Raw genomic sequence first — 71,881 nt, 5'->3', positions numbered from 1 at the left:
ATGTTCATACGAAAGAAGCTAATTTTCCACACTGATTACTCATCATATAATGCCAGTAAATCAGGCAGTTTGATTAGTGCTAAGTGCTAACAAATCTGTATTTATGGCTGATATGCAATCTGCATGAACTGAATGATTTAAGCTTGAAGAATCAATTACATCGACGATGGAGAGAAGATGACGCATATTGTGAAAGACTGAAAGTTATTGGTAAGTAATTGTAATACCTCGTATTTTTATAATATTTATAAATATATTTTATTATATTTATAAAGCATTTTACGATTTATTAGCATTTAAATAATATTTAAATGTATTTAATGTATTTTAATTAATTAGAATATTTATTATTTTAATTAATTACGAAACGAATTTAATTCTTGAGTCGGGAAATTAAATGAGTTGCAAATGATTTTTAAAAGCTTCGGGTTTTAAATAAAAAGTCCAGTTCGTTTTATTAATCAAGCCCAATCCAAACGGTTTAATTTAAATCCTAAGCTAGCCCAATTCATTTAATTCCTAAGCCCAACTCAAATCTCCTAAGCCTAGCCCATCAAGGGATTAGGGAGCCTATAAATAGGACTCCCCATCATTAAATAAACCCCTAAAAATTCATAAAGCCCCTCTTTGATTTCTTGCCCAACACTCCTCTCTCTCTCTCCTCTTTGGTTCGGTCCTCCCGCACGCACAGCACGAGCACGGTCGTGCCTCGTGTGCTGCTCGTGTGTTGCTCGCCCCTTGTTGCTCGCCCCTTGTTGCTCGCACACTCCCTCTCTTCCTCTCTCGTCCCACGCCCAGCAGTGTTGCACGCTGATGCGTGCCTCGCATCCTCTCGCCCGCTCCCTCGCGCCAAGCGCGCTGTGCCCTCGCCTTCCCTCGCCACAGCGCCGAGCACCCCCTCTTGCTCTCTCGCTCTCTCCCTCGCGCTGCGCCCAGCCCGCGCGCGCGTGACCCTGCTGTGCCCCTCTCCTCGCTCGCGCTCGTCGCCCTTGCTGTGCACACGCACGTTTGTGTGTGTGTGTGTTCGTATTCGATTTCTTTTTCGCCCAATCACAATTAATTCGTGGTTGTTCCGTGCTATAGGTCGGATTGGTATAATTCTCTTCTTCCTTACCTATTCTATTTAAATTCCGTATTTTAAATTATTATATTAATATTGTTTTGAGTAATTAAAATGCTGGGAACCGGTTATGAATACCGTGGTTTGAGGATTTGTGTGTTGTGATTCATTAAGGTTGTTTTAATTATTAAAGAATGAATTTTCAGATTTGTTTATCTAATAAAGCATTGATTTTTATGATATTAAACTAGTGTTATTGGGATTTTCAAGTTAGGGTTTTAACCTAGACCTAATGAGTCAATTGATTAGCATAATTAGGTGATGATTTTAATTATGATAATCAATTATATTTTCAGATTTGAATAAAGGTTTAAAGTGTTGATTTTTATTGATTTTAAATGCGGAAAAAGTATGTTTTTGTACTAGGGATTGATTTTGCAAATTGAGACGACTTTATTATTGAAAAACGATTGAATTCTAAAGTCTAAAGGAAGTTTTAAATTTTATAAAGTTGCTGGAAATTTAATGAACATGGAAATAATTTAAGTTTCATTATTTTGATGATAGGAGGTGATTTCTAGTTGAGTGCTCGTTATTGCAAAGTGGCCCCTACGCTTAGGTATTCAAGGTACGTACAAGTCTAGGGCGACCACACCTTTTTGTCAATGACATTACATGATTGTTGATGATGTGAATTACATTATGTGAAATCATGTTTATTTTGGTGAACGAGCATGTGTTTTGTGATGTTGGATTTATTGAATTAATTGTTGAACAAGCATGTTGAAATTATTATGAGTATGGATTTCATTGTCAATCATGTTGTTCAATATTTATGCATGTATGGTTCAATTCACATGCAAGGGATGGATTAATTAATTGTATGCTATTGTACGGGATGTCTAGCATACTTTGAGCCATTTATTTGTACCTCGTTGTACTATTTATTTTACCACATGTGAAGGGTTAGCTCACGTAAGCCACATCACATGTAGGGTTCAGTTGGGAATATTATGTATGAAATGAATTAGGATTTGTCGTGCAAGGGCACACCCCTCATGTTAATATGCATGATGTGGAGTCTCACTTTGGTGAGGAGGAACATGGTAGTAATATCACAAGTGTCTTGCTTGGTTGATTACAAGTCTTAAAGCATTAAAATAAGATTGTTTTGGTTGTCGTTTATTAATTATATGTATGCACGCTGTCGAGTCTTGAGTTCGCCTTTATTAAAATATTAATAAACGTAAAGTGCAACCGGAACAAGCTTCAAAACTCTTGGAACGTATATACCTTGAGTATGAACAATGGGGGGAGTCTTGCCGGAAAGCTCGTACACCTACTAATGATACAAGACATTGTTTCATTTATATTATGCGCAGGAATTCCGTCGGTATGGCCCGACACTCGGTATGGCCCGATTTTATTATTATTATATTTGGTGTTTGGTTGGCTCCCATCACCTTTTCCCTTTGTGGATTATTCTTTTGGCCCGTTCGAAGCTTATTCTAATTAAATTGTGAGTCAAGAGTCGAGTCAAGAGTCGAGTTTTGTATCTCATGATTGTTTGATGTGTTATTATATGGCTTTTGCATGTCGATTAGTATTTAGTGAGTGATGCATGCTTTAGTTTCATTACTCTATGCTTGTAAGTACTCATCTTTTGCTGACTACGTGCTTTGTGTGTTTACGGTCATGGCCTTTGCCTTAATGACCCTATGATGATCCATCAATTGCACTTGCATTGTTGGGGAGTAGAATAATATAGCAGGTTGGTAGATCAAGTACGATTGAAATCATGTGGCTTGGGATGATTGAGAGAGTTGCATGTTTTCGTCCTTTGAAACTATTTTCTTTAATATTTTAATTATGTTTGAAATGTTTGAATTACTTATACTTTGGGTTTTGGGCCATTATGGTTCCAAATTGTAGGAGGCCTCGATATTTTATTAATTATGGTTTTTAAAAGTTAGTTGACATTTAATTCCGCTTCGTAATTCTGGTAATAGCCTTAACCGTTATCACGGTGGCGGTAATGCTTTAGTTATTCCTTTATTTTAAGTGGGAAAATGGTTTTATAAAAGCAAGGAATTATTAGGGTGTTACAAAGTGGTATTTGCAGAGCTCTAGTTTGAGAGCTGCTTTGCATTAATTAATAGTGCAAAGTGGCAAATCCTTAAACTACGATTGCGAAACTTTAGGATTTTCGAAAATTATTTTCCTAAAGTCAAAACGTATTATTTTGAGTACTCAATATTTTAAAGGTCAAATACCAATTATTTTGGGTCGTTTGAAATAAGTTGAAAAGTTTGGATTATTATTTAATTTAATTAATCTTTCCGAATCTATTTTTTTTTTATTCGAAAATTTCGAATTAAATTCGAATTTATTTCTTAATTTCGGAAATTAATTTATTTAATTATCCGAATTATTTTAATTATTTATTATTCTATTTATTTTATTCGAATTTTTATTTCTTTCGAATTTATATTTTAAATTTTTCGGATTTATTTTATTTATTTTTTCCGAAAATGATTCATTTATTTATTTAATTAATCGATAATTTTTATTAATTTTCGATTTTAATTTAAATAATTTCAACTAAGTTAGGAGTTATTTCTTAATTAATTTCGAAAATTAATATTATTTTCAAGTGAGAAATGGGTAGACTAAGAAGTGCATATTAGTCTAAGAATGCATATTATGTGACAATGTGATTATTAAGTGCCATGTATATGTTTTAACCATGTTTTATCTTGCTTTATGTGATTAATTGCATCATATTTCATGTTGAGCATGTATTTGTGCATTGAAATTGTATGGCTCCACGAACTATTTATTGTATCCTTTTGGGGTTGGAATTTCTATGGAAACGCGTTAGTAAGACTTTTGAGTTGTGAATTTTCAGGAATTAAGGATGCTACCTTCTAAGTTCTCCAGTTTAGGATACTTAGAGAAGATGGATAATGAGACTCCTCGCACGTATGTTCAGAAGATCGTGTTTGCTTGTGACTATTTGGCTTCGACCAAGAACATGCCCCACCTTAGGCACAAAGATATGATGGCTAGTATGATTATACATTGTTTACCCCATAAGAACCCCTACATAGACCTCAAGAATAGGTTCAGTGACATGCATTATAGTGATGGTACCCCTAATAGGTACAAATATGGGACTAGTGATGGTAGGTGGAAGTATGATTGTGAGGTTCTTGCTACTATACTAGAGGTTGCGGAAATTAGTTATGAGGATGGAAAGTATTCTGCGGGTCTAGGTATGGGCTATGGAGGAATAGAAAGTGATGGTGAGGATGATATGATCCATGATGAGCAAGCTAGTGATGTTGAGGAGGATAGTGATGATGATGTGGTAGAGATTGAGAATCCTAACCCTATAGTTCCTGAACCAACCATTGAGATATCCAGTGGATCTGAAGATGAGCTTGAAGAGAATAATGTGGTTGATAGTGAGCCACGGCAAAATAATGAGGCTATGGATGAAGACTTTGATCCGGAAGAAGACTTGGATGATCCTAATGATCAAGACTTTACTCCAGAGCAATACAAGGAAAGAAATGATCGTCGTGATGACGTTAGTCTCTAGAGAAATGTAATCCTTAGTTTTATTTCTTTTGTTTCTTTCTTTTCGTTGAAGTAATAAAGTGGCAAAGCTACTATTTATGGTTTTAGTCTATTATAGTTGGAGAATAAATGTTATGGCATTAGTGGATGTAAGACTTATTCATTGGAGTTTTAATACAAGAATAGAATTTCCTTTTCGTTATCCTTTAAGTTTAATTCTCAATTCTAAGTCGTGTGGGTATCGCAAAGGGATTATTTGTTATTTCTTCAATGAAATTTTTATGTGCAAGGTGGTTTAGTAGCAACCATCTAAATTTACTTGCATCGAATAGTGGGGTGAGAAGGCCCGAAAGTGGCGCCAACTCTTCCCCTAGGTGGCGCCTAAGTGTGTGTTCTTGTTGTGAGTAGGTTCTTTGTAGAACCAGTACCTTAGTAATGTCGTGTCCAACCAATATTGAAGTTAGCCTTTTTATTTATTCAGGAGAAGGGATATGGCTAACCAAGAGATTTCTGAAGTGGTTAGACAACTAGCTGAGGTAGTTCGTGACCTAGCTCAAACCAGAGCAAACCCAATGCATGACCCGGCTGGGGTAATGTTTAAGAAAATAGCTCAAAGCAATCCTCCACTCTATAGCGGAGAGATTTAACCAAGTGTGTTGGAGAACTGGTTGAGAGAGTTTGATAAACTCATTGTAGCTGTGAATTGCCCCGAAAACCTTAGGGTGAATAGTGCTGTGTACTACCTGAGAGGTGAAGCTGATCTGTGGTGGCAACGATGTGAAAATACCCTTAGAGCCACACCTAACTTTGGATGGGAAGCATTCAAAACTACACTAAGGAACAAGTTTTACCCACCCTACCTGAAGAAGCAAAAGGCGCAAGAGTTCATTGAACTCAAAATGGGAGGTCTGTCTGTGACGGAATACTATTCTAAGTTTATAGAGCTGTCTAGGTTTGCACCTGAAGTGGTGGCAACGGAAGAGCTTAGGGCTCAAAGATTTGAGAATGGTTTGACCATGGACTTACAGCTGTTGTTGTCTGGAGAGACCTTTACCTCATTAGACACCCTGTACGGAAAAGCTGCTCACCTATATGGGCTACAGCAAAGGAAGAATGGTAGTGCTAAAAAGAGAAAGGATGGTGGAAGCTCGAATCAAGGAAATAACCATCAGAATCAGGGGAATTTTAAGAAGCACAGAGGAAATGGGAATTTCCAGTTTAGGGCTAACAATGGTGGTAATCGCAACAACCAAGGTGGTGGAAATCAGTCTGGAAGGAATGGAGTACGGACCTACGAATGTAGGCGTTGTAACATGAATCACCCTGGAAAGGATTGTGATGGGAACTTGGTGACTTGTAGGTTCTGTCAGAAGTTAGGCCATAGGGAGTATGAATGCTATTCAAAGAATGGAAAGCCTAACCAAGGTAACCACCAAGGAAATAACCGGAATAGTCAGAACCGGAACGGGGGAAATGGAGGTGGAAATCAAAGGAACTACCAAAGTGGTAACAATGGCAATAGAAATGGCAATCACCAAAACCATGGAAAGCCTGGAGGGAACCAACAGCAGAATGGGAATCGAAACAACAATGGGAACACCAATGGAGGTGGCTATAACAAAGGAGTTGCCCAAGGAAATTTGAATGTGATATCTAGGCAAGAAGCGTAGACTTCCTCTGACGTCATAGCGGGTACTTTTTCTATTAATTCCGTTTTAGTTAAAGTTCTATTTGATTCTGGTGCGACTTATTCTTTTATATCAGTAGATGCTTTGGGGAAATTGGGGTTGAAAGAGCCTGAATCGATTGAAGTACCTATAGTCATACCTACTGGTAGTATAGTGAAGTGTACCAAAATCCATAGAGATGTGCCTATGACCATATCCAAGACCGTATTCTTATCTAACTTAATCGAATTCGAGTTAGGAGAGCTAGATGTAATTCTAGGAATGGATTGGTTGGCCAAGTTCAAAGCCAAAATAGATTGTCAGAAGCAGAAGGTTCACTTGAGGTCTAGCCTAAGCAAAGTAGTGTCATATCGTCGTTTTGGTAAGCCTAAGAACATAGGAATCATCACGGCAATGGAACTCGTGAAGCTAGTCAGTAAAGGGAACCCAGCCTTCTTATGTAATGTGAGGAACCTAGAACATGTGATCAAGGATCAGCCTGAGGATATTGCAGTAGTGAATGAATTCCTTGATGTATTTCCAGAAGAGATCCCGGGGATGCCTCCCAATCGACCTATCGACTTTACCATAGATTTAGTGCCTGAAACCGCCCCTATTTCAAAAGCACCTTATAGAATGGCTCCAGCAGAAATGAATGAGTTAAAAGGCCAACTAGAGGATCTATTGGAGAAAGGCTATATTAGGCCAAGTGCATCGCCTTGGGGAGCACCAGTGTTGTTTGTGAAGAAAAAGGATGGAAGTATGAGGCTCTGTATAGACTACAGGGAGCTCAATAAGGTCACAATCAAGAACAAATATCCATTACCTAGGGTAGAAGACCTATTTGACCAACTAAAAGGAGCAGGAATCTTTTCAAAGATCGATTTGCGTTCGGGTTATCATCAATTGAGGATCACTGACCACGACATACCAAAGACCGCATTCAGAAATAGATACGGACATTATGAGTTCATTGTTATGCCTTTTGGGTTAACCAATGCCCCTGCAATATTTATGGACTTAATGAACCGTGTATTGCATGCCTATTTGGACAGGTTCGTAGTGGTTTTCATAGATGACATCCTAGTGTATTCGAAGAGTGAAGAAGATCATGCGGAACACTTGAGATCGGTGTTGAGTACCTTGAGAGATAACCAGTTGTATGCCAAATTCTCAAAGTGTGAGTTTTGGTTGGAAAGAGTTGCATTTTTGGGACACTTTATATCTAAAGAAGGAGTGGCAGTTGACCCTGCTAAGATTAAAGCTGTTAGTGAATGGCCTACACCCAAGAGTGTGACTGACATTCGTAGTTTTCTGGGATTAGCTGGCTACTATAGACGATTTGTTCAAGACTTCTCTAGGATAGCCAAGCCCATGACTACCTTGATGAAGAAGGAAACCAAGTTTGAATGGAGTGACCAGTGTGAGGAAGCATTCCAAGCCTTAAAGACGCGATTGACAACCGCGCCAGTGTTAACCTTACCAGATGAGAGTGGTGCATACGATGTGTATAGTGATGCCTCTAAGAATGGTTTGGGGTGTGTATTGATGCAAAACGGGAAAGTTATTGCGTATGCGTCAAGGCAATTGAAGCCATATGAATCCAATTACCCTACCCATGATTTAGAGCTAGCGGCTATAGTATTTGCATTGAAGATATGGAGACACTATCTGTATGGTGTGAAGTGTAGGATATTTACGGACCACAAGAGTTTGAAGTACATCTTCACACAGAAGGATTTTAATATGCGCCAACGAAGGTGGTTGGAGTTAATTAAGGACTATGATTTGGATATCCAGTACCATGAGGGAAAAGCCAATGTAGTTGCGGATGCCTTGAGTAGGAAATCAAGTCATAGTGTCAATGCGTTAGTAGTTGCTAACGAGCTGTGTAAGGACATGCAGCGTTTGAACCTTGAAATAGTAAGTGGTGAAAGCCTTGTGGGAATAATGAATGCCTTAACCATCCAACCGTCAATATTTGATGAGATTATAGAGAATCAAGCTGGTGATGTGAAGTTGGAGCGAATCAAGGAAAAGATTTCGCAAGGTAAGGAGGTAGATTTCCGAATCCATGATGATGGAAGCTTGAGGTACAAAGGCAGGTGGTGCGTGCCTCAAAAGTGTGGAGAACTGAAAGAGAGATTGATGAAAGAAGGGCATAATACGCCATATTCTGTGCACCCAGGGGGTGACAAGTTGTATAAGGACTTGAAAAAGGTCTATTGGTGGCCAAGGATGAAGAACGAAGTGGCTGAATTTGTGGCTAGATGTTTGACTTGTCAGAAGGTTAAAATTGAGCATAGGAGACCTCAAGGGAAGGTCCAACCTTTAGAGATTCCAAGCTGGAAATGGGACTGTATTTCTATGGACTTTGTCACTTGTTTACCTAAGTCAAAGACTGGGAATGATACAATTTGGGTTGTGGTAGATAGGTTGACCAAGTCAGCAGTGTTTATACCAATGAAGGAAACCTGGAAAATGGAACAACTTGCTAAAGCCTACATTAAGAATGTGGTGAGCTTACATGGAGTTCCTAAGGATATCGTATCAGATAGACATTCAAGGTTTCTTTCGAATTTCTGGAAAAGTGTGCAGAAGACCTTTGGTACGACATTGAAAATGAGTACAGCCTTCCACCCAGCCACGGATGGCCAAACTGAAAGGACTATCCAAACCCTGGAGGACATGCTTCGGGCATGCGTTATTGATTTCCAAGGAAGTTGGGAAGATAGCCTAGATTTGATTGAGTTTTCCTATAATAATAGCTATCATGCTAGCATTGGAATGACACCATTTGAGGCTTTGTATGGACGAATGTGTAGAAGTCCACTTTGTTGGAACGATATTAGTGAAACCGTAGTGTTGGGACCTCAAATGATAGAGGACACCATGAACCAAATCCGAACCATCCAATCAAAGATTCAAGCGGCGCAGGATCGCCAAAAGAGTTATGCAGACTTGAAACGTAGGGATGAAGAGTTCAACATAGGTGATAAAGTGTTGCTCAAAGTGTCACCAATGAAAGGTGTCATGAGGTTTGGGAAGAAAGGGAAGTTAAGCCCTAAGTACATAGGCCCATATGAGATCTTAGAAAGAATCGGAAAGGTAGCTTATAGACTAGCCTTGCCTATGGACTTGCATAGAGTGCATAATGTGTTCCACATATCTCAGTTAAGGAAATATATCCCGGATAAATCGCATGTGTTGCAACCGGAGACCATAGAATTAGACCAAAGTCTAACCTTTGAGGAAAGACCTGTCAAAATCCTTGATAGCAAAGTGCGTAGTACGCGTACTAAAGATGTGAAAATTGTCAAAGTGTTGTGGTCTTATCAAGAATCTGAGGAAGCCACTTGGGAAGCGGAGGACGAAATGAGAAAGAAATATCCCGAGCTTTTTCCCGAGGTTAGTTGAGTTACGGGGTCGTAACTCGTGTCTTTTAAGGGGGGTAGAGTGCGGTAGAATTTCGCGCTTTTTACCTTGTTCTCCCCTATTTTATACTTAATTTAGTGCTTTCTATTGAATTTGCACTTATTATTGTCCTGTTTAATCATGTAAAGAGTACAGCAACTTAAAACTTTTGTAAATGAACGTATTAAAAAGTCTCAGAAAGTCTCAAGTTGAGTTGAATTTTGGATTTCCGAACCCAAGTTTCGGGACGAAACTTCTTTTAAGGAGGGTAGACTGTAATACCTCGTATTTTTATAATATTTATAAATATATTTTATTATATTTATAAAGCATTTTACGATTTATTAGCATTTAAATAATATTTAAATGTATTTAATGTATTTTAATTAATTAGAATATTTATTATTTTAATTAATTACGAAACGAATTTAATTCTTGAGTCGGAAAATTAAATGAGTTGCAAATGATTTTTAAAAGCTTCGGGTTTTAAATAAAAAGTCCAGTTCGTTTTATTAATCAAGCCCAATCCAAACGGTTTAATTTAAATCCTAAGCTAGCCCAATTCATTTAATTCCTAAGCCCAACTCAAATCTCCTAAGCCTAGCCCATCAAGGGATTAGGGCGCCTATAAATAGGACTCCCCATCATTAAATAAACCCCTAAAAATTCATAAAGCCCCTCTTTGATTTCTTGCCCAATACTCCTCTCTCTCTCCTCTTTGGTTCGGTCCGCCCGCACGCACAGCACGAGCACGGTCGTGCCTCGTGTGCTGCTCGTGTGTTGCTCGCCCCTTGTTGCTCGCACACTCCCTCTCTTCCTCTCTCGTCCCGCGCCCAGCAGTGTTGCACGCTGCTGCGTGCCTCGCATCCTCTCGCCCGCTCCCTCGCGCCAAGCGCGCTGTGCCCTCGCCTTCCCTCGCGCACAGCGCCGAGCACCCCCTCTCGCTCTCTCGCTCTCTCCCTCGCGCTGCGCCCAGCCCGCGCACGCGCGACCCTGCTGTGCCCCTCTCCTCGCTCGCGCTCGTCGCCCTTGCTGTGCACACGCACGTTTGTGTGTGTGTGTGTTCGTATTCGATTTCTTTTTCGCCCAATCACAATTAATTCGTGGTTGTTCCGTGCTATAGGTCGGATTGGTATAATTCTCTTCTTCCTTACCTATTCTATTTAAATTCCGTATTTTAAATTATTATATTAATATTGTTTTGAGTAATTAAAATGCTGGAAACCGGTTATGAATACCGTGGTTTGAGGATTTGTGTGTTGTGATTCATTAAGGTTGTTTTAATTATTAAAGAATGAATTTTCAGATTTGTTTATCTAATAAAGCATTGATTTTTATGATATTAAACTAGTGTTATTGGGATTTTCAAGTTAGGGTTTTAACCTAGACCTAATGAGTCAATTGATTAGCATAATTAGGTGATGATTTTAATTATGATAATCAATTATATTTTCAGATTTGAATAAAGGTTTAAAGTATTGATTTTTATTGATTTTAAATGCGGAAAAAGTATGTTTTTGTACTAGGGATTGATTTTGCAAATTGAGACGACTTTATTATTGAAAAACGATTGAATTCTAAAGTCTAAAGGAAGTTTTAAATTTTATAAAGTTGCTTTAATGAACATGGAAATAATTTAAGTTTCATTATTTTGATGATAGGAGGTGATTTCTAGTTGAGTGCTCGTTATTGCAAAGTGGCCCCTACGCTTAGGTATTCAAGGTACGTACAAGTCTAGGGCGACCACACCTTTTTGTCAATGACATTACATGATTGTTGATGATGTGAATTACATTATGTGAAATCATGTTTATTTTGGTGAACGAGCATGTGTTTTGTGATGTTGGATTTATTGAATTAATTGTTGAACAAGCATGTTGAAATTATTATGAGTATGGATTTCATTGTCAATCATGTTGTTCAATATTTATGCATGTATGGTTCAATTCACATGCAAGGGATGGATTAATTAATTGTATGCTATTGTACGGGATGTCTAGCATTCTTTGAGCCATTTATTTGTACCTCGTTGTACTATTTATTTTACCACATGTGAAGGGTTAGCTCACGCAAGCCACAGCACATGTAGGGTTCAGTTGGGAATATTATGTATGAAATGAATTAGGATTTGTCGTGCAAGGGCACAACCCTCATGTTAATATGCATGATGTGGAGTCTCACTTTGGTGAGGAGGAACATGGTAGTAATATCACAAGTGTCTTGCTTGGTTGATAACAAGTCTTAAAGCATTAAAATAAGATTGTTTTGGTTGTCGTTTATTAATTATATGTATGCACGCTGTCGAGTCTTGAGTTCGCCTTTATTAAAATATTAATAAACGTAAAGTGCAACCGGAACAAGCTTCAAAACTCTTGGAACGTATATACCTTGAGTATGAACAATGGGGGGAGTCTTGCCGGAAAGCTCGTACTCCTACTAATGATACAAGACGTTGTTTCATTTATATTATGCGCAGGAATTCCGTCGGTATGGCCCGACACTCGGTATGGCCCGATTTTATTATTATTATTATATTTGGTGTTTGGTTGACTCCCATCACCTTTTCCCTTTGTGGATTATTCTTTTGGCCCGTTCGAAGCTTATTCTAATTAAATTTTGAGTCAAGAGTCGAGTCAAGAGTCGAGTTTTGTATCTCATGATTGTTTGATGTGTTATTATATGGCTTTTGCATGTCGATTAGTATTTAGTGAGTGATGCATGCTTTAGTTTCATTACTCTATGCTTGTAAGTACTCAGCTTTTGCTGACTACGTGCTTTGTGTGTTTCCGGTCATGGCCTTTGCCTTAATGACCCTATGATGATCCATCAATTGCACTTGCATTGTTGGGGAGTAGAATAATATAGCAGGTTGGTAGATCAAGTACGATCGAAATCATGTGGCTTGGGATGATTGAGAGAGTTGCATGTTTTCGTCCTTTGAAACTATTTTCTTTAATATTTTAATTATGTTTGAAATGTTTGAATTACTTATACTTTGGGTTTTGAGCCATTATGGTTCCAAATTGTAGGAGGCCTCGATATTTTATTAATTATGGTTTTTAAAAGTTAGTTGACATTTAATTCCGCTGCGTAATTCTGGTAATAGCCTTAACCGTTATCACGGTGGCGGTAATGCTTTAGTTATTCCTTTATTTTAAGTTGGAAAATGGTTTTATAAAAGCAAGGAATTATTAGGGTGTTACAGTAATGGCTACTAAAGAGAATATAGGCAATAACAACACAGTCAACAGGGCAAATAAAAATGATTTAGCTTGAAGAATTAGTACATCGACCCAGATTTCTACACCAATTTTAACAAGTAAAACTCAAAATTCAATTCCAAAACAATCAACAGAAAATCAAAATCGGAAATTATAGCACATTTGATCCTAATTGTTGCAATTTATCGGGAAGTAGAGACCTAATTCATGTAATTTCTCATAAATCTATTCCAAAAACAACAAAAATAAAACTTAAATCTTTCAAATTAAAATTGGAATACATCTTAATATGGAAGGATGTAATTCTTCCTCATCTTAGTATTTAATGATGAATCACGAAGGAAACTAACGAGTTCAAGCTAATGTTTCCAGCTATAACTAATTCTTCATTTCCTTTAACAATTCGTCATTACAGTAACAATCTTACAAGAAGTCATTAAATTTTAATTACAAACCTACAAGAGATAAGGAGGAGTGACGCGGCGGGGGAATAACAACGCCAACTCGGCGGTGGGAGACAACAGTAGCAACTCGGCGGTGGGAGACAATAGCGACAACTCGGCGGTGGGAGACAGCAGCAGCGACTCGGCGGTGGGGGAACAGCTGTGCGCCTATGTAGTGAGTGTTGTGGGTCTGAATTTCGCGCCTAGAGAAGAAACAGAGAGGGGAAGGAGAGAAACTAGAGAAGGGAAGAGTGATAAGCGGGAAATTGGAGTTAGGTTGCAGTAACCAGAGAAGAAGAAGGAGAGAGAAGAAGGAAATGAATATTTTGGGAAAATATTTTGTGCGTCTCATTTGTAAAATGAGCCCGCACTTGAACTCAAGTGCTGCCAATTTTCTAAAATAAGCCCGCACTTGTGAAAATGTTTTTTTTTCCTGTGTTCTCAAGTGCTGCCAATTTAGTAAATGAGCCGCACGGAGAAAAAAACGTCTAACGCGGCGAGTCACCGTTACGTAACGAACGACGCAGAGAGAAAGACGTGATTTTTTTCAAACCGTAACGTAACGGGTTTTCGCGAAACGACAAATTCTAAATAGGTTACAGAACGGCCGTTCCGTTACGGAACGGCCGAGTTTTAATTCCATGGTCATACGGCTAATAGACTTGAATCGGAAGTAATGTATTAAAAAAAAGATAAGAGGAAAAAAATAGAGATTAATTAAATTAAAGATGAAGGTGGTCGTGGACCTTAGTGTTGGGGGGTTGGGGGGAGTCTTAGACAACAACACCGGGCGTTCTTAGAAGCTAATCAATTTTATTGGTAGTGATTATTTGTTCTTTGGAGTTGAAATAGCTACCCTTCTTTTGTAGGTGGGTAATTATTTGTTAATGGTAGTGAGTAGTATCACTAATGGAAAGATTTTGTGAGTAGCAATAAGACAGGGTTTATTTGGTAGTATTAGTAGTAATTAGTTGTTAATGGTAGTGAGTAGTATCACTAAAATAAAAAAGTATGTAGTACAAAATAAAATTAATACTTTGCTATCTTACAGTGGTCATAAATAAGGCTAATACTCAAACTCATATTCTCCCACTTGTTTGATTATAGCGGACAATAATGAGACAACTATTTTATCCAACATGTTCTACGAAACTAAACCGTAAATAAATAAATACTTGATCCCGTATAACCCTACTGTTTCTCTAATAACTAAAATACCAGTTACTATTTAATTAGCTACAAGTATTTTATTCTTGGTCAAAGGATAAAAATGTAGTCAATGATCAACCACATGCATGTTCACGCTAACACGATCAAAATTCTCATATATTCTTTGGTATCAAACATATATAAAATGGGTTATGATTAGCTAAATAGTATTTTCCTTTATTCATAGGAAGGAAAAACCCATTTAAATAAACTTATAAACAAAGGAAGTTTCATGACATAACGTGTATGGAAATAAGCAATTTCATGCAATATAAAAACATAAAAGACCATTGTTAAATAATTATGCTTAATCGAATGCAAATAATAGAATAGCCCCTACTGTATTTAATATTTGTGTACGGTTTTATTTAAGTCTAGTACATTAGTGAATTACTCGTGTCTGTACATAACACTTAGTTATGTTATATTCAATCTGTATGAAATGGTTAATTATATTTTGTTCAATCTGTACGAAATAGTTAATTCTATTATTTTCAATCTGTACAAAATAGAAATATTTATTTCATACAACTTGCATGAAAAGGCTCAAAAAAGCAGGAAAAAAATGAAATTACATGAATTCTGAGATCTTCATAGTCAAAAAAGCGTCTATTATAATGAAAATATGTACTCAATTTGCTTAGGCGCACGTTTGACACTAAAAAAAAAAAAATCAAATTTATTTGAACCAAACTAACATAAAAAAAAGGTTGAGAGAAAATAATAAGGTGAGGGTTACATATCTTTTAATTTAGAATGAAAAAAAATGAAAGTAAAAAGGGTTACGTCAAGTAAAATCAGACTGCGTTAAGCAACCATGTTAATAAATGAAAGAGGACAATTTGTACAACTACATATATATCATATCAGATATTGGTTAGGAATTTCTCACATCTAAACCAACAATTAAAGAAATTTAACTCATATAAAGCGGGATCTTGTTCCTCTTCTTCCTCTTCTTCCCCTCTCTTTCTTCACTGACTCTACGGTAAATCCCCCCCCCCCCCCCCCCCCCCCTCCCCTCCCAACACACACCTTGAAAGGGACAGAGACACAATCTAAATCCGCGTGCCCTCATTTATAATTTCACTCTTTAACTTATTTTTTTGTTGCACAGTCGTATCTTTTAAAAAGAAATGTGACCCAAGCCCAGCTTATGGCTTATGACTTCATGTCGGATTGTGCTAGACCGTGCATGAACTCGTAGACTTGGAAAGGATGGGTCAATGCCTTTCCAAGGGAGCAGACATTGTGGACTAATCCTTAGGTCTTTGTTTATGTTGACTATGTATGAGTTTGGCACAAATTTTAATATATAGTTTGGCACTGTATATTACTATATTTATTGAGATAGAGAAGTAATGTGCATGTATAATTGTGTGAGAATCAAGTAATCAGCTCCAAAATTTATTTTGGTTTACAAAAATTTGTTCTAACTAAAATTTAACCAATTAAACTAGTTAACAACCATGTTATTGTCCGATCATTTGATATACTTTGGATTGCAATTTACAAATATATATGATAAAGTATAAAACTAATTTTAGGGCTTCAACTATCAGTTTAAGCTTTTGGTTGAGTTGGTCCTCTGACATGGTATCAGAGCCAACGTGACGCAAAGGTCACGAGTTCGAATCTCATCCACCCCTCTTTTCAAAGTAAGTGGAATATTTCGCGCTAGGTATGAGAAGGTCTATGCTGCATCCACACTTCAAGCCCAAAGGGCTTTTATGCGATGGGGCGTGATAGAATGTAAAACTAATCTTGGGACTTCAACCAAAAGAGTTAGTCCTTTTACCATATACATGTCCGGTGTCGTTATATGTAATTAATGAGTAGTGTAACTATTCAAGCTAACGACATACAGTTCCATACTTCCATGAATGGTCCCACAATTGTGGGACACAACACGAGCATACAATAACATACACTTGAAAAGTCTTTGGAAACATATATATGAATCATCACACAATTAACGCTCACCGCACAGAAATAACACCAAGGTACTATTCCATGGCAGCAGCAGCTTTGAGTGGTTGTGGTTGTGGTGGTGGTGGTGGTGCAGTTACTCTGGTGGTTGTCCTGTTTTCTGTGCTTCATTTGCTGATGAGCTTTGGCGTATGCACTGATAGCCTAGATGTTCATTGCTCTAATACAACTTCTGCCAATGAAGGTTAGCTTTTTATCTCTTCATATCTACTTCGGAGCTTTTTTTCTTCTTAATACTCTCTCCGTTCCTTAATGTTCTTTCCGATTGGAATCGAGGAGGGAATTAAGAAAAATTGAATTTTAATACGATCGAGTGTGAGAGTAGTGATGGAGTGTAAGAGATTTTACTTTTTGGAATAAATGAAAGAGAGATAAAATAATAAAGAAAGAAAAGAAAATGAGATATTTATAAAAATAATCATAAAATAAGGTGGGTGAATGTATTGGGGGTTGTGAATGAATTAAATAATATGGGTGGGGAAATCAATGGGAATAATTGGATAGATGGATGGAATAAATGTAAGATATGGTAGGAAATTAAATTGTAGAATGAGGGTATTTTGGGAAAAAAATATGGAAAAATTGGAATAGATTCTAACTGGGAAGAACATTTAGAAACGCCATTTTCGAACATATCTCCTTCTTCGTTGATGTCGGTGGTGGTGTACTGGTGTTATCTCCAAAGAGTTTGAGAGCAACAAAGAGGTGAGAGAAAGAGAGTAAATGCATGTTGGTGTGATGTTGTTTCCTAGCTTAAATTAAATGTTACTCTCTCCGTCCCGGAATACTCGCAACATTTTGACTGGACACGCTTGTCAATGCACAACTTTAACCACCAATATCTTTAACTACATATTATAAAAACTTATAAAATATTAATATTTTGAAAATATATATTAAAATGAAGCCAACAATATATTATACACTAACAGTTGTTTTCATATACTTGAAATAAAATAGGGTCAAAGTGAATTATGTGAATAATGCAAAAAGTCAAACCGTTTTGAGTATTCCGGGACAGAGGGAGTACAGAGTTGTACACGGCTTACTGGCTTAGTGCTCTTTGATTTTTTTTTCCTAGCTATTATAGAGTTATACACGGCTTACTGGCTTACTGCTCTTTCAATTTTTTTTTTCCTTGCTTAAATTAAATGCTTCACAGTTATACACGATCCTCAGCCCCTCATGCTTTCTCTCAAATTGGGTGTGCGGGTATGGGGTTATCGTTTACTAGAACCAAATATCTATCTATTACTTTACTATATACTAAAAGACACACCAGGAACGACACGTGTCACGTCCTGGTGAGTTCTTAGTATTTTTTTTCTTTTAAAAAAAAATTAATTTAAGAATCTTTTAAAATATCTGATTTTCAGATTTTTTTTTCTTATTTTTTATATGAAAAAATAAATGTATTACGATAAAAAAAAAAATTATTACTGATTTGAAGATATGTAAGGAATGGAAAATATCACAGTTTTTTTATATTACTATTTATATAATAAACTTAGTAAGCTATTACCGAAACTCCGTAAAAGCAAAATAGCAAAATATTTTTTTGATTTTCGTATAAAATTTTCAAAAAATGCATTATACACTTAACCTACAATAGTTAATAAATAAATAAACAAATTACACTGGAATGTGTTATTATACGACCATACCCAAACAAAAAATAATTATTTATTTTATATTTTATGTAAAATAAGTGTTAAAAAGTGGGTCCAACAAAATTACTTATAAACTTAATTGAAATCCTGTTATATAGCTTGTTTTAAAAAATACGGTATTATAACTGATATGTTTATCAAATCAATACCATATCCAAAAATTTGGATGGATTGAGGTTACGGGTACGGTTACGGTTACGGATATTATTTTCCAAAAGAAAATGATATCTAATAATTGTCTGATAAGTTTTTTTTCCCTTATATTTTCCAAACTTAAGTATTTATGTCGAAATGCTAAACTCCTAAAATCGCACTAATCACTTTACAATCCAAAGGAATAATAATTTTCTTTGATTTTCCCAACAACGATTGATAATAATTGATTTTATTTTATTAAGAACTTCGTTTAAATAAAGTATTCAGAACAGAAAAATAATATTTAGTCTCATCCGTGCGTTGCACGGGACCTAACCTAGTATTTTTATTAAGAAAAAGTTCGTTTGAGTAATTTGGTGAAGTTATATTCAAGTAAAAAACTTAATAAAGTTGATAAAATAATATGTGTAGTTTTAGAGTTTTATAATGGGCGAAAACGAATGTAAGATTGAAAGTCGATATGGAGATATAAAAAAAAGAGTACAAAAACAATTACATGATAATATAAAATGTCTAAATGGATTGTATTTTATAATGACTAAAAATGATCGATGATTAATGTTGTAACTATTCCAAGATGTGAATCCAATTTTTTTTATATTCTTTAACTCACATGATGATATAATTAAAATATCTGAAATAATACCAGATTTGGTTTTATAAGTTATTGCTTGCTTCGACTTGCTGTATTCGATAAAAATTGAATTTTGAAAGTAACATCATCCTATAAGACTTTGCACAACATATATTAGGTTGCTTAACTACTATATACTCTCTTGATTTTAATTAGCCCATATTGTATTTAAAAGTGAAAAGAAATTTGTTTACGTTTATGCAGCCTGATGAACGTAAGCGTGTAGTGGAAGTGTATTTTCAGCATCATATCCAAAAACAAAGTTGTGATAACATTTTTTAAGTTTTTTTATGTAATCTCGCACGCATCGCGTGCATATAAAACTAGTAGTATAGATTCTAACTGGGAAGAACATTTAGGAACGCCAAAAATAGAAACAGGAAGAACATTTAAGAAAGGAGGAGTAGTATCTTCATTTTGCTGGTACAAATTCTTGTAAAAGAATGTACTTCAGTTGGTAAATTGTCATGCCACATTATACGTCTATCCACCTCCCGCCTAAATTAGTGATTACAAAATATGCGCACAAATTAATAAATTATCATCAGTCATATTCAACAATAAAATGAACGTATAATTCAAATCAAAATCATGTTACCCCGTCCCCAACAGTAGAAACATTTATTGTGCTTAAAAATTAGAATTCCTCATAATCTCATTTATTACTATAAATACAACCATTTTCAAACTATGAAGTAAAAACCGGGTTCAGTCTTCGAGCTGTTCGGTCACAATAAAATCGGATTACGTGTCATAAAATCTTATTCAACCTTCAGTTTTTCCTGGATGGGTTTCGGGTCGGATTCAAATCGTGTCGATTTTTTACCGTTCTAGCTACAATCGATTTTCCTATTCTTTCTCTTCCTTTTCCTCCATTACAGCCAATTAGCCATGGCAGATTGGCAGCCATCTTACTTCCATGCGGCCATACCAAATTATAAAACTCACCAATTCCCTCCCACAAACACTCCCAAACTAACAGTTTCACTCCGCGTTTCAATTTCTTTTGATTTCCCCCCAAAAGGATAAGCTTAGTTCTTATTGCAATCCAAAATTAGCAAGTGGGTTTCAATCAAAATCAACAATTAGCAAATGGGTTAAGTGTTATTAATCAAATTCCATCAAAATACCTAGAAATATAGGAGTAAGATTGTGCAAGGTTGTTTATTGATTAATTCCTCATCGGGGGAGGGAAACCGCTTTTGCGTCAAAGGGAGTAGTAAAGAGGGTCGAGAGAGAGAGGATTGAGCAATTGGGATGGGAATTGAAAGAAGCGAAATGAGAGATTGAGCATGTTTTAGAAGCAGGTGTAGGGGGATATGAACATAAGCAATTCTGAGTTAATCTCCTTGATAAACAATGGAAACCCGAGTTTGCTTAACACTTTAATCACAACACTTAAGGAGCCAGAGGAAGTCTTTGTCACAAGTGATTTGTGTCCCTATTGGACACAAGTGAGTACCAATACAGAATTTGGAGTACCAATATAGAATATGTTAGTACCAATACAATACAAATTATGTGAATACCAATAATAACACATATGACTTATATTGGTGGTATTTCTAAGCAATTTTGCATTTTGGTACTGACATATTATGTATTGGTACTCAAGATGATTGTATTTGAATCACTTGTGTCCATATGGACACAAGTCACTTGAGGTTTAGAAACCCTCTAAGGAGCCAATAGTATAATGGTACCACTGGGAATTGATTTGGTACGCCATTTGATTGGTTTTGGCACACCTCTGTGTGAGTAGAGCAAAGAAACCTGTGCTTTAAGGGGTGTGCCTAAATCAATTTTTGGTGTGCCAAAATCATTTCCGGTATCATTTGTGCCAGTGGTATGAGGTATATTTACATAATTGTTTGGTGTGTGCAGTAAAGAGTCTTCGTGAAATAGCTAGACAAGTCAGAAAACCTGACTGGAATTGCTCAGCAGATCCCTGTATCAATATCTCAACCCCCACTTGTTGGAACACAAAAGATGATTGGAAGTTTTATACCAATTCCATAAACTGCACATGTCATAATAGCAGATGGCATGTCTCAGATATGTATGTTGCTCAAACATTCGATTTTTTTTTTGCTAAATTTTGACATTTTTGTTGGTTGATGTTTAATGTCATATTGAAGTATGTGATACTTGTTTTCCTCCAGTGTGATTATGTATTTATGTAATTGTAGCTAAGATGTCCATGACAGTTTTCTAGTCCTTTCTGGCGTTCTGTTTTTTCCTCTATTGCTTCTCTTGCTAATCTGTAATATCTATCAGTAATGTGTTTCGAATGTTTTCGTGCTATGCTAAATGTTATGTGACTTGGTCAAATTAACTGGATGTATTTCGATTGTTATGGATCAAGGATGTAGTGTTCTTGGAGGAAGGTGAGTTTTATTCTTTTATGTTAAGAGTCTTGTGGTGCAAAAATAGTGAAGCTTTGGGGATAATGGGAAGATATGACTTGCTAGAATTGTATGTTCGAGTTATCTTTGTGTTCAGTCTTATATTGACATTAAGTCATTGAAATGTAACAAAATTTAGAAATATAAGAGGAAAATATAATGTGATTTATATGTTGGTTAAGTTCAAATTTCTAAAAAAGAAGATTAGAGTTTCTCTAGTATAGTGAAATAATTCATATTGGTTCCTCGTAGTGCCGTCATATGACTCATATAGTGTTAGTGCTCGTTTGGTTAATTGTAGGAAATATAATTTCGTGTGATGTTACATAAATATATTTCCAGGAAATGTCAATTAAGGTTTGTTTGTTTGGACATTAAGATTAATGCATCTGCATTGTTGGTAAATGTTACATAATCTTTTAGCCTTTTAGGATGATAGTCTAACATCAATACTTATTTCTTGTATGAAAGTAACTGGAGGGGCCAAAATCTTACTGGTATCCTTCCGAGATCCCTCAGAGAGCTGCCTTACCTTAAGAGAATGTAAGAAGACTCCTCCAATGAATCAATTATCTTTGTTGTGCATATAGTTGACAATTAAGGACAACATGTAACATGTACTATTTTATCAGTGATCTCTCAAGGAATGTCCTTACTGGGACAATACCACGGGGATGGGCTGATGCGAAATTGGAGTTCGTGTAAGAAAACATATACTCCGTACTTTGTTTGTCAATGTGTTTCTTTGAGCTTAATTTCTTATCCTAGCAAGGTATATTTTTTACAGGTCTCTGTTTGCCAATCGACTGTCAGGACCAATTCCAAAATATTTGGGGAATATCACCACTCTCATAAACCTGTATCCTCCTTTCTCTCCTTTTTCTCAATTTCTATAAGATAAATGCACAAGCATATAGCATATATTTCTTACTCTATACTCGAATTGTTTATGGAACATCAGAAGCATTGAGAGTAATCAATTCAATGGAACTATTCCCCCTGAGCTTGGGAACTTGGTCTACTTAAGCGAACTGTACACCCTTTTCCCCCCCTTTCTTGTAATAAGCTCAATATATATTTATCCTAGCATTTTTTTTGTTACATAAAAATTAACGCTAAACCTTGTTTGTGTCTTTCCTTGCACTTGATGAAGAACTTTAAATGACAACAAACTTACAGGAAAGTTGCCTTTGGAGTTGAAAAATCTGGCCAATCTAAGAGTACTGTAAGTAGTTTATTTGATTGAAGAATTAAGATTTAAGAATAGAGCTTTTGTTCATCTCTTTCTCTCTCAATCATTTGTTTTTTTGTGTACTTGTTAGTCGATTAAGTAGCAACAACTTCAATGGGAGCTTGCCTGATCATTTTGAGAATTATTCAAAACTCCAAAAGCTGTAAGTCGTTATCCTTACAATCTTAACATTGTAAATATTTCAATTATTTTTTTGATTTATCTTAGTGGTATCATTGACACTTGACAGAGAAATGATTGGTAGTGGCTTTGAGGGACCAATACCATCCAGCATATCATTTTTGCACAATATAAATGAATTGTAAGTAATTCTACTTAATCTATTTCTCTTAAGTTCCTTCTAGGTGTAAAGTATAGTTTTTTTATAGTATTGAATGAGGTTCCACGAACTCTCCCCTACTATATGTATTAAGCATAATTGGCACACTTGTTTTTTAATACTTTCTGAAAGGCTCCTTGTCCTCTGATGTATATATAGTTTCTTTACACCAAAAAAATATACTAGTCTTTCTAATTAGATTTTCCTTGTGTAAGAAGAAGGTAAAAGAAACCTCTCTCCTAGTATTGATGAAGACCGTGTTTGAAACCATTTGAACAACAAAATAAAATCCTATACATGAACTGGAAAACAATATGTACATGTAAGGTGATTATATAATTTCATTCTAATGAGCCTGTCAAGATAAAATCTAGTGTACTACTAATTGCTTCTTCCACAGGAGAATCGGTGATTTGAATGGAGAGGGTTCTAAGTTTCCACCACTGCGAAATTTGACAAAACTCAATACACTGTGAGTCATCTTTTGTTATGAAAGAAAAAAAGGTAAACTTTATGTGAACTAAACATCTAATTAAACAGGTAATTTCTTATGTGACAGGGTTTTGAGGAACTGTAATATTACTGGTGGTATTCCCCAATATATTGGAAATATGCAGAAATTGAAGGACATATTGTATTCTTCTCCCCTCAACTCTTTCTTATGGTTATGACTTTACATATAAATACATACCAATTTCTAAAAGTGATTTTTTTTTTTGCATTTGTTCCGTCATCTTGTAGGGATCTTAGCTTCAACAAGCTGACAGGCTCTGTACCGTATATCCCTGCACTAAAAGACTTGTAAGCAACTTTGACCAATCTAACATGAATCTAGAATTCAAGATAATGTTAAGTTTTGCTTCATGGTTATGTAAAGGAGATTCATGATAACACATTGCTACCAATATCCTTTTTTTTTTAATGCATGGTACCTCCTCTACTTAATTGGATGCAAGTTCCTAGAAGGCGCCTTGCAGGAACTTTAGTTATAGCTTCTGGAAGCCAAAGTGAAAAGGAAAGCTCCTAAATCTATTTATTTAAAAGAAAACAAAAGGTTAGAAGACTGGTCATGTTTGACTCTATGTTATTACGAAGCCTGTTAAATCCTTAGAAAGAGGGCTCATGGAGGAAGGAAATAAAAGATAATTTTGAGCTTTAGAAGAAGGTGGTATGGAGAAGGAAGTAGAGCATGAAGTTGGCACATCAATAAGTGTTATGTTATGCTCTTTATACTTATATACATCGAGTTTCATGATATTGGACTCGGGATAAGCATTCATGTATCCTACTAATGTCTTTGCATACTTTTTCCGTTGAAACCTTATTCCAAATCCTATCAGACGTATAGGGGGTGTTTGGTTATGAGAGGTTTGGAGGAAAAAAGAGTTTTTTTGAGGTGAATTAGAGGTTTGACTATCTCAAAAAGGTAATGGGAGTATTTGGTTAGGAGAGGGTTGGAAGGGAGTTTCGGGATAAAAAAAAGCTAATTTTGAAAAAGCTCAATATAAGATCTTTTTGCATTAGAGGTGTGAAAAAGTTGGTGTAAAATGACAACTTTGTCCTAATATTGTTTGAAATTACAAGCCTTAACAACCTACTTTATTTAATGTCAGTGTCCTTAATGGTCATTTTACACATTAAACAACAAACAACTTATTTACCAAACACTTTACACAAGCAGCTATTTTAACCATTTAGTCAAACCAGTTAATACAAACAACTAATAGCTAACCAGATTACAACTAATAGACCACACTTTACACAAGCAGCTATTTTAACCATTTAGTCAAACCAGTTAATACAAACAACTAATAGCTAACCAGATTACAACTAATAGACCAAATAATTGCCAAACAGAGCCATGTTTTACAATAAGTGCACCTACTATGGTTGGTTCTTCTTTTTCTTTTTGCAGCATGAGTCTGGCATTCCTTTAAGAAGAAATGTATTTGATTTTACTATAAATCCTTTTACAAGTAACAAAATCATTATCTTTTGTTATGGTTAGGATTTTAACAAGCAATATGCTAAATGGACCAATACCCAGCTGGATCACCGACACAAATGGTTATAGGTTTGGCTGTTCATCCTTAATTATTCTTATGTCTAGATATTGCTCATTTTTCATTTAAACTTGAAGGCTAATTTTCTAACCTTTACACTATGTGCAAGCATACATTTCACACGCGTGCTCCTAAAAAAAGGTGCAATGATAAACTTTTGTTGCATCATTATATGCCCTAGTTTTGCTAAGACATCAAAGTGATTGAGTTTGACTTATCGTCATCTTTTCTTTGTTAAGAGTTTCCTACTTAACACAGGTGAAAGACATTATTAGAAATAAGAAGCTAGAGACGTTTAGATATGGGACGAAACCACAGTTTAGTAAAAGTGGTATTGAGCCGGCTATGTGTTAATATACCAAGTGGAAGATAGAATTTCCACAAAATTGGATTACAATTAGGGGTGTGCAAAAATTGGTCCCGACCGGACCGACCCAGACCGTACCGGACCGGACCGAAGGCAATCGGTCCGGTCTTCGGGTCGAGAAATATCAAATTTCGGTCTTCGGTCCGGTCCGGTCTGGTCCGGTCCGAAACCCAGTTTTAGACCGGACCGATATTTCCTTAATAAAATATAATATAAACTATTCAAAATTATAATTCTCTCCTTTACTATGTTGTTAATATTACTATATTGTGATATATTTTATTTTATCTTACGAAAAAAGGCCTTAAACAATTGGTTTTTTTATATATATTTTTTCTTTTTTACCATAATTTGTAGAATATATATATATATATATATATATATATATATATATATATATATATATATATATATATATATATATATATATAGAAACAGGTCTACAACCGGTCCAAACCGGTCCGGTCTGGGTTTTTGACCGATTTTTCGGTCCGCTCCGGGTCCGGTCCAAGCATGATCGGTCCGGTCTTCGGGTCTTGAATATCAAAATTTCGATCTTCGGTCCGGTCCGGGTTTGGACTGATGAACACCCCTAATTACAATGTCGGGGATTATCCTTGAAGATAGAGCTACATCACGGGATCTCCATCTTAAGTAGGTTACACTTACAGCACCTCTTAGGAAGCCTTTTATTCATATTTTCCCGTTCAGCACAAAGCATCTCCCCTTGGATTAAGACGAAAAGGAAAAAGATATAGCGTAATTGAGTCAATGAGAAACTAGTCACAAGTCTGTAAGCAACATATAGTTTGAACTTTTCATGAAAAATAAGCTTGAAGATAAAATAACTTTAAAGGATAATTGAAGAAATAAATCAAATAAATGAGATACTTCAATCTCAATGTTTATACGTTAAACTCCGCAGGAAGATATCCCAAATGAAGCAAAAATTGTTGTTAAAGATAAAACATTAAAACAGTAAACATATTGAAGATTGAATATAGCTTTTCCAGATGAACTGACTACACACAACATGGTATGCCACTTGAGTTGTAGTTGTTCATCACTCTCCTTTAGGAGTGAATATACTGGCCGACATTTCATAATGTTTTGTTGTATTCGTTACTTTGATAAAGAAAAGTTTGTTCTTAAAATTACGACAATTGTACTTTCAGCCACGTAGACCTTTCGTACAACAATTTTGATGATACCCTTGTAGAATCTCTTTGCAACAGAGGAACTCTGTAAGTATTTCATTTTGTTGTAACAAGCACTTGAAAATTTGATTAAGCAGTCAATTAATCCTTCACTAAATAAAATGTTTTCCTTCTCTTTTCTTACTTCAGAAACTTGTACAGATGCAATGCAAGGCAAAAGACCTTGTAAGTACAATAATGTTTCCTTCAGTCATGATAGAAAATGTAATATGCATTATTTTTTATAACAGTCTATGACACGTGATTACTTGATGCAAATACAAATGGATGATTGACGTAGGGATTCAAGTGCTTGCTTGAGGAGCTTAAGATGCTCAAAAGGTACATGGTCTATTTGAATCTGTATAACTATGGAGCAAGGCCCTTTATTGTGCTGGATTTGTTTATCTATGCTGTATATGTCACTACTGCATTTGTTAAATGGTGATCTTACCGAATTTTCTGAACCGCCCCCACCCTCTCCTGTGATCTACAGTACATAGTTTGTCGAGCAGCAATAATTGCATTCATGTAGGAACAAATTCATAGAGGGAAATATGTTCCCATGAACAACAACCATGTACCCGGGTATCTACATGCCACTATGCCATATAACACTAGTCTACTATTTGAGTGCAAAGGTACTTCTCTATGAAGCCTATAACTTGGTGGCAGACTTGCATTTTTGTCAGGATCAAAATCGTATATTAGATAAGGGTCTAAGGGGCAGTACAGAAGACCAGATTGTTGACTTGTAATAAGGGTAGTACACTAAAGTTGTATGCTGTATGAATATATACTACGAAGACCAATATTTTTTTAACGTATTATTGTACTTGTGAAGCTCGATATTCATTGCATATCAACTGTGGAGGACAACAAACCACCATCGGAAAGATCACCTACGAACAAGACAGTGAACCTAATGGAAATGCAGAATTTTTCAGAAACAGCTCAAAGAAGGCTGACTGGGGATTTAGTAGTACTGGAGAATTCTGGAAAGCTGAAGTTCCTACAAATATAGCACGGAATTCTTCGATATTAAGAATGAATGACACACAGTTGTACAAAGAAGCACGAATCTCTGCTACATCTCTAACCTACTATGGCCGTTGCTTGGCAAAAGGGAACTACACTGTGACCCTTTCCTTTTCTGAAATTGTCTTTACAGATGATGGTTCATACACGAGCAGTGGTAGGCGGGTATTTGATATTTTTATCCAGGTTTATATTTCTCTCTCTCATTATCTCAGAGATGTAGTAGCAATAAGTGTTAATTACTGGTTGCTGAAATTGAAGAAGTGTGCATTTATAGAGTTGGATTTCATGCAGGAAAAGTTGTATGCCAAGGATTTTGATATTGCTAAGGAAGCGAATGGAACAAATAAGGCTGTCAATAAAACTTTCAGAAACATACCAGTAACAAAATCAATAGAAGTTCGCTTCCACTACACTGGAAAAGGGAGTATACGAGTTCCAGATCTTGGAAATTATGGTCCTCTTATTTCAGCAATTTCAGTGGAGTCGCGTAAGTTATACATCAGATTGCAAGCTCAAGTTCATTTATTTATCTTTTAATTAGAACTATTGTAATCTTGAATCTTGATCAAAAAATATATACTTCATATATTCTTGGTGGTAATTCACAAACATCAATTATAGCCCCAATTTATTGGTCACAGAGACATTCATCTTGCATCATCATAATAACTGAAATGAACTGTAAAATGCTAGAATTAGTTAACACAGCTTCCTGCAATAATTTTCAGTATTTCAAACATTTTATTGTTGCAAAACATGGAAGGATGCGGATTTTCTGGTATCTTAAATTTGTCTTCAAGCAAGATTCCTCACATATGTGAAAATGTGAGATCTTATATCACTTCTATATGCAGAGTCCAACCCTCCTTTTGACTGGAAAATAGTCAAGTGGGTTCTGATAGGAGTTACATCATGCCTTTTTGTCATAGTGGTTGGTATTTTTTGGTGGAAACGCCGTATGGCAAATATCCGAGCAAAGGAACAAGGTCAGTGTGTTCTGTTCAGAACTTTATTTGTCAATTCCTCACATGTTTTGATTATATGTAAGATGCTGTAGTTGAAAATTTCCTTTCTCATTGCTTGTATATATCCAAATAAATTTAGTGGAAGCCTCTCGGTAAGATGGTTCAGTATAAGTAGATAAGTTACAGATACGAGTTTATCGAGAGATGCGAGTTAATGATAAAAGAAAAACATGGTTAACAAGTGCATTCAGTGTTAGGTTGTGTGATGCGAATTAATGATAAAAGAAAAACACAGTTAATAAGTGCATTCAGTGTTAGGTTGAGTAACAATTGCGCAAGTAAAGTGGGAGGTTTTGGGGACTATAGTATAGACTACCTTCTCAACAGTAAAGAAGATGTTAAATCAAAAGGGGTAGAGTAAAAGGTATCAGATACAGGAGAACATGATAATGGCTGAAGATGCTGAACCTAACTAATTCTCATGAGATTGCACAGTAGCGATTATCCTCTTGATTCTTGAATTCGACAAACTTCATAATTCAGGATGCAACTTAAAAACCTTGCAGTCGAATGCCCGACAATCTTACTACTTTTTTGGTGTTAGCACCCGGTTCACCCTTAGGGCTAATCCGGATTCGGGGCGAGTTCTGGGTGGATAGGTTTCAGTCCCTCCCAATTGTTGTTGCGGGGGATAGAACACGAGTTCTCCCTACCAAGTTCAGCCCCAATCACCACTGAACCAACAGGCAATTGGTACAATCTTACTATAGTTGCAAGTTGCAACACATATGAAGGAGTTCCCTTATTGTTAAGCTAAGTGGAAGCTTAATATGTGCAGAATTACGAAGTGAAAAGCTGACCAATCAAAATGTCACCTCGTGTTTAGGATTCATAGTAGTTAACATTATCCTGTCCTTCTCTAAATCGTAATCTCTGTTTTATACAAAAAATTAAATTATCTTATGTGTTAACTAATGTTACCTATAGATAGCAGAAATGAAACACGATAATGAGAAAGTATTTCTATTATATGCATATCAGTAGAAAGCATGATTTTTTATGTCTTATTAGATGGGTTTCTTTTACTATGATTATTCAAATTTTTTTCCATTCTGAATATTATTGTTATATTATGGTCAGAGTTGCGAGTGTTGAACCCACAAATTGGTCTCTTCGCTTATAAACAAATCAAGTCTGCCTGTAACAACTTCAATGCTGCTAGTAAGTTAGGAGAAGGTGGGTTTGGACCTGTGTTTAAGGTATGTAACTCTACTTTTCATGGTTGATGTATGAATCCATATTTGTTATGGACGAATTTGGGAGGAAAAGTGAAAATCTTGTACTGAATTTTGATGTAGGGAACCTTGTCAGATGGTACACATATTGCTGTCAAACAACTTTCAGCCAAATCATCCCAAGGGAATCGGGAATTTGTGAATGAAATTGGTATGATTTCTAGTTTGTATCATCCTAATCTCGTGAGATTGTACGGGTGTTGTGTTGATACAAGCCAGTTGGTGCTGGTGTATGAGTACATGGAGAACAAGGACCTTGGACATGCTCTCTTTGGTAAGTACTTATATTGGTTTTTTCTTTATCTTGTTCTTGTTGTAACAACTATATAGAGATTACACAATTTGCACAAATTCTTGGTGTTATTTTGGCTGAAAATTGCAAAAGGTCTTGCATGCACAAGGTGTACAATAAATTTATCGTACACTAGACTACCAGAGTAACTTCTATCCAGATTTTTGTAACTTTTACTTCTTTTTTTTAACTTATAATATGTTTTGAGTAACTTTTATATTATAAAAAAAAAGTTGATAGATAAACATTTTAAAGGGTTATATAATTAATTTTATACATTATTAGTAATTTGAAGAAATCATTTTTATTAAAATGAAAAAATTTATTACTAAAAAATAGACAACTTTTACCTATGTAAGGGTAACTTCTAAGTATTTTGAGTTAAATTTAACTCCAGTGTATTGTACACTACTTGTAAATAAGAATTTGTGATAAGATTGTGCCTACAAAGTTTTAAAAGCTGACATATTTCTGGATGAAGGTTCAGACCATGTTCAGTTGAGATTAGATTGGCCTACGAGGAAAAGGATATGCACAGGTATTGCTAGGGGTTTGGCCTTCCTGCACGAAGAAACAAGAATAAAAATGATTCATAGAGACATCAAAGCTACAAACATATTGCTTGATCGTGACCTTAACCCAAAAATTTCAGACTTTGGGTTGGCAAAGCTTAACGAAGAGGATGTTACACACATTAGCACTAGAGCTGCTGGAACAATGTAAGCCAATTCTTTGAAACACCAAGCATTGATCTTTATCTATTTAACTCGTATAAATTGGACTTGGAACCAACCAAAGCAATTTCCTATCTTTTCAAATGTAATTTCATTTTCTAAACGTCTCTTAGTATTATAACCAGTATGTTTTTGCTTAATACCTATCATATTTTGCACCAAAGCTTGTCATTTCCATATATTTTACTCATAATCTCTTTGAAAAGATTTCTATCACATTGACTCCTTAAACAAGAGAGGTAAAATCCATTAAGATTCAGAAGAAATCTAGAGAAACAATGGGAAGAATTTATGTGATCATATTAGAGTTTGTTACAAACAATGACAACTAGAACAAAATATATACAAAGCATATACAAGGTGGACAATACAACTCTAATTAACTGCTACAGTTTAGAAATCAATAATAGTCTTCTTTTGCAGAGGATACATGGCTCCAGAATATGCATTGCGGGGGTATTTGACACCCAAAGCTGATGTTTACAGCTTTGGGGTTGTTGTCTTAGAAGTCATGGCTGGAAGAAGCAACATGAAATTTCTGCCTGAAGAAGATTACTTTTGTCTCCTGGATTGGGTAAATTTGACCTAACCATATACTTCGTTAATTACTGTGCAGATAATCACGTATATTTGGGAAATAATACTCCGTAATCACATATATTTGGGATGTTTTGGAAAAAAGTCGCATTTTCTTCATTATAAAAGGTATTTTAGTGACATTATGAGGAATCCGTAATTAGGAGTTTGGGACAATGCGAATATTATTTCCAGTCTGAGGGAGTATACTTTATCTAGGTATCATGCTTTACTAATGCACAACTTTGATAATTAATATCTTAAATTCTTAAGCAAAAATTAAAAAAGTTGATATTTTGAAAGTACACATTGAGATGAATCTAACAAGAGTCCCACATGAATATGTTTTATCTTACGTATAAATCAGGAACAATAGTCAAAGTTGAATATGTGAATAATGTATAAAGTCCAAACGTTGCGAGTATTAAAAAACGGAGGAAGTATGATGTTAATCTTTAATTACATTCCAGGCCTTTGTTTTGAAACAAAAAGGAGACTTGATGGAACTGATGGATCCAACACTGGGAACTGATTACAACAAGGAAGAAGCATCAATTATGATTCAAGTTGCACTACTATGCACAAATCCATCTCCAGCACTTAGGCCTACTATGTCGGCAGCACTAAACATGCTTGAAGGAAACATCGCGGTTCAAGAACTAATTCTGGAGCCGAATAAATCATATGGTCATGAGTTGATGTATCTTGGATCTAAGAAGCTGAAACAACTGTCTGTAACTGAAACTGAAACTGAAAGTCAAAGTCAAAGCTTGATACATACGTCTGAAGCAGCAAGAACTGACTCGTTCTTCACACGATCTTTATCCAGCTTTTCTTGAAGCATTCATCCATGGTTAGCCATGAGCTGAGGCACACTTAGTTCTAAATATGGTTAGAAAACATATTTGTATTATGGATGCCCCTAGTTGTGCTCTTCTTTGTGTGTGTAAACTATCTTTAAATTCATTCTGATATGAACAATTGAACATATATTTCTTTGTATTAAATAAATGGGAGAGGGCTCTTCCAAGGGCAAGATCCACAACATCTGATGTTAACAAGGGAATATGAGGTGAGATACTAGTATCCTACGTACGATTCTACCAAGTATTAGTATATGGTATATGTATTATTGTATAATACAACAGCTTTTAATCATCTTAAATTAAGTAAATATTTGCAAAATGTTCATGTGAAAAACTTACTAATTGATCTTTGTATATTGAGTATTGAGTTGTTGTCAACGATAATAAGGTTTGACTTATGATGATAATCAAAGTCTATACCAACGGTTATCCTGCATATATCATTCCATAATTTTAGGGATATTATTTGCATATATATTATTTACATATCAATTACGTATTATTCACCTTGACTTCAGTCTCACATATCTTGTATAGCCTTATTTAGCTCTCTTGTAACTACCTTGTACCAGTATATATTTGTGAACATGGAATGGTAAAATCATCCCTTCTCTTAAACTCTTCTATATGGTATCAGAGTTTTTGATCCTATAACTACCGTTCAATCTCATTCCTCTGCTTCTCCTATGGCTTCTACCAACTCCACTCCATCCTACCAAATCCCCAATGGCAATGATCCCTCCAAACTTTACACCTTCCTCAATATTCATAATGCTATCAAACTAACCCCCACCAATTACCTTTCCTGGAAACTCTAGGTTGAAGCTATCTTAGAGGGTCATGACCTCTTCTCCTATGTTGATGGCTCCCTTGAATGTCCCCCCTCTGCCATCACAAATGATGATGGCGTGCAAGAACCAAACCCCAACCATGCATTCTGGAAACGACAAGATCGCCTACTGTTTGGTGCACTTATAGATACATTCTCTCCTAACCTCATTCCTCTTGTTTCTCAGGCCAAAACTTCTGCCCAGCTATGGGACAAACTCAATCGTACCTATGCCCTCCCTTCAAGAGGCCACATTAACCAAATCAAAGACAAGCTTAACCGCATTGTCAAAGGCAATCTCTCCATCTCTGATTATATGCAGTCACTCAAAGAATGTGTTGACCGCCTTGCTGCTTTGGGAAAACAATATGAACATGAGGATCTCATTGACCGAGTACTCTCATGCCTCGATGACTCCTATCAATCTGTCATTGACTCGGTGCATGCTAGAGATACTCCCATATCATTCGAGGAGCTCCATGAAAAGTTAATCAACAAGGAATTATCCATCCAACAAGCAAGGACTGATCCAACTCTTCCTGCTACTGCCTTTGCCGCATCAACCCGCCACCATGGTCGTTCAAACACTACCTCTCGTCAGAACACACAAGGTATTCTTCCAACTCCTAACACCTCACCTCGTCAGCCTCGACCTTTCCTTGGAAAATGTCAATGGTGTCGTGAACAGGGTCATGTCATTGCTCATTGTCCTACCTTTACACAAAAATTTCCTAATGTCTACCCTCCTGCTAACTAGTATCCACCTAAACCCACACAGAAACCACAGGTCAACACCTCCGCCCTTGCTGCCCCTTCCTCTTCTCCTTGGATACTTGATAGTGGTGCGTCGCATCATGTTACGGCAGACCTCAACAACCTCTCACTTCATGCCCCATATGATGGCACGGGTGAATTGGTAATTGGAGACGGTATGGGACTCAAAATAACTCACTCTGGTTCTATATATCTCTCTCCTACTTTTCAATTACACAATGTGCTTGTTGTACCTGCTATCACTAAAAATATAATCTCTATATCTCAACTATGTCAAGATAACAATGTTTCTGTCATATTCTCATCCACCACTTTTCTTGTGAAGGATCTCACAACGGGGGCATTTCTCTTCCAGGGGCAAATTAAATCTGGAATTTATGAAGTCACATTTCATTCCCCAAAGGCATACACAAGCACAAAAACAACGTCTCTTGATTGGCATCACCGTCTGGGACACCCATCTCATAATGTTTTTCGTCAACTTATTTCAAAAAATAGTCTAAATGTTCCTAGCATTTCAACATTAGACTGTAATTCTTGTGCTTGTAATAAAAGTCACCGACTTCCTTTTTCTACATCTTCTATTGTCTCCAATGCTCCTCTTGAATATGTTTACACAGACTTATGGACCTCTCCTCTTTACTCTCATGATGGCTTTAAGTATTACGTAATCTTTGTTGATCATTACACTAAATACATTTGGCTTTACAACCTCAAACAAAAGTCTGACACAAAGAACATATTTCTTAGATACAAAGCTTTGGTGGAAAAGTATTTTCAACTACCTCTTAAAACTCTTTATTCGATCAGACAATGGGGGAGAGTATGAAGCCTTACACAACTACCTCTCAATTGATGGTGTATCACATTTAACAACACCCCCTCACACTCCTCAACACAATGGTAACTCCGAACGACGACATCGACATATTGTCGAGACCCTTCTTTCTCTTTTAACCCATGCCAAAATGCCATTAACATATTGGTCTAATGCTGCTTCTACTGCTGCATATCTCATAAACCGACTTCCCACTCCCACCTTAAACAACGACTCACCATATTCCAAACTCTTCGGCGTACAACCCAATTATGCTAAGCTTCGTAGTTTTGGATGTCTTTGCTATCCATGGCTCAAACCCTACAACTCTCACAAATTGGAACTTAAATCTCAACCTTGTGTTCTCATAGGCTATGCTCCCACCCAAAGTGCCTACTATTGTTTGGAACTACAAACAAACCGTTTGTATGTGTCTCGTCATGTCCACTTTCAAGAACACATTTTCCCTTTTGCCGAACAAACCACAAACCTACTCCCTACCTCTCAAACCTTAGAGGAATGGGCACCCCTACAGTTGCCTATTCTATTTTCCCCTACTACAATTCCAACGCAAACACCACCCGCCTCTCCATCTCAATCACCTTCCGCTGCTCATTCAAACACCATACCTACACCACCATTATCCCCATCACAACTATCACCATCTCAACCAATCTCTGCTGCCCACTCAAACACAATGTCTACACCCAATACACCTCTCTTACAATCACCACCTCAACCACATATTACCCCACCCCCACCCCCTCCTTCTCATCCAATGGCTACTCGTCTCAAACATGGGATTACAAAACCTATCACCAAACTTAACCTCCACACCGAAACATCCACTGTCGAGGTCCCCAAAAATATCACTCAAGCCTTAAAAAGTCCGGTTTGGAGGGCAGCAATGGATGAGAAGATTAATGCTCTTGTCACAAACAACACTTGGAACCTTGTCCCTCCTGAAACATCTCAAAATGTGGTAGGTTGCAAATAGATCTTCTGAATAAAGAAGGATAAAGATGGCAATGTTGTTAGATACAAGGCCCGTTATGTAGCAAGGGGATTCAATCAAAGACCGGGCGTCGACTACAGTGACACCTTCAGTCCCGTAGTCAAACCTGCAACAGTCAGACTCATTTTATCCCTAGCTGTTAGTCAAGGTTGGCCTCTCCGTCTACTCGACATCAACAACGCCTTCCTTCAAGGCACACTCACTGACGACGTTTACACCATCCAACCTCCGGGTTACGGTGATCCTACCAAACCTTCTTATGTGTGCAAATTAAATAAAGCACTGTATGGCTTGAAGCAAGCCCCTAGGGCATGGTACACCGAACTACGTCAATATTTGCTGCAGTTGGGCTTCAAAAATACCATATCAGATTCTTCATTATTCACTCTTCACACCAACGGTAATATAATCTACTTATTGGTTTATGTTGACGATATTATTGTTACGAGCAATGCCACTCAGTTTTTGGAGTCTTTCATCAAAACTCTTGCTGCACGTTTCTCCCTAAAAGATTTGGATGACCTATCCTACTTCCTGGGTGTTGAAGTAATGCCTCACCAAAAAGGGTTATTTCTTAGTCATAAAAGATATATAACTGAGGTACATGTAAAGCAAATATGGATGAGGCAAAATCCGTGACAACTCCTCTAGCTACGCATCCACCTCTCACTCTTCAAGGTGAGTTGCTATCTTACCCTACGGAGTATCGCCAACTACTTGGTAGTCTTCTATACTTGAGTCTTACTCGTCCCGATGTTGCATTCACAGTAAACAAATTGGCTCAATACATGCAAAGACCAACAAAAATTCATATGCAGGCCCTTCATCGTCTCCTACGTTACCTTAGTGGAACCATAAATATGGGACTCACTATCCACAAAGACTCCCCTCTCACTCTTCATGCCTTTTCAGATGCGGATTGGGCTCGTGATCGAGACGACTACATCTCTACCACGGCCTACATTGTTTATTTGGGCAAAAATCCTATATCTTGGACCTCTAAGAAGCAAAGAACTCGCGCTCGCTCCTCCACTGAAGCGGAATATAGAGCAGTTGCAACCGCTACTGCTGAGGTCTTATGGGTAAAGAATCTGTTTCAAGAACTTCATCACACAATTAATAAGGTTCCGGTTATCTACTGTGACAATGCAGGAGCTACTTATGTCAGTGCGAATCCCGTGTTCCACTCAAAAATGAAGCATCTAGCCCTTGACTATCACTTCGTCAGAGAAAATGTTCAAAGTGGAAACCTTAGGGTCTCTTACATCTCAACAAATGACCAACTTGCGAATGCACTAACGAAGCGTCTCCCTCGTCTACAATTCAATGCACTGATTAACAAAATTGGTCTCTCAAATTGGCCGACCATTTTGAGGGAGCGTAATAAGGTTTGACTTATGATGATAATCAAAGTCTATACCAACGGGTATCCTGCATATATCATTCCATAATTTTAGGGATATTATTTGTATATATATTATTTACATATCAATTACGTATTATTCACCTTGACTTCAGTCTCGCATATCTTGTATAGCCTTATTTAGCTCTCTTGTAACTAGCTTGTACCAGTATATATTTGTGAACATGGAATGATAAAATCATCCCTTCTCTTAAACTCTTCTATAAACGAATTGTAGTAAATGGGGCAATGACACTTGTCCCTTTTTGAAAAGATTCCAACAAACTATATAGAAATTGATTTCGTTAAATGGAGGTGGTGATGGTGATGGTGTTAGTGGTGGTGGTGGTGGTGGTGGTGGTGGACCTTGGTGTGGGGGGGAAGTCTTAGACAACAATTATGGGCGTTCATTTTGGATGCTAACTAACTTTATTGGTAGTGAATTGGTGATTAGTTTGTTAATGATAGGGAGTAGTATCAATAATGGAAAGATTTTGTGAGTACCAATAAGGCAGAAAGTCTATTTGGCAGTATTACTAGTTTATTGGTAAGACTAATAACATACGAATTTATTATCAAATAAAATACTAAATTTGTGCTTAGCAAATTGTATAAAATAGACGCTCTTTGTTCTTGATTTAGCCAACCCCACCTTGAGAGCATATAAGATGATATAATGATTGTACTTCGTATAAGTTAAGTGATAGAAGTATTATTTATCCACTATCCTCTAGGGGTAATGTATGCCCTCTATCCTCAGAATGAGGATAACGATTTTCCCTCTCTCCGTCGCAATAACATCATTGCAACATATGTTTTGCCACCACATAAAATCGATATCGAAAAGCACATTACAAAATATTTAACAAAGCGGATTCAAAATCAATATTGTGATAATCTTGATCCACCTAATAATAATCTCCCCTATATTTAACTATGGATGATTTGACCAAAAAACATACACAAGGATTAATACTTTGACACTTCAAATTTGAGTGAAAAGGTCAAATGATGGCTTAAAAATTAACATTGAAATCCTATTTTCCGCAACAGATTAAGACCATTAATTACCATCCAATTGTTAATAGAAAATTATGCGAAAAACTGCCCAAAATAGTTGCATTAATTCTTTTGGTTATCACTATAAATACAACACAAATTCATGTTATTGAGAAAACATCAAATTACATTTACCATTTCAAGTTTAATAATTACTTCTAGATCATCTGTTCTAATTTCATTTTTACCAAACAAAATGGCAAGCACCCAACAAACTCAAGAAATGAACCAACAAGCTCAAGAAATTAGCCACAAAGCCAACCAACAAACTCAAGAAATTAGCCACAAAGCCAATGAAAAAACTCAAGAAATTAGCCACAAAGTCAATGAACAAACTAAAGAAATTAGCCACAAAGCCAACGACGCCGCTACCCAAGCTCAGGTATAATATTATGATTAGCCAATATTTCCTCTGTTCTCTTTAAGTTGCAACGTTTTATCTTTTACGCTAATAACATATACCTTACGTTTATCGTGTTTTAACATTGCAGGAGAAGAGTGAAGGAGTTATGGCCCAAGTTAGTACTGCAGCATCTGGAACTGCTCAACAGGCCACTCAGATTCTTCAACAGGCAAGTCTTTAACCTCATCCCTAACTTGAACGATTATATACTACCTCTGTTTCTAAATAATTGTCCCATTTTAACTTTTGCTTCTAAATAATTGCACCATTTTAACTTTTGTTTCTAAATAATTGCACCATTTTAACTTTTGACACTATTCACTTATCTTACTTTGACCATAATTTTCTACTAATACACAAAAACAAATATTACTAGATTTGTCTCAATATATATTTTAAATATATCAACTTTTTATAGTTTTGCTAATATATCATATTGATGGTCAAAGTTATGCGTTGACAGACGTAAAAGTCAAAATGGTACAACTATTTTGAAGCTAAGAAAGTATATCATACTCCCTCCGTCTACAAATAAACATTCTTATTTTGTACTCCCTCCTCCGCCTACAAATAAACGTTCTTATTTCGTACTCCCTCTGTCTACAAACAAACTGATAGAGAATAAAACTAATCTTGGGGCCTCAACCATCAACTTAACCTTTTGGTTGAGTTGGTTCTATTTAATTTTCCATGAATTAAAAAACTTTGAAAATATAAAGTGTAATTAGTCATCTAAACACAAGATTACTGATCTAAAATTTGAATTATCTATAATGAAACATGCAGACAGGAGAGCAAGTGAAGAGCCTTGCAACAGGAGCAGCTGATGTAGTGAAGAACACTTTGGGGTTAAACACAACCCCAACTGATGCACCTGTCAGCAGAGAGCTTGCTGATGTCACTGCCGCCGTTGCCGACTCTGTCACCCCTGACAATGCACCCAGCAACCCTGACGCCACCACCACAACAACCAGCAACCCAACTGAATCCACCACTGCCACCACCACTTCACCAGAAAATCTAAAGAATTAGGATTCAAATATGGACTTGGATCATAGTTCTAAGATTAGTCCATATACACTCATGAACACTCTTTTGTTTCTTGTAGTTAATTAAGCCTAAAAAATGGCAAATAAAAGAATATGGACTAGCTATATATATATAGGCATACTGTATGAGTATTTTCTCATCTGTAGTTTTGTTTCCTGAGGCTCAAAAGAAGTTCTCTAAAGGAAATATAAGGTTGTAATTGGTTACTTTTTTTTATATAGAATTGAATTCAGAAATTTTTTATAAGATTAATAATCTGACTTCATGTGTTGAATTGATCTCCAAGTGATTTATCAGGAAATTCAGATGTTGCCTGAATAAAAGCTTGTTGCATTGATTGATATTTGGATCTAATTTCTCAAATGTTCTACAAAAATTCTCCAGAATTAACTAAAATTTAAATTCTGTCAGATCACTTCAGAAAACATGTATGAACTTTGTGATGTTAACATTACCTGATTATAATGGCCTCCCTTTGAAAGAGAATACATGGGTGTTTAGCATCCTTAAAAGAACAGTCTAGCTTTCATCCATGATTACAAACTTTTATAAGGCGGTCTTACGCAAAAGACCGTCTTGCTGTCATATAAGTTAAGCAATGTAACCAATTAGTTAAGCAACGAGACTAATTAGTTAATCAATAGAACCAATTAATTAAGCACGGAACTAATTAGTTAAGCACTTGAGTAAATTAGTTAAGCACTGGAGCAAATTAGTTAAGCACTGGAACCAATTAGTCAGGCAATGGAACTAATTAGTGAAGCAATGAAACAAAATAGTTAAGCAATAAAACCAATTAGTTAAGCAATCAAATCGGTCTTTTCGGTAAGGCGATCTTACACAAAAGTTGCCGCATCCATGATTATCCTCTTTGAGGAACAAGTAAAAGTTTCTATGTATGGGTTTTGGCCGACTAAAAAAGATAATTATTTGATTATAAACTATAACTATTTGATAAGAGAGTAAAAATTTAATAATATTAGAGCATGATTGATCACATTGGTTAACTGTTTGATTAAAAAATATAATTATTTGGTAAGAAGTTGGTCTTATACATAAGAACGTAATTAAGTTTTTTTTTAATTATAGAAAACATGAAAAAGATATTCAAGCTCGTGGGGTTGTTTATATTTTGCAAGTTCTACCATACAATTAGGAGAGCCTGTATTTTTTTGAAGAAACATGAAAAAGAGTTTTTTCAGAACAGGGATGTGATCCCTTTCTCTGTTTTTCTCTGTTTTTGAATGCGAAGAAGAAAACATTTTACAGATGCTACTTTCATCTGACAACCGAAACTCTGAAATTGATCCTTCTGTTCTTTGAAATTTCAGCAGTAGAGAGGTATAAGGATTTGAGAAGAAAGTATGTAGAACTGTAAACACAAATTTAAGAGTCTGCAAAGTAATAAACTCAAAATAAGTAAACAAATTAATTTTTATTGATTTTTGTATTTGGGTACAATCTCTAATGTGTTTATCCACTGATTCGATCTCCATAACCGTAATAACTTGTTTTGTTGTTGTTGTTCTTCCACCGAGATTTGATGTCGACTTGTGTGCTATGGAGAGTAATAGGTTTTTGTATACTACGTACAGTGTGACACAAATGACTTGGATAGAGTTTTTTATATCTTTCCCCATATGTTTAGGGTTTCCCTCTGATAAAATAAATGGGCCTCCTTTCTTCAACCCATTTAAATATCCTACTTCTATTAAATGAACGTCATTTGATTAAAATTGGCCTATATGATTTATAACCCAAATTAAACAATTTATCTGACATTTTAATAATAAAAGTCAACATTTGACTTTTTCGGGACAAAAAATAATGACGTGCCATTTATCACATTTTTAATGCCTACAAGAACATAATAAGGTTTTAACGATCTAGATTTACATCGTTACACATTTCTTTCAATGTCATAACAATTGGATTAACAAAGTTCATTTTACGTACAATTTGGCTACGGATCCAAAGCAAAGTCAAGAATACCAAGGCTCCTAACTGCAAATAAAAAACCAGCTCATGTTATCCTGACTTGACTGTATTAGGGTTCATCTATGTACACAATGATGATTGATTGAGAAGAAATTGATTAGGATTCATTCGGTTCATGTCGTGTCAGTTTGTTTTCCGATCAAGAAGTTTCGGAGAAGGCAAAGGAAGTCGGCTCCTTTGATTCTGTCTCAGAATGTTAGGGTGAGGTTATCCCTCAAACTCAACCCAAACTCCACACTTTGTCACATTAGCTTTCCACTAACGTTAACCTACTTTTTCTGTATGCGGGCCCACAAAATACTCTCCCCATTTTTACACAATATCTACAAACCCAACGCAGACTCAACTAAACTCCTAATAAACATAATTAAGTAGGTAAAGTGTGATGATGTGGTTTATTCAATTTGGTTTAAGAGAGTCTAAGTGAATCGTGGAATTTCAAACTCACCGCCAGACTTACTATAGTCTTTTTCCACATTATTCCAAGATCTGGTTCCAAAATCCTTCCAGAATAGGGATAACTCACCCTGATTTTGCCCCAAATTGTCTCATTTCTTAATTTCACATTGGATTTTAAGCACTTTTTTCTCAGAACTTCTAGCTAACCAGTCACCAGACTCACCAGTCACCACCCACCTCCTGTCGCTCCTGCCGCCACTCAAATACTATTCTAAACACCTTCAACTACCATAAACCTCCATTCTGCCCCAAAATGAAGTCATTCCTTTCGGAATATTTCCAAAAAAAACAGGAAAGAATTCTAGTCAGACAACATGAAAAAGGAACTATGCTTTAGAATGTAGAGATTATGATCATTGACATATCATGTGGTGCAACTTATCACTATTAATTCTCTGTTTTCCATCATTATCAACAAAAATGTAGCCAGTCATGTGTACCTTGTCACATTTAGGAGACAAACATGAGTGACAAGTCCTATAAAATCATCACAGTCAAGCAACTAACTTGAGAAAATACGTAAAAATCCACAACATGAAGTACCTAACTATTTCTAAATCAGCATTGAATAAGCAGATTAAAGAAAATAGGGGGGAAATAACACTTTGATTATACTGAATTGGTCCTAAAAGAAATCTATAATTAAGGCGATCTGAGCACAAGCTGTCTAAACGAGATTTATATTTAATTTAATGGAACACCGAAATACAATGCATGATCAGTGAAACTACCAGAAACACGATATTTTTTCCACCCATAACCTGGTCTCTCAGAAAAGATCATTTGCTGAAATTTCTTCTTGAATCCTCTGTTATTTGTTCTACACAATGCAATTCCACTGAATATGCAGTAGTAGGCCTCAAAGTGTTTAATAATCCCGTCCTTTGTATTGCATTTCCTATGAGAAACACAGACATCATCACATAAGTAGTGTTTTATAAGAATAAAATCCGAGTTCACTCGCACGCTCAAGGCAGTGAACGGGGGCTAACTTGACACAGGGGGAACATCTTTCTTTCGTCATATATCATACTTCCTCTGTTCTTATTTATATGACACAATTGGGTTTTGGACAGTATTCATACAAGCTCCTTTGACTTTCTTTTATGATTTATATTTAAGAAAAAACATAGTTGTGTGGGGTCTTACTAGATTCGTCTCAATAAATATTTTTTAAATATCAACTTTTTATACTTCCTCCGATTTTTAATACTTGTAACGTTTGAGATTTTTACACTACATTCTACTTTGATAATTGTTGGTTGATTTATACGTAAGATAAAACATAGTCATGTGAGATCTTGTTAGATTCGTCTTAATGTGTATTTTCAAAATATTAACTTTTTATATTTTTTGATTAAAAAGAATTAAAGACAATAATGATCAAAGTTGTGCATTGACATGCGTGAAAGTGACCAACGTTGCAAGTAAAAATGAACAGAGGAAGTATATTTTTTTTATCCATAACTAAAGATATTAATGTTTGAAATTGTGAATTGACAAACGTGCATAAATAATTGTGTCATTTAAAAAAGAACAGAGGAAGTATTTCTGAACAAAATCAACATACCGAAGGGTAGCCTGGCATGTACATGACTTGCCTAGGATGGCCAAGAATCATTTGTTGTCCATACTGCAAAAATGTCAGGAGTAATAAGCAATCCACCAAAGACTCCTACGTGAGAAATTTCTACATAATTGCTATTTAGCAGGTACGAAGCTCACCTGTGGGCCATTTGCAGGAAAATATGCTTGTGGCGATTGCATTGCTGCAGCCTGAGAATTAAAAAGCATTTGCTGAGGCCCAACGAAGGATGGTCCAACCTGTCAGAGTATAAAAAAACAACAAAAGTTCATGACTGTGATCAAGGCAATTGCATAAAATCTCGTTGCAAACTGAATTACACAATGCGTTAGTGAAGGAATCCCAAAAAGTAAAAGAAAATTAGTAAAGATACTCCCTCCGTCCCCATTTGTTTGCCCCATATACTATTTTAGTCCGTCCCTTAACGATTGCCCCATTTCCTTATATAGTAACATGGTCCCACCATTTACTCCACTTGCATAGACTCGTAAAAGTGTAAAAGACAAGGATACCCCCACTTCCTAACAAAATTTTGCCCAAAGTCTTAATATAAAGCACATTTTACCTATGGGGTAAACAATTAGGGACAGAGGGAGTACCTTCTAAGCCCATTCTTTTTAACTATGCTCGATTAAGGTAAGCTCTCTGATGCACGGCCATAATTAGGTTGAATGGTACAGAACTGCGCAACTATACATGACTCATGTAAATATTCGCAATGATGAATTACCACTCCCATGTATCTTCTTTCAATATCCTAATTACCAGTGATAAAAGTGGCACTTGGGCTAATATAATCCTACATAGCCTCATCACACATTCACACATCAATCATTTCTCACCAAATACATAAAACCTCACTACACTGTCCCGCAGGTGAAGAAGGCAGAGGCGATATTAGATTTTTTTTAATTTTTAGTCAATAAGTTCTGCGAAGGCAAACTGATGCAATATCCCTCCAAACGCAGACCTACTAACCAGTGACCACAGATGAGAAACTTGCTTCCCTAATTTTACCGTTTCAATTTTCCTCCAGACTCCAAAGACATCAATGAATTCTACATTTCAAAATGCCCATGGAAAAAAAGATTTTATGATAAAGCTCTATTTGGCAGAATGCCCTTTCTCATTTTTTCTTGAAAGAACCCTTTTCCAAATAACTAAAGAATATCATTAAAATTATGAAGGTCGTGCTATAATTTCAATACACCCTCTTCCTCCTTGCTTCACTAAGGCTAGGCCAAAGAATATATTAAATATGGCAAGCCCAACAAGTCCAACATGGTTATATGCAGCCGAAGACAAGTGGTGGGTTTTGATTTGTGTTTTGATATAAATCAAAGAGAAGTGGCATAGTGCTTTAAACCACATGAATATGTATGTGGGAGCTAATACTAAGGTACACAACCCGTGTACATCAACAACATGGCCATGTAGTCTGTCCATGAAGTTCAATGTGGTTTGCTAGCAAGCCACGGTGTTCCCCAGTTTAAGTTGGTTTAGGAGCTAGTATTGACGTTCCTAAATAGTTGTAATTAGTTTAGGAAGATAATATTCTCGACTTGGAGAAGGGATAGGATTTCAGACTCTATATAGAGAGGGCACGAACCTTCCTTTTCAATGTAAAACAACGAATGAGAGAAAATAAACACTCTTAGGTTCTAGATTAGAGTTTTGGAGAGGTCTGGGTTGTAATTCAGTGGGTGTTGTAGTTAGCAGCAATTGTGGTTTTTTCCCTTGCTAGTTTGTGAAGGGGGTTTTCCACGTAAAACCTATTTTGCCCTTCTCTCTTTATTTTTGTGCATCTAATTTTTTGTATATATAATCTGGTTCTTGTGAAACAACGAATCTTCCTTTTCAATGTAAAACAACGAAAAACTACGAGGATATAAGAGGCATAAACATGTGGAAGAGGAAACAAATTTTAAGGTAAACTAAACAATAAGCATGTAATCAAATACTCACCCCAATACCAACTGGCATGCCATGCATATGAGGCACTGTAGGCATCGTGTTTGGAAAATAGAAAGAAGCATCATTAACTGGGGAAGGTGGCCTTAAAGGACTTTGTGATGGAACAAAACTTTTCGCGTTGGGGTTAAATTTGAATTCCTGCAAATAAAACAAACAAAATTTTGAATGCATCATTCCAAAAATTTGACCTATGTAAAGCAGAGGTAGATTGTAGATAGAAGTAGTGATCCACCCAAAGCATAATTATGCAGTCATAAAACGGACATGCACCCCAAAAAGATCTCTTCACAAAAAATCAATAATAATGAAGAAGAATGTACAGAAAACCTTTGCATTGGGATTCAATGTTGATTTTTCTGAAGACAGTGAACCCATGGATGAACTAGGTGTTAGGGCAGGACCACTAGGGGCCGTGGTAGCAGCTCCAGTCTCTGAAGTAGACGATGCAGAACTGCCTGGTCGTCCACGAGAATTTTTGGGTTCTGTAAGCACATGCACTTTGCCAGACCTATCTTCTAAAAGCTCACCAGAACTGGTTTTCTCTACAACTTTTGTGTTCACATCTGAAGTTGTCGCCGTCATTAAGGATATATTGGCCTTCTCCGTGCCACTTCGCTTAGCATTCCACGATGATCGTAAATCTACAAATACGCATGTCAACAATGAGTAAGATCTAAATTCAAACAACAAAAAAAAAAAAAAAAAAATCACTTGTCAAAACTCAAAATCTTCCAAAGACAAATCTAGCTGAAGGACCACAAATGTGAAGAAAAAATCATACGTAGTATATGAAAGGTAAATTAATACTTCATAATACAATAAAGATTCCAATCTCCTAACTTCGTAAGAGAAGAACATTAAGATGCAAAAATAGCCTTAACCCAAAAGCTAGCTTGAGATACCATACTATAGAAGATAGACTTGTCCACGGGGTTGTTAATGAAAAACAAGTTCAACCATTATCCTGAATCTTTGTGGAGCATAATTTGGTTGGAAAGTTATTGTGGCATAAATTAGCCAATGAAAGAAATGAGATAACACCTTCAATGTTAACCTGCAGTCATACTAACATGTTTATATTCCAACTATTACGCAGGAACCCTAAATAATAGATGGACATTTGCTGAAAAATCAGTGCTCTGAATCTTCAAAAAAATCCAAACCTATATCATTCATACAGAGTCATTTGGTTGACACCAGGTACGAAAATTTGAAACAGAAACGTTTCATTGTCATCGACAAGAAAAAGCAGAGAATATCCCTGAAGTGAGCCTTATTCCTTATTCCTTATACCCATACCTTTCATCTTAGTGTTTCCCCCATTAAGACTTTAAGGGGCCGTTTGGTGTGGGGTATTCAGGAAAGGGAAAGAGAATGAAAACAGCTAATTCCCTTTATTATTGTTTGTAATGTCTTTTTAATCATTCCCTTTGCCCCTTTCTTTCCCCCAAACTCTTCTACTCTGATTCCCCACCACCCACCCAGATATTTCCATTCCCTTTCTTATGCCACCAAAATACCACCACATACTCGCTCCCAAATCTACGGCCGACGTCACCCTCATTGGCATCTCTTCACTGCAAACACCCTCACTGGAAACGACAGACCACCGGAAATGCTCAACCACCGAAAACCTCCAACATTGCCGCCCCACCACAACCCTATCTTACCAAACCACCACGAAACACTACTAACCCATCCAGAAACCCAAAACACCAACTACCGAAAACCTCCTACCACTCACCGAAACCCTTCCCAACCACTGAAAATTCCATCGCAGCCACCCAAAACCAACCTAATATTGAAACCCCACCCCACCTGAAAGCCCACCTTCACCCACGAAATCCTACCCCCACCCACCCCAAAACCTATTCCAAACCCTAGAAAACCAACCGGAACCCTCAATTACATACCAAAAGTTTAGATCTAAGAGGTAAAGGCGGATTTTTTTTTTTAAAAAAAAAAGAAAAGGAAAGAATTAAAGAAGAGCAAATGATGGTGCGACAGGTACAAAGGAGGGTAGGGGAAGCGCGCGATGAAGGAGGACGACGGTTAGAGAGGACGGGGAGGAGGGAAGATGGTGGTGGTGGTTGTAGAAGTAGAAGGAAGGCTAGTATGGTGGTGGTGGTTGTAGAAGTAGAAGGAAGGCTAGTATGGTGGTGGTGGTTGTAGAAGTAGAAGTAGAAGGAAGACATTTTTATTATCTCCAAACCAAACAACTTATAAAATCAAACACTTTTTCCTTCCATTCTCCTTCTTTCCTTTCTTGATGTCATTTCCTTTCCCTTTGGTGAAACAAACGCCCCCTAAGAGTATTCTACTGAGTTCTTATTATAAAAAATAAAAAAATAAACAGTTATCTACTGAGGTTTAGTATGGGTGACCAAATCAACAAACAATGGATCAAATGCCTTAGGAGGTCCTCGGACCACAACCAGTTTCAAGCATCAAGTGTTATCTCCCAATCACCAAGGGAGGACACCTGTTAAACTTCCCCTTACTGACATTCTTTGTAAAAGAACCATATCCTTGCATTTCATAATTACATCAACACAACTAACTTCAAATTAAGATACCTAAAAAAAACATTCCTTTTCATTCCTCCTCTTTTATCTTTGTTCACCATTTAAATAGCTGCATAGGGTGCGATCATACCAGCGCTAATGCACCGGATCCGGCGAGAGTAGTACTAGGATGGGTGACCTCCTGGGAAGTCCTCGTGTTGCACCCCTTTAAAAGGATCCTAGAAGAGGACATTCGTGGGTTGCATTCCCACGGTTCATTCCTCCCTAGGATTAATTAGCTGGTTGTTTTTATTTTGTGTGTTTCTTTTCAGTTCTTTTTCTTTACTTTGGCTTTGCCCCTTATGAATCCAAAAAAAAAAAATTAGCTGCATAATAGGACAAAAATCAATTTACGCTCAGCAAAGGCACTCAAACTAAATGAACTCTAGAATTGTACGTACAAAAGTATAGAGTTGGTCAAATCACCATATAACTCTAGAAACATCATCATTTGGAATTAATTAGAATTCCCCAACTCTCTGCTCTGAAAATTTTCAAATTACCTCTAACTTTCAAGTTTCAACTGATATTACTTCGTTACGCTTGACGATGTTAGAATTTACACTAGCAAAGCTAATCCAAAAAATTAATTGCTCAGTTCATTTCGTTCTTAGACGACCAAATCTGCATTTCTCTTCCAATAAATATCATAGATCTTCCTTAAAGTCAGTTCCAATCTTCATGTCCCAAAAACCTTAATACATAACTTTAATCTTTACTTAAATAAACTTTTAACTTCCCCTCAAATTTAAATAAGGCCAAGCATCAAACGCACAGTATTCTGAGTACTCAATAAATTAATTAAAAGGTAATTATAAATTAAAAGGACAACCCGAATAAGCCAACGTACTACCACAATAGACTCAACTATTAGTGAAAATTAATCAAAAACCACCAGAGTCTTAAATTTGTTTAGGTTTCTCTTTGCCACAAAAAAAAGACAACAGCTATGGTCCATCAAACTCCTGATTTCCAAGGAAGACCCATCTTGAAAAGAGAAATGAGAAAGGCAGAGGCCATGGACTTGTTCTAAGCTTCTAGTTTAATTAGACAATTGGAATATGAGAAAACCAGGTAAAAATGATCATCTGCCGGCCACCAGTGGCCAATGGGAGCATACATCACTTGTGATGTATGGCAGCCTCCAATTTTTACCTTAAAAGTGCAATTTCTGATATAGGAATTTTAGTTAGATGGGGACGGTATTCAACATGATGCAATGGCCTAACGATTTCTATGAATCATAATGTCTGGGAAAGATTTAATTTAAGAAAATTGGTCTTTTAAACAATTTTCGACACATTTTTCCCTCTATCTTGGAAGATAAGGACGTGCTTGTGAAAAACCACCTCAAGCTTCATTAGTGGGGAAGGCTTGCGCCTCTGATCTCGGATCTTTTGGGGATACCTATAAGCACAAAAATTGCGCATACAGATTACAGCAGCCAAACGCCAACATAAAATAATAATTTGATGATATTATAGAAGAAAATCCTCTCTTTCTCTTTCTAAAAGAACTTCCAATCTATATTTTAGTTTGTGCCAAACAAACTTCTTTCTCTTCTTAAAAGATCTTCTTCCTTTGTGTTGTTAACAACAGCAGTAGAAGCCTTAATTCCAGCAATGGGGTTTATTTCTGTTGTCAGCTATTAAAATAAGTATGAATACTACTATGATTAATTGTTTGTTCTCATGTATTCATATGACTAAAAATTGAAAACCGGCAATGATAACCAATAGTGCTTTCCATCTCAAATAGATACAAATGACAAGGTGATTATTTTATAAAACTAAGGATTCATGTTTTAAACTAAGATCATTTCAAAAGGATATAAAATAATTTACACAGTGGAGGTGTTTTGTTGAAAGAGGTTTGGGGGGAAAAATAGGTTTGACTGGTCCAAACGTCTAAGGGAGAGTTTGTCTCAAAGAGGGTTGAAAGAGAAGTTTTGGGTCCACAGGGATAATTTTAACAAATCTGGTTATGGGAGCTTTTTGGAAGAGATGCTTGTAAACTCTATATTTATGTTCGTTGTATTCATCTCCTCTAAATTCTTTGGGTTCTCTTCTCTCCCCTGCTCTTTATTCCAAAAATTTCTACGACCATTTTTTTACGAATTAGGTTAATTGGCACAAAACATCTCCAACTTAATGTAAATAAAGAAAAGGACATTCCCTCAGAAATACACCACAAAGCAAGAAACACCTTTCTATCCCAAGAAGTCTCCAAATAGAAGATCTGCTGAGCAAAATATGATATTTCTTTTTATCCACAACACCCATAATCTAAAATCTCTGTGAGCCTTAAGCTCAATAAGCCTCTACTTGCACATACTATGGGCCTAACAAGGAATCGTGAAGTAGACTAAAACAGAGTGCACAAGTACCTCCAAATGAAAATTAGAGCTAGGCCATCCAGACAACAAAAAAGAATAAAGCATCCCAGAATCAAGGATACCAAACAAATGCATAGAAAAGAGGCAAGGTACATGCAACTTTTGCGACGCAAAATCTGAGTCAATATATACAAGGAATAATAGAGGAAGAGAAGCATACTAAGGCCAGATTCAAAAACTCTTCGACTTAAAAAGGAAAATCATTATGTCAAACAACCACATAATTTATTAAAATTTACTCGCTTTTTTTTCCTGAGAATTAGAGTTGTGAGCACCATACCTATATGTCATCAATATAAGATCTAAAACAAATGAAGTTAACGCACAGTAGTCAAGCTCAAGCACACAAGAAACTTAAATGTATAAACAAGTAGCATAAGAAAGTAAGAAACATAATAGCTATGCAATGAGGCATAAGAAAAAGTTTAAGATCCACAGCACTGATATATTTCACTTTTGTTCTTTCTACCCTTTATCATTCCCTCTTTGAAATTTGAAAAAGGATTCTCCGCCCAGTCCATCATAAGAAAAATAAAGTTCGCAACAGAGGTCTGTAGATCAAGACAAAGAACAAATGTCAACCAAAAACAGATGTGTACCTGATTCACCATCAGTTTTTGCTATGTAAACCTCCTCACTTAACTGCATGATGGAAACCAAGAACAAATCAGAACAGAAACAAGGACAAATTTACAAAAAAGTTAACTCAGCAATTAATGAATTATGACAATAGTAAAAAAAAACTAAAAAAAACTCAACATATGTGCTCTTACAGTCTCCTTAACAAGAATCTTTTCTCCTTGGTCATCCACATAATTTTCTTGCACCCTAAAATAAGACCGTGATGCACAAAAGATTTCAGAAAGTGAAGAATGAAATATCAGTATTACAGAACTAGTGCACTACATACTAACTTATTTATGCCATAGAGACCAAGTTAAGAAACTCTCAACTCAATAACATAATTCAACAAGAGAAAGAAGACCTGTTGTCATCTTCAAATCTATCAATAAGATTCGCACTATGATCGGACGCCAAAGAGCCAGAACCATAGAAACCCTGGCTCGCATTAAACTGGGCCGGGTGTATTTCGTCCTGCATACACCAGCAAAGTTGACCCCTCAAAGACATCAGTTCCCAAAGATAAGCATAGTAATGCTGAAGAAGATACAGCCACACACACCCACAGACATTCCCCCCCCCAAAGGTAAAGGAGAAAATGTAAACTCAAATTGGAGCAAACAAAATCCCAGAGAGAGCAACAAATATTAAGACACGGTTACCATGAAATGATAAATCAGCTTCTTATACAACTACAAAAACAAGAAAAATTAGCTTGAATAAATAAAATGCTTAATGCATATAAAAGGTTAGGCCTGACTTCGTCAGCAAATTAAAAATGACAGCCTGACAACATGATCATTATAGCTCTAGGTTCCTTAAAGACATGGTTTGTGTCCCCAAAACTCTGCATAGGGTATAATACACCCCCCCCCCCCCCCCAATCTGAAATAATTGTTATGATAGTGTGTTCCTTAGCACAGGTGGGTTTGGAACAGGTTGGATCTTTCAAAGCCCATCTTCATTTGCTGGTTAGTTGTGCTTGGTAGATTTGGCACTGCTGCAGATTTGTTTGCAACAGAAGTCAATGATGTGTCCAGCTGCACCAATTGTGCAAAACAGCCTGAACTAGCTCTCATCTTCTTCTTTTTCAATACTTAAGAGTTAAGAGCTCTGCCCTGATCATCAGTCAAAAATGAGTTGCCTATTTTGTGCCATTGAATGCAGATGGTTCCTTTGGGCAACTATATTGCAATTTTGCAAAACGGGGTTTCTAAAGGAAAGCTGTGAGTCATGCTGCAGTTTGAGCCTGTAGTTACCAAGTTTGCAGCTCAAGGAGTGAGTACTGGAACAAGAAAGTGCCTGCTGTCCTTTACGATGTCAAGCTAATTAACAAAAATGTAAAGCGTAGAGTTAGAGCTTGTATGCCTAAGAAAGTTTCTAGTACTGACTTAGCCCGGTTGAGGCATTCTAATTGCTTTAGCCTCTTCTGTCTAATTGAGGTTTTCTCAATGTGTCCAAGTAGTAAACCGGTGTGAACCTGGCAATTTGGGTTCTGGCCTCATAGTCTTGTTCAGTTTTGGGTGTCAATAAAAGAGCTTACCTTCTACCCAATTTTTTTTGTTATGATCAAGAAAAAGTTAAAAAACAATAGAGCGGATATAACATAAAGAGAACTAAAGATCCACCTATAACATCCTACAAATAAAAATATTGTCGTATATGATGACATAGGAAAAAGAAATCCCCCCGCTACATTACAGTATCTCGCTCCTTATAAACAAGCTTATCGACAATTGTCTTTTCTATTACGTAGACCGCTTGGACTAAAGCTTATCCAGGAGTTGTTTTTTATTTGCATTCACGGATTTTGGAAAAGACCGCTAAATCAGTTCTCTTTTAGGTGAAGGAAGTATGGCCGCTTTACCAATACTCAAGACCCAGGCAGGAGATGTTTCGGCTTACATTCCTACTAATGTAATTTCCATTACAGATGGACGAATATTCTTATCCGCCGATCTATTCAATGTTGGAATTAGATCGGCTATTTATGTGGGTATTTCTGTTTCTCAGGTAGGATCTACGGCTCAAATTAAAGCCATGAAAAAAGTAGTTGAATCGGTTATTTCATGAAATGACCCCAAGGTTTCACAAATTTCACGAAATACCCCCATGTTTTCGGAAATGCACCAAATACCCCAGAGATTTGCGAAAATGTATCAAATGCCCTTATTGACTAACCGACGTTAGCTCTGTTAGTCATTAACCCCTAATACATTAATTAACCCACTAATCCACTAAATTAAACCAATCAAAAAATTAATTAACACCATACTTTTAATTTCCTGCTCCTTTCTCTCTCCTTTCTCCAGCCACCTTCTCTTTTGCCTCCTCTCTCCAATCACCCAGCCTGACACAGTGATTCCACTCTAACCACAAACGCCACCACGCGAAATACTAGAGGCCCAGAATGCTTAAGATGTCCACAAAATTAGAGTTTTTTATAAGACGGAGAATTCTAAATATGTCCACAAAACCAACATTATTTTCTTCAAAATGAATGAAAAAGATAAAGAGTTAGAAAAGTTCTTATGAGGCATTTTCACAATTATTTGGAGCATAAGAATAGCATATGCAAGAATCGACGGAAGTTGAGCACTTGTACAGTTGCAACACCCTTTTAGTGGAGCATTGTGGAATTAGTGGCTTGACTATAATGCCATGGAATTCCTTGTCCACACTTGGAAGGCCCTGAAACTTTTCTTTTCTTTTGGCCAGATAATAATTTTTTGAGACCTGCACTCCCGCGGCTTGTATTCTCAAACAATATACAACATTGGCAAGTTGAAAATTTTCAACTGCCAATCATGTTGAAGTTTATACATGCTAAGAAATAAGGTAGCAATTTGTAGGTAAATCTTATAATTATGCAATTTAGAGCAAAAGGTAAGTGTTCAAATATTGGCACAACTATCCTGATTATGATTAGAAATAGTTGGGTGTTCTAGCATATAAATAGAGCTCTCATTCATTATCATTATCATTACCCCATTGCCTCAAAGAGGCTCCCGCAAGAAGCGGGGTAAGGGGGGGTCGGACGTACGCAACCTTACCCCTGCAATTGCAGAGAGGTTGTTTCCAATTGACCCAAAAACGGGACAACAACGGGACGACCATCTTCTACTTCATGGAAAGGAAGCGAAGAGGTATTAAGAGCTCTATATTTAATAATTCATATCTACAATAATAAGGGAGCCTGAAACCACACCCAATGTGCAAGAATATGTACTACATATTGTCACATCTTTCCTATTTATATACTTCCAAAGAGAGCCGTTAGACTAAAACATGAAGCCTTAAAGTGAGTAACCACCAACAAAGAACACCCACGTGGTTTTCAAGATTCTAAAAGCTATGTTCCACACTTGTCTCCTTATCAAAGTACGTCATTCTCTCTCAACTCCCAAATCAGATTCTATTGTCGTTGTAATTGAATAATCGTATTAAACAAGTTTTTTTTACCTGATAGAAAATTAAAATTCCGGGGGAATTTAACGTTTACACCATAATCAATCACAAGTTACAGAGAAACTAAAATAGCAAATAAAACATTTACCTTCATTGATGATCGGGATGACACTCTAGTTCCTTCAAAGCCTTTGCCACTTTTTCCGCTAGCAACATCTGCAAAGGATCTGCCAAAAGCAGGACCAGTGGAATCTCCAAAAGTCTCTGCATCCCGTGAATTTAACAATACATCCTCGTCTGCACACCCACTATCATCAGCACCCCTATAAACTGCGGAATACTTTGTTTCTTCATCAATATCAAAACTGCCATAAGGATTTACACCACGCTCCTGAAATAGAATACAATCAACCAACTAATTAAGTGTCGCATAAATCAAGAGACTTAAGCAGTGTATTGACTGTATTCAGTGCCACCTCACCTCTGCTAAATGAAGGTCATTAGTTTCCTCACCCTCAATTTCCCTAGCTATTCTCTTAGCTTCCTCCTCTAATTCCCTTGTTCGAGGGCCCCTCTCAAGTTTTGTAGTGTAAAGTTCCTCATTGAATGTGCTTTTTACACCAAACAGTGTCTCATTGACCTTGAACTGATCCCAGCTCCTATTGAAAGAAGATAAAAAAAATCTTGTGTCAGGAATTAAATCAACCCAAAAAAAAAGCTGCTAAAGAGAAGCAGCAATACAACATGTATTTAAAAATTACCCAAAGACTTAAGAGAGCACAAAGAAAAAACTGAAACAAAAATGGTTAAAGATGAATGCAATAGTTACCCAGTCCAAGAAGAATCAAAAACATTCTCCAATTCAGGGCACACGGGATCATCCTTATCAGGCAGCCAGGGCTCAAGCTCTCTTCCCCCCTCAACATGACGAGAATGAGATATGTAAGAGTCCAACATTATATCCTGCCTACTTTCACCTTGTAGCTCATTTGACAATCCATCCCTTGTAACAGGCACCTCCTGCCAGAAAATCATGAAGGTTGAGATAATCAGAGGTATACTTTGTTTCACAAGCCAGCATACTCGAAATGGATTGAATCATCAAATATCAGGCAAGTCAAAAAACAGAGGCATAAAAATAAAATCTGTAACATAAAAGAAACTGGGCTTCACTGCTGTATTTCCATTCCCTGATATACATAAAATCTAAAAATAGACGAAGAGTACAGAAGAAGACCTTAGCCACAATTTGCACAAGTTCATGAGCTGGTATTATAAGAGTTTTTGACGGAGCCTTGATAACTGAATCGGAAGTAAGCTTTTGCGCCCTAAGAGAGACATCCTTTGTCAAGCGCGCCATTTTCAAGACAACTCCTGTGAGTGAGAACCAAAAGCAAATGTCAAGACGCGTGATAAGAAGCCCACACAAAAGTCAATTTGCAGTGCTTTTTAATAGCAGAAAAGCATGAAATATAAATGATTCACATCTGTGAAACATACCAAAATCTTTATCAGCGTTCGTCGCATGGAAAATTCCAGAGTACACGGATCCATCTTTGACCTGGACTTCTACATGATGTCCAATTAGACAGGTTGTCAAATATACAAGCCGGTCCCGCGAAGGACTCTCAGATCCTCCACCTTTGCTGCCACTTGTAATACCTGCACCAAAAGCACAATTATTAGGATGTACTCCGTAAATGATTAATTAGTACAGCACTTATATTATAGAACTTCACCTGCACTTGTCACTCTATCGGGGTTGGATTTGCCAGGCTGTGATTTTATCTCCATCCTGCTGCTGTTCTCTTTTTCAACTCTGCGGCGATTAAAACCATTGGCAGAAGTTCTTGGCTGTACAGCTTGCTGCAGGTTCATGCTGAGCAGACTGACACAACCTCCCTGAGGGCAAAGTTATTAGGATTATAAGCAGACAATGGAACTGCATATTATCATACCACACAAAAATAGTTACACTCTCACAGAAATGAATCTAAGTATACAAAGGAAACACATAACAGATTGCCTCCCTTCCACTTTGTCTACCATTTTCAACTATGAAACTCGGGAAAATATTAGAAGGAGACAACCAGACGAGCATTCAATATTTAAATGGGAAAGAGCTCTACTGAACTCATCCACTTGTTTGTAGTTCTTTTATAATATAAGTAAAATGTATTACCTCATTCAATCCACTACACATTATTTACAAAAAACTCTTTTCTAAGTTGTGATCTAACCAACAGAGACAGAAAGACATGTCCAAACTTCAAAACATAAAACTACAATACTAATACACATTACAGTTACATTGGTACGACCTAAATGTACATTTCTATCTTCAATTCAGCCAATACAATGCTCCATTGCAAGGAATCATCCATATCGCACGAAACCAGTTTTAACACACATCAAATAACAATCAAGCTAAAATGCTGATCAAGTCCATGACCGTTCACCGAAATCCATATGCGTAATACCCGGGGCAGAAGGGGCGCCTCCCTGGGATCAAGGAGAAAAGGCCGTTTTCATAGTTTTCCGTCCAAATATAAATGGGTGATTAACAAAAGCCTATGAAATTAGGCTGAAATAAATGGTTGAAGTGGTTCAATGAGGCCTTGTTAATCATCAAACTTCTCAAGGCATCAGGGGTTCAAAACTTCAAATCTAACCTAATGGCTAATGCACTACCTTCTCATGAACAAAACAACCGCCACCTTCATTTCCTCAAGCTCCAGAATTCAAATTAAAAAAATTCAAAATAAGATGCCCAAATTCTTATTTGATCAAAGTCATAAATTATAAATAAAAGTTGATTCAATCAAACTAAACTTTAATATGCCCTTAAATTATTGATCTTTCTGCTCAGCTCCCTTCTTATAAAAAACAAAAAACAAATCAACCCCCAAAACGTAATATTTAATCAAAAACAAACTGAAAAAGAATAACATGATTTTCAACTGTAATTATGAACTGGTTATAGAATAATTAGACATCAAACAACGCCAAAAAAAAAAAAAAAAGGCACCAAAAAAACCAACAGAATATAGTTAACAATTTGTATAATCGTATCAGGCAAAATCCATGATCCCCACATGAGAATAAACACTACTTGGATCTATAAAAAAACATACCAATAAAATCAACAAAATCACAAAATAATCGATACAAAATAGAAAAGTGAAGAAAATAGGTGAGGAAAAGAAGCTATACTCTGTCGTCAACACCGAGAGTAGCAGCGGCGGATAAGGGGAGGTGGTCGGAAGTCTGCCAAATTGAAAATCTGCAACGCCGAGTAGAGGTGTTGATGCAGCTAGAAAATGGTGGTTTTGATGGAGAGTAGTGAGGAGGAAGGAGATGAAGAACAGATGCGAGTTGGAGTTTGAGGAGAGAGAAAATTCATTTGTTTTTCTTCTTTTCTTCTTATTTTATTGGTTTTTGCAGAATTTTATTTTCTCTCAACTTCGACAAATCTTTAAAGTTTACGAACTACGGAATACTCATTATCTCAAAATCTCAAATTAGAAGTGTCACGTCTAATTATTAATTGACAAAATTTTACTTATTTTGACCAAAAGTTTTATCATAAGTCATAAAACAAAGAACAAGTTTATCGTATGAAATCTCGTTGGATTGATTTCGATGTGAATTTTGTAACATAACAAGATTTATAGTGGATAATTTTTTATAACTCGCGTATATTTGACGATATTTATGTTCAAAATTTTTATGTTAAAAAAGTTGAAAAAAAATTATAGCACCTGATTTGGAGTTTGGAGGAATTGGGCGGAAAAAAAAATTGATAACTTTATTATATACTCGTACAAGACATCTCATTTACTCTCTTCCCTCAAATGCTTGAAAACGACAATCTTCTATGTACGTACAACCGAAATGGTACAACGAAGGTTATTTCCTTCTTTTTGTGCTTGTACCTTGAAGGGCTTGAACATATTAGCAAAAAGTATACCGAGTAGTGTTGGTTGTTCCTTGCACGGTTGTACGGTTAAGATGTTTCTGAATAACTACAAGAAAAAAAAAATAACGATGTCTAATAGGGTTGATGCGGGTCTTTTACAATTTAAAATGAAAAAATTGGTAACATAAGTTATGACTTATGAGTATATGCTTCACTCTTTAAGGCACCGTCATTTTTTATTAACTTCTCAATTTGGGCAATTACAAGTATCACCTAAGACATATTAAACATATAAACTATAATAGAAATTAACCATTTACTACGAACCTTATAATCTCAATAGACCACCTTGGTCTCTCGAAAAGTTCATCTCAAAATTCACAATTTAGATAAGATGACATTTTCATTGTTAAGTTTCAGTTCATAGAAAGTCCTATAAAACTCTATAAATTTGTCAAGCTACACGTTAAAGCAACCAATTATTTAGTGACAATAAAATAAATACCACTCCCTCCATTCCTTACACCGTTTCCTATTTAACACAGGTACTAAAAATTGTTATGTACTTGTATATATTGAGAAAGTTCAAAATCTAATGGTTATACTCTACCATATTTTAAATTTACATATGTTTTTTATATATACTCCCTCCGTTACTTTACTTGTCACTTTTACTTTGTCATTAATCATATACCAATATATAGTAATCAATGTTATTATCGAAAATATTGTTGGATTAGTCACAATATATAATTTCATAACGAGTTTTTAGGCCCGGGCGATGCCCCGGGGTACTACATTAATAACATTAACGTTTACTTATATATAATTTTTTGTAATGATAACATGAAACATGTAATAGCTTAGTGGTAAAAGCTTTATTGTTTAAACTCAAGGTCATGAGTTCAAACCTTACACAAACCATGTTTGCCATTTTTTTTATGTAGATGAATATTACATGGAGAGAATGACCCATAAGCAGAGCGCCACGTGTCACGTACACTTTCTTGTAAACGCCTTTTAATATATAGTATAGATATCAACTTTTTATAATTTCAAAAATCTTATTTTGTAAGTGTTGTACAATATTTATTGTACACTGGAGTAAAAGTTAACTAAAAATTGCTTAAAAGTTACCCCGATATATGTAAAAAGTATCTATTTTGTAGTGATAATTTTTTTCATTTTAATAAAAAATATTCATTCAAAATCACTAATAATGTATAAAAGTAACTACTTAATCCTTTAAAATGTTTATCCATCAACTTTTTTTTTTCCATAATACAAAAGTTAATAATATTAAAAGTTACAAACAACTGGATAAAAATTATTCCGGTGTATACCTTGTGCACAAATTCTTATTTATAATGGGTGTACAATAAATATTGTACACCAGAGTAAAAGTTAACTCAAAATGCTTAAAAGTTAAGCATATATATGTAAAAGTTATCTATTTTTAAGTGATAAATTTTTTCATTTTAGTAACACTTATTTCTTCAAAATCACTAATAATGTATAAAATTAATAATTTAACCCTTTAAAATATTTATCTATCAATTTTTTTTACTAATATAAAAGTTAATCAAAACTAAGTTAAAGTTACAAAAAAAATAGTTAAAGTTATCTTGGTGTACAATAAATTTATTGTGCACCTTGTGCGCGCAAGACCTTTTGTACCTTGTGTGTGCAAGACGTTTTGTTATAATTATCACAATACTTAATGGTTAAAGATGCGTTGACAAGCGTGCCTGTTCAAGTGATGCAGGTAAAATAAAACAGAGGGAATAATTAAAATTAAAAGACTCCGGACTTTATTGGATATTTGAACTCCAAAGGGTTGAGTCTAAAGTCCAAATACATATATTATACATCGCAATTTTTAGATTATACTTCATATTTTTCTCATTATAATTACGAGAATGCCACTCGATATTTCGCATTTTCCAAAAGCAAATATGACAATTCAGCGGTTTGGACTGACAATAAGCGAACAACAAACTCTCGTTCTTTCCTCAACTCAACGCGATTTCACCCCTTGACCAGGAGAACTGCAGTGACGTTGTACCTGCACTTCCTCCCAAATCACCATTTTCACCTCTCATAGGTGAGATTGACAAGGAAAAGATGTCGCTAACAAGCGTAAAAATGTCCGAAGAAGTGTGGTTAACTTGCGTCACCCACGCATTTTCCACCGAAACTGAAGAGATCATGGGCCTTCTTCTTGGGGACATTGAGGTTTATTTCTTCTTCTCCATATCTTTGTTTTTTGATTTTTCTGTAGTTTTTATTAAGATTTGTTGATGGGTATCTGAAAATTGATTAATTTAAGGCTTACTTTTCTTTAATATTGATGAAATTTATGATTTTTAATGTGCATACGATTATTGGGTGTTAGGGGAAATTTTGGGTTTGTTTTGTTGATGGCTTTCTGATTTTTAAAATTTTCATTTCGTTTTGTTTTAATTTCTGTTAATCATTAGGGAGCTGAAAGATGGAATTATGGTCTGAAAATCAAAGAAATATAGGTTTGTTTTTTAACATGCGAGTTAATTGGGTTTAGGGTTTGAAATTGACTGAGTTTTGGGTATAAGTTAGTGTGGGTGAGTAATTGGGGTTTTCTTGTTTCATCAGCAAGGAATAATTGGTTGTTGTTTAGTTTGAGCAGAAATGTAGAATTGTGTTAGAGAGAAAGATGAAAAGAACTTTAGAGTGGTGGTACAATTTGCCTTTTGGTGAAGTACTTGCCTCCTATTTTACTGTCAGATTCTCTCTAATACTGATGCAATGATGGTAACTTTAAAAATTCAGTGTTCGAGAAGTGGAAATACGACTGCTTTGATATGGGGCGCGGCACCGCAGACTCGGTCTGATAGGAGGAAGGATAGAGTGGAGACTAATCCCGAACAGTTGGCTGCAGCATCAGCTATGGCGGAAATATCCTTTGTTATTGTTTGTGTATGTTAGGCAAACTTCCTTAAGTCCCTTTTTATTTCGGGTGGGGCAGTGTGTGAGGGAGGATGTTTCTTACTGTGAAACTGGGTAGGGATGCATTGGATAGTAAATATGATCTTCCCAAGATGGCAATAAAAATAAAAATGACACAAAGTCTAGCACATTAAGGATGCAACTTTAACCTAGTGATTGGCTTTAGTGAGTGCATGTTTGTTTGTTTGGTATTTTCATATAGAGAAGTATTTAACTACAACCCATCATTTTTATAAAGATTCACAAATTTGTCAAGATTCATTTATTCTCAAAGAAACCATAGCAAAATAAAGTAGGCCATTTGCATGGTATTGTCAACTAGGCCATTTCGCGGCATTGCTTAATTGATGAATTTCAAGTTTTTAGCACCCAATAGCACCTATGTAATCATGTGCACACGAGTGAACCTAGGAGTTCCAGTTTTTAGATAAATGTGCATAGCAATTCTGGATGGTTGTGTAATTAACTAATTAGAACAGGATGAGTGCTGCAACAGGAAGAAGAACAAGAGTGATTGGATGGTATCATTCTCATCCTCATATAACTGTCCTTCCATCGCATGTTGGTAAGTATTGCGACTGTTGTTACTTTTAATTGTTGCCTATCGTCATGTGGACATTGAGTCAAATGATTCATTTCGCAAGGGTTGCTTAGCTTCTACTCAAATCCAACCATCAACATAGAACAGTGGGTTTCTATGGTGCACCTAATTTAGTATCTATATTCTAGTTGTGGGGTTTAATATCAGGTGTTCATTATACGTATATTTTGCATACGCAATAAAATAAAATTTGAAATTATAGGCATGATATTAAAACTGTTCTCATCTCATACGATATTTACAAGAATACAAACCACTCCACAGTTACAGGTTCATCAACAGATGAATTATTAGGCCAAACTAAAATTTCAAAGACCTACATCTTCAGATATTGAGAAGTTATCAGATACAAGCAGGGTTGAGGGGAAGAAAGAGAGTGAAGAGGGGTATTAGCTCGTTGACTGAGTCCAGACTCTATTCTGAAATAAAAGTGTTGTTTTCTCCTATGCTCTTATTTGTTTCTATACAATCCAGAGTTTAAAAACTTACAGGAATTTCAAAGTTTTGTTTTGACCTTTCAGTTAAAAAAATACAAAAACCCGCTCCTGGTTTAACACCTGCCGGAAATGGTTCTGCAAGATCAAAACTTACGCATCATTGTTCTAACCGGTGTAGGCTATTTAGGCAGCTTTTCTTCTTTTCCCCCACCCCCCCTCCAGACCAGTAATGTTTTTCTTTTTCTTTTTCTCTGGTTTCATTTTCATATCTCTTACTCTATTGAGCTTCTGTTTTTAATTATTTGTATTTTTCGGATGCTATGTAGTTGTTTTTGGCTTTGCCTCTAGCAATGAGTTGCTTTGTCTAATGCAATGGTAGCTGAGATGATAACATCTGTTTGGTCATATAATTGTTTTTGGAAGAATGCAAGTTGCAACAATGCTCTCACATGCTCACACATATGTAATGTATGTAAATGTATGCAAGTTGTTTTTTTAGCTAGGTGCAGTTGTTTAGTTCTTAAAAACTGCTGCAATCTATAGCTGAGTCCTAGCAATTTAAAATCCAAGCTGAAGTATTCTTTGCACCAAGAGTCTATGATTGATGAGCTCTGTTTTATTGTCTTGGTTTGCCCTTTTATTGAAATTGACTACCCTCTGCAGATGTGCGCACTCAGGCAATGTATCAGCTTTTAGATTCAGGCTTCATTGGGCTTATATTTTCATGTTTTAATGAAGATACTTTTAAGGTTTGCGTCTAAATACATAATTTCAACCGTTTTTCTTGCACTTCTGCTGGAGGAATTTGTGAATTTGTTGGTCAACTATCCAGGTTGGAAGAATTCAAGCCATTGCTTTCCAGTCCCTGGATGGGAAACAGAGCTACATTTCAAGAGCTGTTACTCTGTCTCCTGTACATAAAAATAATATCATAGATGTTGAATCATCTCTGAGTTCTGATGATGCTTCAAGGTTAGGTTCTGGAAAGGCTGAAAAACTTGAACAGGACACTGGTGATTCAAGAACTGCTTCAACTAAGGTTAGACATGGAGTTGGATTTGTTTATCTAACCATATTGGCTACAGTGAATGACTTTCGATGAAACCCTGCACTTCTTGGTTTGCTTCCCCCTTTCCTTCTCAATTGCTTTTCTTTTTCCCCCCTATCCTGTTGTTCCTACCTTTTTCGATTCTCGAAGCCCTAAAGCAAAGGAATTGGGAACTGCGAAGTCCTTCGACACTGATCGTATAACGCACACAACATGCAAAAACCCTACTTCCCTAACCCATTAATCATAATCCTTACTTTCTTATCACTTTAAAGTATGAAAATATCGTTAGATACAGTAATAAGTTTTTCTTCTTTTCGTTTTTTGTATCTTACTGTAATCATCCTCAGCCCAAGTTAATAAAAATTATTTGTCGTTTCATTTCCATAACCGTATCTTAGAAAAATTTCATTTCTCGTTCATGTCCGAGTTTCCATATATGTTGTAGTAATGATTTTTTTAACAATTATTAGGGCCCAATTGTGAAATTTGTATGTTTTCCCAAATTGTTGGAGATGACTGAGTGTTCAAGAAGATATTCCCTAGTCTAGTTTCCAACTTGTCAGAAAACTTCTTTTTAGATTTTTTTTTTCTTGGTCCTAAACTCGTACTTCATAAATTACCCATGAATCTTCCTCGTGCAAAACCTTTCTCATGTTTATAGTGAGCCATGGACCTCCCTCGTGCGAACCCTTGTGTTTTTCTTGGCAATCATTGAATTCATTGAAGTATTTCAGAACCTATGGATAAGTCTCAGTGATAAACGTAGTAACATATAAGGCATCTCTTCATTCAGCTTTGATTTCGTATGATATTTGTAGTGATTGACAAAGGGTTCCTTGTGTACTGATTCTTGATCATTTTTCTAAAAGTTCAGGTAAGTTGGAACCACAATAAGAAGAAAAAAAAAGGTTCTATTAAGGAAAACCAATTTATAATTTTGTGTTGATGATAGAAGGATATTTTGTTATGTTTTATGATACTCTTTTCTACTTTCTAAACTTCCCTTTTGTCTGCATTTGAATGGTTTCATGTTGAGAAATTTGAATTTTAGGCGGCTTCTTTACACGTGGTTGGCAATTTCAGGGCACTGATAGAGTAGGAGGGAAGTTTCATCCTGAAAGCTCTGGTAATGCTTTTGGCGACATCGATCCCATGGATATGTCTGATGGCATGCAAGAAGCAATGCACCGCTCTCATTTGGAAATGAGGTATAATTGAGTACGTGCTCGTCCTTTCTCTAATGTGTTACTTCATTTCTTCTACAATATTAATTATCATGGTAATGAGCCAGTCTGGCTCGCGAATTATTCGAGCTCAGTCTGGTCAAAGCTCGGCTTGAGCTTAGGTTAGGCTCAAGATATTAACGGCCAATTTCGAGCAAGCTCGTGAACAGGTTGAGTATTTTTAAATATAAAAAATAAATATTTATATAAGCAATTTAAACATCAAGGGTAATTTATGTGAGAGGGGTAAGAAACAATTTAGACCGTTAAATCTAAAGATCAATGGCCAAGATTAAAACAGAATATTCTACTTCCAGAACCAAAACCGACTTCACTCTGTTTCCTTAAAAATAGAAACAAATTCTGCAACTTAAACCTGACATGGACGGAGAACTCCACTGTTCATTAACATTTCATGAATTAATCCAGAAGTAGTAGATAATTAATTTTGTAATGGCCAGTGAATGATTAGTTAAATCTGAAATTGCCGACTCCAGTGTTTTCAATCCCAACTAGGCAACTTCAGTGGGTCAAAAACAGCAGATCCACCATTAGTGTTGGTTTTTTCTTCTTAAAAAAATTGCATTCACGGATGGACTGTGGAGTTTTAATGGGATACCTCATATGTTATGATTGAAGAGAATTAGTTAGCTTTATTGTCCGGTAATTTGTATGTAAATAGAAAAAGGAGTTATATGTTAGATCTGATGAACAGCGAGTCAACCACAACAATTGAGAGCTGGTAAAGGGGATAGTTTGTTATCGGGTTTTTTTGGGTGTAAATAGTACAAGTGAGATGCGAAAGAAGGATCCAAAGCCGCAACAAAAAAGAAAGAAAACAAAACAAAGATTGGTACTCCTTCCTGAATTCTACTCACTTGATTTTTCGCGGTTTCCAACGCGTTAGTTTGACCATTGTTATCTTGAATTGTGCATAGGTGAAAATTATAAAATGTTGATGTTTAGAAAAATACATAACGAAACAAATCCACAAGATCCCATATAAATGTTCTTTTCTTATACATACATCAAGATACATGGTCAAAGTTTTTTAGTTTTGATCTCATGAATAGTAAATGGGTAGAACTTAGGAAAACGGAGGGAGTACAATAAAACACTTTCTCCCCGGTGGATAATTGTAAACCGATACGCGGGAAGAGTTACCAATGCTATCTCTGGGAGTGGTACTACTCGATCTAGCTCTGGGCCTCTGTTTGGGCCTAGGTCATCACGGTTTTGGGTGGTATATTAAACTATTATGTGCTTGAGCCTATACTAATCTTTGGGTTTGACAAGCCTGAACCAAGCTTCAAGCTCTAGCCGAACTTTAAATTTTGATTTCAAGCTTGAGTTGAGCATAGAAATTGAAGCTTGTTGAGTTTGAGCTCAAGCCTAGCTTGACAAATTCATTGTCGGGCCGAGCCAAGACCACCCTACCCATGCCCGGGTTCGGTTCAGAGGTTTAGCACCCCTAATATCATTTCTCTATGTATCACTGGCACCATAAAAGGAACCATTTTCCTAAAGCAGCAGCGTGGTAAGCATCTTTTCTTCTATGCTATTATGTTGTATAGTATTTGGTTATTCAGTTGCCTATCAATCAAGGAAACATCATTAGATTGAAATGTTAAATATATATGTTATGGTTCATAATAATACCTTACAAATGAAAGAGCCCGATATTTCAATTGTTCAAGAAATATATTTTACGCTATAAAGATATATAAATTATTGAAAAGAACGAATAACGGGAAGTCTCTTAAGGATAGTAATAGAAAATTAGTTATAAGTTCCTCTCATAAATTCCTTCTTTTCAACGACAATAGCTTTCTGTCCCTCATTCGCGTCATCGTCATTAGAGAGGTCCACAAAAGCAGGAGGATCTCTTTTTACTCAGCAGCAAGACGCATACTCCTCCGAGTTCCCTTTGTTGGAGTGTTCTTCTTCCCAGATTGCTCGCTCTTCTTGTTCTTCGGCGAACAAGAACTCGAATTATGCTTTCTTCACTGCCGGATTGGCCACGACTGTAATTGCTTAAGTTTTGTTGGACTTGTCGAATTGGGAGGGGAATTGGAGATTGGATTGGGGAAGTATCCATAGGAATTGTTGAGGAAACTTTTCTTTTGCATTTGAGTTAGGTGAGTAGTTGATGTTTGTGTTTCTAGATAAGAGAATGATGCTGAACCATGATACTTATATAATGATGTTCAATGTTACAAATTGTAAAAATAATAATGGATGATGTAACGGTATCAATGTGAGCTAATTTAGGTGACGTTACAACCAAGGTGACCATATTAATGTGAGCTAATTTAGCTGATGTTACTACGACGGTGACCATTATCATGCAATTGTTTAGGTGAAACTATGTTGATTGTACAGGCTACTTCTTGATCTTGAGTTATTGGTTTATTTCATTTGTACATTGGTGTTCTTCTAGTGCAATGTTTGAATGTTTCTCAAGTTATTTCTCGGTCTTCATTGGCAGTGGAGCAGAGTATATTCGGAAAGAAATTCCTCTTGACGTTCTTCCTGCATTGTCCCTTCTCAAGCTTGATTCACCTTTGTCCTCTTTTACGGATTTGCAGCGCGTGCTATATGAAGAGGAGAAGGCTGCTTATCACCAAGCCGTATCCCAGAATATCAGGTAAACTGCTGAATGCTGATGGCTGGATAGTCTTCTTTTCTCTACTTGTTTCCAAATCCTAACATTTTGTTATTGTATCAAAACTTTTGTAAAGGGATGGCAAGGTTCATCCTCTTACTTTCATTCATCATACATCAACATATCAGGCTTCAATGTGCAAGTTAATGGAGTACTGGTGAGTAAGCTGATTTTCAGGAGCTACTTTACTCTGCTGCTACATTTTATTTTACGTTCACTGGATTCTGAATATTGCAGTCTTACTCCTGCTATTGAGGCTCTTGAAGACCGTCTTCGAGAAAATGAACTTCGGGTACTCCTCTCACCCCCCCCCCCCCCCCACCCCCCCCACCCTCTTACACCTAGGCCCCGTTTGGTAGGACATAAAATATTTTCGCTGAAAACAGTTTTCCTCTATTTTCAATTTTACATTGTATGGTTTGTAAAGGAGTATAAAACCATTTTCCCTAGGAGTAAAATTGCAGGGAAAACCGTTTTCCTTCCTTTTCCTTATCGCTCTTGTACACTCATTTCACTACCTGCTTACTTTCCCTTCCTATTTTCCTTTCGTTTCACCATTTTTCTTACATGGAACCAAACAACGGAAAACTAGTTTTAGAATTGTGTTTTCCATGAAAATCGTCTTACACTGAAAATGTTTTATACCCAACCAAACGGAGCCCTATTGTGATCTCCTTTGCATGAACTAATTATGAAGCTTTTCCCCATGAAAGTTAGGAATGTTGACTGAAGAAGCAAAAGTTTTGGAGGCCGAGGCCTCCAGAGGGACTGAGGGTACAATAGGATCCCCACTTCGGGTTGACAGTTATCGAAGCAGTCCTGCTCGTGCTCATAGTTTCGGCGAATCTGTTAATATAAGAAGTCCTGCTCCTGCTAGTCCAAGTAGCAGAAGTAGAAAAGGTTTTTGACAAAATTCAACAGTTAAGCTTCTGAGTTTTTAGTGACAATTCTTGCTCAAGGTTTTGGATTTCCGGGATAAATTGTAATTTCACTATCATACTTCCCCATTTTGGTGGCGTTTCAGCTGATCGAAACAGTGCTTTGTAGCAAGGTTGTATTATATAAACAGTGTCCTGTAAATGTTGATGAATCAAGCAATGAATGCAATTGTTTTGTTTTTCTAGGAATTGTTAAATGGAGTAGTTGTTTGGATATGGAATTGCTCGTGAAAATTCCTAAGTGTTGGTTTACTTTTGGTCAAGTGCAGTGCAGAATTTCCATTTTCTGTTGTCAATTCAATAGTCAAATTCACATGCTATCTGGTAATGCTTAATCAAAGCAGAACTGCTACCCAAAAAACAGAAGAACAAGTGGGCTAGCTACTGAACAATATGTTTAGAAATGCTTTTAGATTGATATATATTGTAGGCTCTTTTAGCTAATGATAATAGTTTAAAAATGTAATTGCCAAAGGAAAAAAAAAAAGTTTAAAAATGCAATAACAGGTTTCCTATTGTTATATGCTGAATACAATATCTCTGACATTCATATCTTGGGCATCACCCGCGAGTTAAGGTGCGCGGTGCAACAAGTACTCCCTCCATTCCTTTTTGTTCTTTCCATTTCCTTTTTTAGCATTTCTTTTTGTTCTTCCCCTACTGAATCTTTACTATTTTTGGCCATAGTTTTTTTACCAATTTACCCTAAGATTCCCCACTATTTACCAAAAAACCCTAAGATTCTACCCTTTTTCCACCCTCTTTTTCCCCATCACCCTTATTTAATTAATTTCCCATCCCCCATAACCCCACCCCACTACCGTCACTTTCACTCTCTCTCACCTCTCTGATTTTTCTCTCTCTCTTCATTTCCTTACTGATTCACTTCAACCCCCTCACCTCTCTGATTTCTCTCTCTCTCTCTCTTCATTTCCTTACTCTGTTTCTCTCCTCCTCTCATTTTCACTATCTCTCCTCCAAAACATCTCTCTGATCTTCAGAGATCTGGAATTGAGATCGCCGCCACCACTACAACCAAACCTCCGCCGCCGCCGCCCTACATTGAAGTTGTAGAATACGAAAAAATGGCTTTAGATGGTGAAATTCGACCATAAAAACTCTAGATCTAGAGTTTTCATGGTCGAATTTGACCTCTAAATCCTTAAAATCGTGAGTGATAGTAAGGATCAAGTGGGTCTTTATTTATTTTTGTGTATTTTATTTGTCGAATTTTCTGGGCAAATTTTTTTGTCGATTTTTCTGGTTGAATTTGGTCGAATTTCTCAGTTGATTTTCGTCGAATTTTTGGGTTAATTTTGGTCGATTTTTTGGCTGAGTTTTTGGGTTGAATTTGGTCGATTTTTGGGTTAAATTTGGTCGAATTTGTGGTTGATTTTGGGTTGAATGTGTTCGTATTTATGGGTTGAATTTGTTCATATTTCTGGGTTGAAGTTTGCTTGATTTTTGGTTGAATTTGTTCGAGTTTCTGGGTTGAATTTGTTAGATTTTGGTCGAATTTTTTTGGTTGATTTTGGTTGAATTTCGTGGGCTGATTGTGGTCGGAATTTTGGGTTGATTTTGGTCGAATTTTTGGGTTGATTGTTGTCGAATTTCTGGGTTAATTTTGGTTGAATTGCTCGTGGAATTTCTGGGTTGATTAATTCGAATTTTCGGGTTGATTTGGTCGAAATTTTGGGTTGATTTTCTCGAATTTCTGGGTTGTTTTGGTCAAATTTCTGGGTTTAATTTTGGGTTGAATAAATCTCGATTTTCTGGGTTGAATTTTGGGTGTAATTTTCTCGAACTTCTGGGTTCATTGTACCGAAATTTTGGGTTTTATTTATGTCAAACGTTCTTGATTGTTTGTTTTGTTTGTTGATTTGTTGATTTCGAATCTGGTTTTTTTGTTCGAATTTAATTTGGTTTTTTTTGTTCGAATTTAATCTTGGTTTTTTTGTTCGAATTCTTGATTGTTAATTTGGTCGAATTCTTGATTGTTTGTTGAATGTTTTGGTTTGATTTTTCTTGATTTTTTTTGTTTGAATTAAACTGGTTTTTTTGTTATTAATAATAAAATATCTCCTATTTATCTTATTTCTTTAATATTTTCTCTCTCCTTACTTTATTTTAAATATATAATCCCTTACACCCAATCATTATTCTTACACCCAATCATTACTCATATCCCAATACAAACCAAGATTCAGTTTTCTTAAACCACACCCAACATTCTTTAGGGGAAGAACAAAAGGGAATGGAGGGACTAGTATATAACTACTTCGTATATGATTGAAAAAAAAAAAGAAAAGGTAACAATATAATATAAAAGGTACTCCCTATAATTCAATTCAAATGTTGTATCGTGAGTTGTGACTATTACATGTGTTATTTCAACAAAAGTAACGGTGGTGGATCAAAATTAAGTAACACTTAGCTATAGGGGTGATCGGCCATTTAAGCTAATAAGAAAACTAATTCACATTTACGATAACTTTAAATTTGAGATAATACTATAGACAAAGGATAATTTCTAAAGAAAAGAAAATAAATAGAAGTCGTCCATTAGAGAGATATAAAGAAAAGATGAAAAAATAATAATGTCAATAAAAATAAATAAAATAAAGAAGTAACCACAAGTATTGTTTTCACGATCAGGACTGCCTACTATAGCCACTTCAGTATAGCCATCAGAAAGCTTAGCAACGTGTTTCTTTTATCAAATATCTCAATCATTTAAATCAAAATCTATGATGTTTATCGCATTAACATTTGGGCCAGTTGGTTGCAAGATCCCCATAATAGCATCTCGAATGGGCAAACGGACAAATAATCTCGCTGAACCCTGCCAATTGTACACGTTTCTCAGTTCTAAAAGGGTGTGAGCATCCTCGATGCTGTCAACGATGAGTTCGCGGGCCTTACTCATCGACTGCAATAAATTTTCCCTCGTTCTTGCTGCTTGATAGACCAATACGTTTATTACTTCTTGTTGTGCCCTGTTAATTTCTCCCTCAACACGTGATAATTCTAATGACACTCTTTCGATTTCATCAGGAAAAACCTGGTTTCCTTCGGCATGATTTAACAATTGTAACAAGAGTTGGTTGTACTGTTGGCGAAGGTTATCCAGGGAGTGTTGTGGAACTTGAATCTGATTATTTAATTGTTGCATGTTGTCGACAAAAGCACCCAAAAACATTGTTGCATGATTTTCCCTCGTTCTTCCTGCTTGATCGACCAATACGTTTATTACTTCTTGTTGTGCCCTGTTAATTTCTTCCTCAACACGTGAT

General features: G+C 36.1%; 4 protein-coding genes across 8 annotated transcripts; 3 read left to right on the top strand and 1 right to left on the bottom strand.

The window, feature by feature from the left end:
- Window positions 1–16,498: 16,498 nt before the first annotated feature.
- Window positions 16,499–32,741, top strand: LOC110798292 (probable LRR receptor-like serine/threonine-protein kinase At1g07650). Of its 4 annotated transcripts, none has more exons than XM_056842818.1 (24): window positions 16,503–16,769; window positions 20,930–21,104; window positions 21,922–21,993; window positions 22,083–22,151; window positions 22,238–22,309; window positions 22,412–22,483; window positions 22,604–22,675; window positions 22,773–22,844; window positions 22,932–23,003; window positions 23,422–23,493; window positions 23,581–23,655; window positions 23,763–23,822; window positions 25,030–25,095; window positions 26,627–26,695; window positions 26,798–26,833; window positions 26,949–26,989; window positions 27,492–27,871; window positions 27,980–28,175; window positions 28,543–28,674; window positions 29,794–29,912; window positions 30,012–30,222; window positions 30,728–30,959; window positions 31,398–31,548; window positions 32,021–32,741. In XM_056842818.1, exons 1-24 carry the CDS (start codon window positions 16,553–16,555, stop codon window positions 32,387–32,389), a joined length of 3,102 nt encoding a protein of 1,033 aa, XP_056698796.1. In that variant the 5' UTR covers window positions 16,503–16,552; the 3' UTR covers window positions 32,390–32,741. The 4 variants fall into 4 exon arrangements, with proteins under 4 accessions (XP_056698798.1, XP_056698796.1, XP_021859162.2 ...); XM_022003470.2 differs by having other exon boundaries at window positions 16,507–16,769; window positions 30,722–30,959; XM_056842820.1 differs by lacking the exon at window positions 31,398–31,548 and having other exon boundaries at window positions 16,499–16,769; window positions 30,722–30,959; window positions 32,021–32,177.
- A 5,688-nt stretch (window positions 32,742–38,429) lies between these two features.
- Window positions 38,430–40,020, top strand: LOC130459502 (late embryogenesis abundant protein 7-like). Its single transcript, XM_056826911.1, has 3 exons — window positions 38,430–38,694; window positions 38,804–38,884; window positions 39,502–40,020. The coding sequence occupies exons 1-3, from the start codon at window positions 38,509–38,511 to the stop codon at window positions 39,745–39,747; spliced, it is 513 nt and encodes a 170-aa protein (XP_056682889.1). The 5' UTR covers window positions 38,430–38,508; the 3' UTR covers window positions 39,748–40,020.
- A 2,789-nt stretch (window positions 40,021–42,809) lies between these two features.
- On the bottom strand, window positions 42,810–58,274 carry LOC110798293 (polyadenylate-binding protein-interacting protein 4). 2 transcript variants are annotated; one of them, XM_022003472.2, is made up of 15 exons: window positions 57,983–58,274; window positions 56,509–56,671; window positions 56,270–56,431; window positions 56,007–56,143; window positions 55,599–55,789; window positions 55,251–55,428; window positions 54,918–55,160; window positions 51,726–51,835; window positions 51,514–51,568; window positions 51,340–51,382; window positions 46,109–46,422; window positions 45,773–45,919; window positions 43,948–44,046; window positions 43,793–43,855; window positions 42,810–43,120 (listed from the first exon to the last, which is right to left on the bottom strand). In XM_022003472.2, exons 2-15 carry the CDS (start codon window positions 56,645–56,647, stop codon window positions 43,091–43,093), a joined length of 1,911 nt encoding a protein of 636 aa, XP_021859164.1. In that variant the 5' UTR covers window positions 56,648–56,671; window positions 57,983–58,274; the 3' UTR covers window positions 42,810–43,090. The 2 variants fall into 2 exon arrangements, with proteins under 2 accessions (XP_021859164.1, XP_056698795.1); XM_056842817.1 differs by having other exon boundaries at window positions 51,340–51,383; window positions 51,500–51,568; window positions 57,983–58,218.
- Window positions 58,275–60,657: 2,383 nt separating this feature from the next.
- On the top strand, window positions 60,658–68,777 carry LOC110798294 (uncharacterized). Its single transcript, XM_056842816.1, has 10 exons — window positions 60,658–60,923; window positions 61,497–61,623; window positions 62,152–62,238; window positions 63,375–63,460; window positions 63,544–63,750; window positions 64,846–64,970; window positions 67,474–67,632; window positions 67,727–67,807; window positions 67,888–67,942; window positions 68,364–68,777. The coding sequence occupies exons 1-10, from the start codon at window positions 60,813–60,815 to the stop codon at window positions 68,556–68,558; spliced, it is 1,233 nt and encodes a 410-aa protein (XP_056698794.1). The 5' UTR covers window positions 60,658–60,812; the 3' UTR covers window positions 68,559–68,777.
- The last annotated feature ends 3,104 nt before the right edge of the window (window positions 68,778–71,881 follow it).

The sequence above is a fragment of the Spinacia oleracea genome, chromosome 4, assembly GCF_020520425.1.
Source record: "Spinacia oleracea cultivar Varoflay chromosome 4, BTI_SOV_V1, whole genome shotgun sequence".
NCBI lineage: Eukaryota > Viridiplantae > Streptophyta > Magnoliopsida > Caryophyllales > Amaranthaceae > Spinacia > Spinacia oleracea.
The sequence above is the reverse complement of the archived record's forward strand: the minus strand, read 5'-3'. Positions and strand labels throughout refer to the sequence as shown.

Bases quoted from the DNA above. Each gene is read 5' to 3' on its own strand.
- LOC110798292 (XM_022003470.2), top strand. From the start codon at position 16,553: ATGAATCATCACACAATTAACGCTCACCGCACAGAAATAACACCAAGG. The intron at 22,484-22,603 runs GTACACCCTTTT...CACTTGATGAAG, and splicing joins TTGGTCTACTTAAGCGAACT to AACTTTAAATGACAACAAAC. The intron at 29,913-30,011 runs GTATGTAACTCT...ATTTTGATGTAG, and splicing joins GGTTTGGACCTGTGTTTAAG to GGAACCTTGTCAGATGGTAC.
- LOC130459502 (XM_056826911.1), top strand. From the start codon at position 38,509: ATGGCAAGCACCCAACAAACTCAAGAAATGAACCAACAAGCTCAAGAA. The intron at 38,695-38,803 runs GTATAATATTAT...TTAACATTGCAG, and splicing joins ACGCCGCTACCCAAGCTCAG to GAGAAGAGTGAAGGAGTTAT. The intron at 38,885-39,501 runs GCAAGTCTTTAA...TGAAACATGCAG, and splicing joins CCACTCAGATTCTTCAACAG to ACAGGAGAGCAAGTGAAGAG.
- LOC110798293 (XM_056842817.1), bottom strand. From the start codon at position 56,647: ATGAACCTGCAGCAAGCTGTACAGCCAAGAACTTCTGCCAATGGTTTT. The intron at 55,790-56,006 runs GTCTTCTTCTGT...ATTTTCTGGCAG, and splicing joins TTGTGCAAATTGTGGCTAAG to GAGGTGCCTGTTACAAGGGA. The intron at 55,429-55,598 runs GTAACTATTGCA...TTCTTTCAATAG, and splicing joins TTTGATTCTTCTTGGACTGG to GAGCTGGGATCAGTTCAAGG.
- LOC110798294 (XM_056842816.1), top strand. From the start codon at position 60,813: ATGTCGCTAACAAGCGTAAAAATGTCCGAAGAAGTGTGGTTAACTTGC. The intron at 63,751-64,845 runs GTTAGACATGGA...TGGCAATTTCAG, and splicing joins CAAGAACTGCTTCAACTAAG to GGCACTGATAGAGTAGGAGG. The intron at 64,971-67,473 runs GTATAATTGAGT...CTTCATTGGCAG, and splicing joins CGCTCTCATTTGGAAATGAG to TGGAGCAGAGTATATTCGGA.